General features: G+C 37.0%; 3 protein-coding genes across 13 annotated transcripts in view; all 3 read left to right on the top strand.

Annotated features, from left to right (window-relative positions):
• Positions 1-6,260, top strand: part of etv5a (ETS variant transcription factor 5a) — a 12,224-nt gene extending 5,964 nt beyond the window's left edge. For 2 of the 4 annotated variants that reach the window (XM_051906281.1, XM_051906282.1), the window contains exons 8-13: positions 655-941; positions 2,715-2,774; positions 2,892-2,960; positions 3,204-3,373; positions 4,251-4,358; positions 4,482-6,260. In XM_051906281.1, coding sequence (XP_051762241.1) covers positions 655-941; positions 2,715-2,774; positions 2,892-2,960; positions 3,204-3,373; positions 4,251-4,358; positions 4,482-4,712 — 925 coding nt within the window. In that variant the 3' untranslated portion in view covers positions 4,713-6,260. The remainder of the gene's footprint in view (positions 1-654; positions 942-2,714; positions 2,775-2,891; positions 2,961-3,203; positions 3,374-4,250; positions 4,359-4,481) is intronic. The other 2 variants (XM_051906283.1, XM_051906284.1) reach the window with 1 other exon arrangement.
• A 1,654-nt stretch (positions 6,261-7,914) lies between these two features.
• On the top strand, positions 7,915-19,703 carry rbm44 (RNA binding motif protein 44). 6 transcript variants are annotated; one of them, XM_051905676.1, is made up of 18 exons: positions 7,915-7,993; positions 9,107-9,161; positions 9,344-9,450; positions 9,545-9,619; positions 9,710-9,761; positions 10,706-10,836; positions 10,920-11,881; positions 11,969-12,030; positions 12,698-12,862; positions 12,975-13,140; positions 13,214-13,245; positions 15,795-15,885; positions 16,005-16,089; positions 16,163-16,297; positions 16,486-16,550; positions 16,641-16,714; positions 18,080-18,293; positions 18,439-19,703. In XM_051905676.1, the coding sequence occupies exons 2-18, from the start codon at positions 9,157-9,159 to the stop codon at positions 18,715-18,717; spliced, it is 2,700 nt and encodes an 899-aa protein (XP_051761636.1). In that variant the 5' UTR covers positions 7,915-7,993; positions 9,107-9,156; the 3' UTR covers positions 18,718-19,703. The 6 variants fall into 6 exon arrangements, with proteins under 6 accessions (XP_051761636.1, XP_051761633.1, XP_051761634.1 ...); XM_051905673.1 differs by lacking the exon at positions 7,915-7,993 and adding an exon at positions 8,010-8,327; XM_051905674.1 differs by lacking the exon at positions 7,915-7,993 and adding an exon at positions 8,011-8,327 and having other exon boundaries at positions 16,163-16,270.
• Positions 19,704-19,718: 15 nt separating this feature from the next.
• itgb5 (integrin, beta 5) lies at positions 19,719-60,617 on the top strand. 3 transcript variants are annotated; one of them, XM_051905682.1, is made up of 16 exons: positions 19,724-20,041; positions 20,121-20,212; positions 20,700-20,785; positions 21,078-21,285; positions 21,371-21,620; positions 23,722-23,890; positions 25,451-25,612; positions 26,540-26,635; positions 26,724-26,813; positions 28,414-28,548; positions 33,857-34,286; positions 51,942-52,164; positions 54,580-54,680; positions 57,020-57,139; positions 57,361-57,527; positions 59,512-60,617. In XM_051905682.1, exons 1-16 carry the CDS (start codon positions 19,989-19,991, stop codon positions 59,605-59,607), a joined length of 2,478 nt encoding a protein of 825 aa, XP_051761642.1. In that variant the 5' UTR covers positions 19,724-19,988; the 3' UTR covers positions 59,608-60,617. The 3 variants fall into 3 exon arrangements, with proteins under 3 accessions (XP_051761641.1, XP_051761642.1, XP_051761640.1); XM_051905680.1 differs by having other exon boundaries at positions 19,726-20,212; XM_051905681.1 differs by lacking the exons at positions 54,580-54,680; positions 57,020-57,139; positions 57,361-57,527; positions 59,512-60,617 and adding an exon at positions 54,445-54,478 and having other exon boundaries at positions 19,719-20,212.
• Positions 60,618-66,383: the final 5,766 nt, after the last annotated feature.

Genomic DNA, 66,383 nt, shown 5'->3' on the forward strand with positions numbered 1-66,383 from the left:
CAATTGTGAGGAAAAAAAATCAGAATTGTGAGAAGTCGCAATTTTACCTTTTTTATTTTTTATTTAGTGGCGGAAATGAGTTTGCGTAATTTAATACATTCTTGCCGAAGAAAAGTATTAATTTGTTCCTGCCCAAAAAAAAATAAAAATCTTACTGACCCCAGATTTCTGGTAGTGTATATATTATATATTTTTTCTATTATAATATAATATAATATAATATAATATATATATTATATTATATTATATTATATTTTATATTATATTATATTAAAGGCAGATGACCTTTCAGCAATGCTCACTTTGATGTAAAAAAATGTGGTGTACCTCACAGCTGGGGTGGTAAATTAATATGACCCCCGTGGGAATAGATTGGCTGGCATCCTGTCCTGCCACCTGTAGCTGAATTCCTGGGAGCTTACCAGAGAATGTGTGGCACATCATTTACAGCCAGTAGCAGAACAGTAGTGCTAGTGCTAAGCTGCTCCTTTATTTATCCTGTCACATGACCAAAATATTTATATTTTTACATGTTTGTTTATGACTTCCTTGAATCATAAGCAGCTGCTTGGATTTAACTCAAAGTGCTTTGTCATTTAGTCCAGATTTGTTGCTGTGTTTCTTTTTTTTTTTAATGTTGCCATTATGTTGCAGGTTTCAGCGGCAACTTTCAGAGCCTTGCCTTCCATTCCCACCTTCTGACACCCAGGGAAGACCCAACTTCATGCCACAGGTCCCCAGCACTTCACCAAGAGATGGAAGACCACCTTACCATCGCCAAATGTCAGAACCTCTGGTTCCCGTGCCTGCTCAGGGCTTCAAACAGGAGCTTCTAGACCCCCGCTACACTGAGCAAGGTGTACCCAACATGGGTCCATCCCAGGCTGCCTTCCACCCGATGGCCATCAAGCAAGAGCCACGAGACTTCTGCTTTGACTCTGGTGAGGACTGTCCCATTTCTTAGAAATGGTTTTTGGGTGTTCACAATCTGGCTGGGCTTCATGAGAGCTGTCTGGATGAGGGCATGGAATGTGTTTTGTGTGCTTGCACGGGCCTGTGACATTTAGCGTTGTTTGTTCAGGTGTATACGAACACTTCCACACCTTGAACCTTTGCATTCAAAGAAGAGACATTTAGAGATGGCTGTGCTCCTCGTCCTTAGACATTTCTTAAAGGGATAGTTCACCTAAAAATTCTGTCATCATTTACTCCCCCTCAAGTTGATCCAAACCTGTATAAATTTCTTTCTGCTGAACACAAAGGAAGGCATTTGGAAGAATATTTGTAACCAAGCAGATCTCGCCCCACATTGACTACCATAGTATTTTTTCCTACTTTTCCCAGGGCCGTCAATTTAACATGGTAATTTAGTGTGATTAGCCCTTGACCTGTTTGTAAATTCTGTAATAAAAATATCTTGACATTTTTATTATATCAGGAAATATTGATATAAAATGAATTCTGATTCATTTTATAAATATATTAACCTGTAACAAACTAATGTGAACATTTTCAATAAAATGACAGCCCTATTAATAAAAAAAAAGTTATCAAAATCATTTAACAAGTTTATTTAGTCCTAAGCACTGAAACAAGCTTTAAAAGGTTGCATTAAGAGATCATATCTGAGGCCAGTTGGGTAATCCACCTCAGGATTTTTTGTTTTTGTCTCATCATAGGGTTAACTTATGCATCTTGTTTTCCAAAACCCCTCAGTTTAGCTCATCTTCCTGTTTGTGATCCATACATTCAGTCTAGTACATTCTTCTAGCGTTATACTATCCCTCTAGGTTTATGTTTGCAGGTTAGTGATGTAATTCCAAATCCTCTTACCGTCCTTATAAATATGTACGTCACGTATTACATTTGCATGGGGGCGGCTGAACTGAGTCTTTTCATCTGTACAGCAGCCTGACAGATGATGCATCTGATGCAATCAATAAGGATCACATACTCAAAGTAAGACAGCAAAGGGGCGGAGTGGCCTGCCGAATCACCAGGACACACAAGGACAGATAAAACTTGATTGTCATGGTCCAGTATCTCGACACGGTGGCTAATCCTATTAGGTGACTCAGTGGACTCATTGCTAATGCTGCGTGTTACTTTGGTGTGTTGATATGAGCTTAGCCAGCACTACCAGATGTGTGAGACTGGACATTCACGGCCCAGCTGTTCCATCTGAATCACTATTTTTCATCGTTTTACCTTTTCAGAGCTCCCTCAAAACCTCTGTTCAAATGCCAAATCCAAAAGTACATGTCACTCTTTAAATCTCTATTTCTGTATTAGAATTAAGGAGTAGTTATTGTTATTATGTTATGTTATTTTAGTACCATTGAGATCATACTAATTATATTTTATTAATATTTTAAATTAATTTTTATATTTACGTTTTTGTCTTTTTATTTTATTTTATTTTAGTTCAAATTTAAACTAAAAGAAAATGAAAATGTTGCCTTGGAAACTCGGAAGCTGATATAAAATAAATGTTGAAAGAAATAAAATATTAATTTTTTATTTTTTTATTTTAAGTAACAACAATGTTTTTATCAGTTTAATCAACTATAATAACCCTGGGAACAATATTAATTTTATTAACAAATATCTTTTATTTTATCTTTAATTATACTATTTTATTTAAATTAACTTGACTCTTTTATGATTGGTAATTTCTCTTTTTTAATGGGCCCATTTTTCATGTTGTTTTGCAGAAGTGCCTAAGTGTCAGTCTTCATTTGGGAGAGCAGCAAGCTTCTACCAAAACCATGAAAGTAAGTGACCTCGCCATTAAAGCGTATATTACCTCACTGCAGCTTTAGCTTGCTAAAATCATCTTATTCTTTGGTAATCTTACACACAGTATCTTTGTTTCCTCCCTCTGCCTGTAGACTTCTCATTTGACAGAGATCAACAGTTGTATTTTGACGACACCTGTGTGGTTCCCGAGAGGCTTGAAGGTAAGATTTCACCAAGGGTTATGTATAGTTTTAAATGAAAGACAAGTTAATGGTCAAGCCATCTAAGTATTTTTCAAATGTTCAGTCTTTATTGTTCAAATTCACCTTGGCACCCGCTTCTAGTATGGCGGTGCGAAATGAACACTGCGTCCACATTAGCATTTGTTTTGGAATTTTTTTTTTCGTCTGCTTGCTCACGCCACTGTGGCAAACTCTAATCCTCATAATTCTTGTTCCTGACAGGGAAGGTAAAGCAAGAGCCCTCTGTGTATCGTGACGGCCCGCCTTACCAACGTCGCGGCTCCCTCCAGCTTTGGCAGTTTCTGGTTACGCTGCTGGATGATCCTGCCAACGGTCATTTCATTGCCTGGACAGGACGTGGAATGGAGTTCAAACTTATTGAGCCAGAGGAGGTCAGCACCTAAATTTAATATTTTCAGTTTCTTTCGAGCGCACACACACACTATTTATAATAGCCTTGTATGTTCTCGCTTTTTGTAGTTGGGTTTCTTTTCATGTATTTTTGTGTGAATTTTGGGATATCACACAAAAAATGCTAATGGAAACGCATTAAGATGAAAATAAAAAAATAAAAAAACTTTAGGTGTACTATATTCGTTAAAAGACAAGTTTCTTTCTTTTCTCTTTTTCTTACCTGCACCCAGATCTTGTGGTTTATTTGACAGCTCCAGGGCTTTTAATAAAAAAATATTGAATTAAACCTACAATGTTAAAGTAGATAGACTTAAAGTGTACTTCAGTAGTCTTCGTTTTATTTATAAAAAAATCATTTTTTTACAGTGTACATTGCATTTTTGTATTCCTGCCCAAAACTAGCCAAGATTTATTAAAAGCCCATCTTGCCTGTGGTGAATTACTCCTTCAAGAAGACATTTAGACATTTCATTAATGAAAACACATTTACCGAAAAATTTACTAAATGCATATCATATTATTTTATCCAACAAGTTATGTGACTGAATAATTCACCCAGATTATTGGCTCCCAGAACTATGTCACCCTCAGACAAAAGGCATCTGCCACTAATTGTTAGCAAACATTAATTTTGTCAGCGCGTTTGACCACTCCAAATCGCATGTAATTTATGACACAAAAATAGCCACATTGGTTTTCCAAGTAAATTTTTATTTTGCGTCAATTTCCTTGGAAGTGACACTGCTTTATTCATAAACCTTTTTTTGTTTTTATTCCAATTTTGGCTGTGCATATTAAATTGCTAACTAAATTAAACTGGCAACTAAATCCTACAATCCTCATCTGTGTTTTAAGGTGGCCCGACGCTGGGGCATCCAAAAGAACAGACCGGCCATGAATTACGACAAGCTGAGTCGCTCACTTCGTTACTATTATGAGAAGGGAATCATGCAGAAGGTAAAGGCAGGTTCACGTTTCTTTTATTCTATGCTCTAATCATAATGACAATAGATAGTTGCACCAATTTTTCAAGTGTTTTTTTTTTTTTTTTTTGATGAGGATCTAATGCCTCTTTTCTTTCTTCAGGTTGCTGGCGAGAGGTATGTGTACAAATTTGTGTGTGATCCCGAGGCCCTCTTCTCCATGGCCTTCCCAGACAACCAAAGGCCCAACCTTAAAGCAGACCCCGACAGCTTGCCCGGAGTGGACGACGACACTCTTCCGTTGGCGCACTATGACGAGGGGGCTTCGTACTTGGTAGACGGTGGCGAGCAGTGTGTTGCTGGGATGCCTTTCCCTGATGGTTATGTGTACTGAGCCTGAACCGTTGACCTGACTGAAACACATCTGTCCCTCTTGCCTCGACTCCTTTTGAACTGTTGCCCACTTCCAGATTAACCCTCCCAATCATTAAAAAAGAACGAGGAGAAATCTGCGAGCCACCATTTCTCGAGAAGGTGTCAAGGAGGTGAGGAAAGCTGGTTTCCCACGCTTAAACCTTCCTCGTGGCAAACGGTCACTGCCGCAGAGATGAAAAGGTTGAGCTGGAGCCGATCGGCGCCGAAAGACTGACAGATCTCACTGCGAGAATTGTAGCAATTCTGTTTTTGACAATCTGCTTTTTTTAAAAAAGAAAAATTGGTAACAAATTATTGAGAGACATCCTCACAGAAAAACCCATAAATGCAGCACTATTTAATAGTTGCCTTTTTGGTCTGAATTTATTTTGTTTTACCTCCAAACAATGTAGACAAGAAGTCAAAAGGGCTTTATTTTGCAAGGAGAAAAAAATGACCCATTTGTTTCTTTAGACTCTTTAGAAAGCTGGCTTTTATACACTTTTTGTTGAACTAAATGTGGACAGCTTTAATTATGCTGAGGAATACTGAACATGTTCTTTTTGTATCTTTGGTTTTGTTCTGAATCCTTTGTCAAGTGTTAGTTTTATAAAAACATTTCGTTTTTATGCTGGTTAACCCAGGGGTTGTTGATGTGAAGTTAAACCAGAGGCACTCTTAAATATATTTAGTCAACTTCACAAGACTGTTAACCCATTTTAAATGTATTTCTGTATGCCTGTTGCTATTTAATTTTCCACTCCCCAAAAAGCCAAATTTTTAATTAGAGCGCATATTATTTTCTCACTTTCAAAAGGGATGCACTAGTCACAATTTCTTCATGCTTTAGTGTAAGTAAAGGTCAAAAACATTTAGCCTCTTACATTATTTTTTGGCATCCTTCTATATTTTAATGCTCCAGGAAAGCAGGGCCTTGCATGCAATAAGGTACAAGAAAAATACATTTTCCTGGTCAGCTACTCATTGCCAATCTCAAGTTGACAAAAGACCACTGCTACCTTTTGCATGATGTATTCAATGATCAGCTGTCCACTAACATATCGCTTTATGCTGGACAAAGAAGAAATTGTGGAGTTCTCTGCATTTGTATTCTCTCTCTCTCTCTCTCCTTTTCTTTCTTTTTTCTTTTTTTTTTTGGAAAGATGAACTTATATATTTTTGCAAAGTCTGCATTTATTTGATTTGATTGTATAAGCTGTATAGTTCTGCCTGTAAAAGATACTCTATGTATGTTTTAAATGGATCCCTGTGTTGCAGTGACTGCACACCAGTGGTTACCGGACACCCTTTCCTGGTGGGTTCGAGAGCAGTGCCTTTTAAATGGGAGGTGCAGCTTATAAAATAACCGTTTTCTCATCGAATGAGGGGCTTGTCTCAAACATCCACCACAGAAGGGTTGTCTGCACTTGTACAGGCTTAACCTTGTCCCCTCACAATGTGTACCTTACACTGCTGAGTTTATAATCTGTACTGGGTACAATAAACTGTTCATTCTGCTTCACTTGCACTCCTGTGTTCTGCTTTTTCTTCTGCCACATCTTTCTAGTTATTTCAATGACAGAGTAGTCACATGTTTGGTTTGGTTCGGTTCATTGAAACTGCCAAGACATTACCTATTATCAATGCTGAAAACAGTAGAGCTGCTTAATGTTTTAGTGGAAGCCATGTTGATTTTTTTCCCCCCAGAATTTCATAAGCTCAAAAGATATGTATGTGTATGTGAGAGAAATATAAAGCCCATTTTAGGTGATGGGCTGTTGCTTTTTTGCAGTGAATATGAAACTCTATTCTGTATCGATCAGCCTCTATTCAGTTAAAGGCCTTTTGCTGTCCCAAGGGCTGCGCTGTCCTTTCATCAGGACTTTAGATGGTTAGCTAATGTGTGTCTGCCCATATGGTCATGCCGTAGGCCTCCCATCTATGATTATTTAATAACTTTGTATGGATGGGTGAGTAGCATGTGTGATACTATATCTTGCACTTATGTCAAAACATCCACAGCCTCAATTATTCATCCAAACCCATTTATGTTTGCACAACACCGTGCATCTATACTATAGTATTTTTCCTTTTTTTTTTTTCTTAACAAAGAACTGCACTTAGTCTTGATAGATTTCATCTAGAAACTAAAAACAAAGATGATCCAGCTGAGGGTGATCGGATGTTAGACCCCCGTGGCAACATTCCTTACCCGCCTCTGCTCTAGAAAGACACTTAACCTTTGAACTCACCTACTTCCCTGTAAATAACACTGCAGTCAACACAACGATTTTATTTCCAGCTAACTTCATGCTATAGGCTATAACTGACTAATGCAATAGAGAAGAACACTATAAGCAATTTATGCATTCATGCAAAGAAGTTAATGGCTAGTTCCATCAACATATATTTTGCACTGTGGTCTGCTAATGACTGTTTTAGTGAAGTATTGATTTCACTTAGCAAACCGACGGCTAATGCATACCATTTGCTTAGGGTACGTCTGTTAGTACAATGGAGTAAGACAGAGCTTGAGATGTGACATGATCTAACTCACTGTTTATTTTGCCTTGTAAGCAGCTGTCCATCTGCTGAGACAGAGAAAATAAATTAAGTGTGATTACAATACATGCTCAGTTTAATTAATGAACTTCTGATCAGGCACTTTTTTTTAAAAATCCAAACACTGATCTTTTAAATTTATTTTAGTTGATTAATTAATTAAATACTTGCATTGATATATGTATATATTCTTAAAATTAACCTGAATTAAAAAAAAAAAAAAAAAAAAAAAAAAAAACATACAGGGAAAGGCTTTTCTTTTTTTCAATAACTGTAGACTCGAAAGAGGTGCCGTGAAACGGTGTCACCTTCACACAAACGTTCCCGGACAGTGATTCGATTATAGCTTTTCCTGTTTTTGTTTTGTTTTATAAACATAAAGTCGGTTTTATAAAACCAGAGGCAAGAGATATAAATTAATTTCAGTAATGTAAATTATATTTATGTTCTAAATGTTTTACAGCAATATGTGCCAACATAGTCCAGGATCATTTGATGACGCATTCCGTCAAGACGTAAAAGAATCGTTTAAGTTTTTGACCGGTTTTTTTTAAACTATTCGAAAGAACCGATTCACGGAAATGAGCCATACATACTTCCCATTACTAACCTGCTGATTTTTTTAAGCGCCAGAACGCATACACAACTGTTTTGACAACCTCTCAGTGAACGTTAAAATGGCTAGTTAAAATCATCTAGGTAATAATAACACAAATGACAGTAATTATTATTACTCTCAGTCGTGCGGCATTTTACTAGCGCCTGTTGATTAATAAATCACACAGCTGCAGCTACGGCTAATTGTTAAGAGGGCGCTTTATCTGAGGTGGACATACTCTTAATAACTGTTTTGTTGTCGATAAATACCAGTGAAAACATAGTATAACGGACTTTTTCTTGAATTGGATAATTTAAGTGTTTAAAAAAATGTGGTTTCCTCCACCTGTCGTCGACGTCTTTGGGGCTTTGAGTTCAATCACATGTGAGGATCGTTATGCCATGTGGCTAGTCATTCCTTTGTACGGGACTGTTGGTAAGTTCGAGCACAAAGAAGCATTACTGTCGGATTAACGTTGGTCATTTGTGGTCACTTTGAAAAATTTGCATATTTTGGGTAGTAACGTTACATAACGGCCCTCTTTACCCCGTATCCTATTCAAAGTAAATGGCGGGTTTACCAACTTTTCCTTCTCGCATTTGAGTGTTCTTAATTTTGAAAACTCAAACCCCATAAAATCATACTGATTTGGAATTGAGCAAACGTTTTAATCATATTTTAATTTACCCATAGCGGCTGATGAATGGGAATTCTCGCATATTCACAGAAAACGGCTTAAAGTTAATATCGCGTTGAAAACAAGGTGGATACACCTCGATGACAGTAGTAGAGATCGTTGTCCCATTTATTGGTGCGTTCAAGTCATGTAGGAAAGATCGTATTTACGAGCTAAACGCACATTACATGAACGCCACCACATTGTCATAAATACGAGTCGATCGCGGCATTGATTCGCGCGGCCATCAATTTTGTGCGCGCGCACACTATGTAAAGGGCGCGCCCCGGAAACATGTTCAACGGACAAAACTTCAAAAACTGGATCTAACGAGCATACTCAAGTTATTTATATCTTAAATGTTAACAGGTTAGACAAAATGTTGTGTAATGTCCGATGCCATTAATTGACAGAAATGTAGTTAATAGAAGGTGGGTCTTCGTCATTATTATGTGGTTAGTTAGTATGCTAGGCCTATATGTTATGCTTTTTGAAAACCGTTTCTATTGATAATCTTTTTGCTTGCACATCTCTCAAGGCTTTCACAATGATCCACTGTATGTCAATGATGAAAGGAAGTTTCTGTTGATGAGGTAAGCAATGGTTGATCAAAGTTTAAAATTAAACTTTTAATAAGAAATTTCACAGATCATCTCTTACTCATACAAATCAGTGTGCTTGCATTTTAAGCAATGAACTTTGAATCAATACAATTTGGGGTACCGCTACCTTCACCATGTTACTCTGAGGGAGGTAATTGCGCATCTTATTATAGGTCACTGTTCGAGCTTGTCTTGGCCAATGATTACCTGGAACTCACAGATCCAAAGTTGCTTGGATGGTTCCAATGTTTAACAGCAGAGGACAAGACCTTAATACAAAGTAGGGGCATAGAAAGAATAAAATTGCCATTAATAATTAAAAATGTGTGGGCAAATTTGGAAATGTTTGGGAAATTGTGCTTTCTCATTGATAGAAGAGGGAGGGTATTTGCCATTTTTGAAGAAACACCCTGCACTTGAAGTAACCAGAAAGTATGTTTATGTAAAACGTGAGTTCAGTGGGTAAAACATTACTTACACTATATATTTTTGTCAGAGCAAGCATTTTGTATAGTGTGTAAAAATATATTCTAATTTAGAAAACGTCAGAAGAAACTGCGTTCCCCGTCCAACAACTATGTCATCAAACAGGTGAGAGTTTAATTTTCTGTAGTTTGGACTTCATATGATTTTGTTACCATTATGTTTATGGTTCATCATGCTTTGTTAATAATAATACATTTTATAACTGGTGCTAGAGATGCACCAATATTAAAGTCGGCATGAAATGAAAATTCATCCTATTTTCTAAATACATGCTATTAATTTTATTGTGAATGATTCATCCATGCATATGTCAATATTAACCTTATAATTTTGAACAAAAATGTCATAACTCAGTCTTCTAGTGAAATGACAGACTTCTTTCTGGTGACACATGCTGGACTTCTCCAATCATTTAGTCTGCTTAAACCCCGCCCCTCGCAATCGTTCAAGCAAACGTGCATTCAGATCTGCCTCCATCCAGTCAACAACCGATTGATAGAGCCAAGTCCTGTCCTATGGATGTACATCACAATATAGAAAATATTAATATGATAATATTGATAAGACAATTATTTAATGTTATGCTGATAACCAGTAATGGCCAATATTAAAATTCTGTATTTTGTTTAAATAAATAAAAAAGATCACTTAAATTTAGGAATTTAGGAATCACAACATTATAACATACAGTATGACGAATAGATATTAATTTTAATATTTGCTAAATTCTGCATTGAACAGTGTTATTAATGTTTTGAAAATTAACTGAGCAGTAGATGATGGCAGGTTATCTAAGAAAATAGAATGAGAAACACAATTATCAACTGATAGAAATATTTAAAAAATCTGATATCGCCCATTAAACAATATGGAACCTATATATCATGCCATGCAACAGATTTTTGTGATGTACATCTGATTGTTACAGATTATCGAAAAGAAAAATGTAGGATGGGGACTTGGTTCTAAGCATTAGTTTTTGATTGAATTTTGAGATGTGGCTGTTATGTGAAGGCAGAGAAATAGATTTATCTATATCTGTGTTTTAGCTCCAGGTACCCAAAATTTTATGGTGCATCTCAGTGTCAAAACTGTAGGACCAGTTATCAGTTTGGTACCAAGAAGTGCAGCCGTTGCGGCATTCACGTTGCAATTTCAGAGGACAAAGACTGTGTGTCAGGTAAGATGACATGTTTGAGTTCTGCCATAGACTTTTAAAACTTCACTAGCAGCTAGAGTACTGATTATTACTTTCTTGTTTAGAGAATGAGAAACAACTTGAGCTGCTGCCAAACAGTGTGAAAGAAGAGCTGAACGTCTTAACTGCCAAAAGTGACGTCACAAAGCAAAATATTAATTTAGGTTGCATGCAGAGTACCCTAAACACTCAGAAAGCTAGACCCAGACAGAGCTATGATGATAGGAGCCCTGCTGCGCATCCTCCTTCGTACAGTAAAGGAATGTGTCCCCATGCCCAGTGCCTGTCTCGGCTGTGGGAGGAAGTTGAGAAGAGGGAAGACACCAAACACTTCCAAGACACAACAGCCCAGGCAAGCTTCTCCCTTGATACGGAGCTGGATAAGCAGAGTCGGGTTCAGAGGAATGACTATATCCAAAATGACCAAGACCAATTGTATGATCAAATGGAAAAAGCAGATGGCCACAAACTGGATCAGGAAGTGATGCCAGAATACTACAGTTTCAGTAGCACCAGCTTAGACCACACCGTATGGAGTGATGGGAGCCAAAGTACGGAGGCAGGCTACAATGATTCAATCATGGCCACCAAAGGCAGTACAGAACTGTCAGATGAACCGTCAGACGCCTCCATGGCCAATGCCGCTTCTACAAACTCTACTGATTGTTTCTCTTGTCTCAGCAATTCCTTTGAGCTTGCTGATGAGTCAGGAGACAGTCCTGAAGACCCGCGAAAGAAGCAAGACTCAAGATATGAGCAACAGATAGAGATCAATGTGGGATCTTCCAAATGTGGTGCTTCTGTTTCTGTGGACCAAATAATAGATGCCTGTGGTGATTTCAGAGCCTGTTTCACCTCTACATGTGCAACAGAGGTTGGTCAGATCTTCCAGGTGAAAAACATTGCCACTGACACTGACTTTCTAGCTGTCAGCCATGAGAAAGATACACAAACTGTACAAATGGCCACATCTGAAAAGAACACTATTACTGAAGTCTGCATGTCTGACTTGGATGTCCTCACAGAGGTATCATATTCGTATGCCTAATGGAACGGTTGGAGTTGTGATCTTTTCAAATGAGCTGTGAATAATGTGCTGATCATTTACTTCTAGGAATTCATAAAACTTAAGGAGACGGAGAATGAGCTGAAACAGCTAAGAAGTAGAAAGGCAAGGTAATGTGTTTAAAGGGTTAGTTCACTCAAATGTCATTTCACTCAAAAATGTCGTATTAATAAATCCTGAGAGATTTCTGCCCCATCACTGAAAGTCCATTCCACCAAAACTTTAATGCTTCAAAAACTTCATAAAGAGAATTTATAATCTGTGTTGATCAGTGTTTAAATAATTCTTTTGATTTAACTTTTCACAGTATATTTTTAATTCAGTGGCTATCAATGTTTCTCAGTGTCATTATTGTAAAAGTGTAAAATGTTGTTCAAACTATTGTAGCAAGCTGCATAAGAGCATTCAGAGAGCTGTTGTCATGATGAATGTTACTTTTTTAAATTAGAAATTATAGTGATTGCTGTATAGGATTTCCATTTGTACATAAGGTATAAATCCTTGAAATGAACAAATTAGGAAGATTATACTTATGTGCAAAAATGTCTCCAGCAAGACATTAAACATCCTGGGGATTTGGCTTTCTGAGACTTCAAGCGCCCCCTTGAGGAAGACAACTTTTTATTACAGTTATTAGCTTTGTTAAACAGTGCTCCAGTCTTTGTCCATGTAGTGCATCAAAACATTATTATTTTTTTTTATTTATTTATTTTTTTTGAAACAACAGATTTTAAAATGTCAAGAAATATAATGTCAAGTTTTTATGTGTCTTTTCAGCCTTAGTCCTGGTGGTGACCACTGCGGGAGAGTCTGTGGGTGTGACTGTGCCCAGCGAGTGAGAAGAGCAGAGCTGCGTCTTCTCGCTCTTCAGTTTGTCATGTGCCAACAGCACTGCTGGAGACGCTACTTCACCTCCCCACTAGGTGAAAGTGCTCATCAGGGGTGAGATATTACTCAAAGAAAGAATTTGTATTACAAGAATTCAAACTCAATTTTCTATTGAGGTATTCTATCCTAACTTTGAGGTAAGCTATTTTTTTTGTATGTACCTCAGTACTGAGGCACTGCCGGACAGCATAGCAGAAACTCTGAATACACTACAGAAAGATTACCATGAGAGGAGGAGACTGATTCTGGCTGGAACTCCTCTGGATGACCTTAAGCCCCTGTCAGTAGACTCTGAAAAGATAACTACAGGGGCAAACTACAGCCCAGCATCGGTATGACAGAATTTGAATTTGGAAATTTATTGTATCTGAGAGATAAACATTAGGTAATAAGGTCTCATTTCAGGTGCTTGAGGCCCATTTAGACAGCCCAGGAAGGTAGGTGGTCATGACATGTCAAATAAATATCATTAAAACTAACCTTTTCACAGAAATTGTACATTTTCTGACTGCTTTCCCTGGTATGAGTTCTTAATTGGAATGCTGGAACATAGTGCTGCCACATTGCACTTCACAGCCAGGATGCTGGAGGCGAGTGGTTCAGTCAATTCTTGGCTAGATTTTCAAATCAAAACCTCCTAGAAGAATACACTACCATGTATCATGAAAAAATTATCAGAATCATGAAAAAATTATTCACTGTTTCCACAATTTATTTGCACAACTGTTTAACATTGATAAAACATGTTTCTTGAACATCAAAACAGCATATTAGAATGATTTCTGAATGATCATGTGACACTGAAGACTGGAATAATGGGTGCCGAAAATGCAGCTTTGCCATCATGGGAATAAATTACATTTTAAAATGTAGTAAAATAGAAAACAGTTATTTTTAAGAGTAATAATATTTCACAATATTACATGGGGTTGGTAAAGTCATGAAAAACCTAGCAAAAGTCATGAATTTTAAAATAAAAATTTCCAGGCCTGGAAAAGTTTTGGAAAAACAAAAAACCGGAAGGTTTTGGGAAAAGTCATAAAAATATGTTTCATAAATATCTGTATAATACAGGGTTCCCACGCTTCTTGAAGGTACTTGAATTTCAGACAGTACTTGAAAACAAACATAGGACCTTGAAAGTGATTGAATTAAATTTAGCAAAAAATTATAACATGTCCTTCAAGAATATTTGTTTTGGGATTTTTAAACATATTACAAGCAGTGTCTGTGTTTTCTGTTGCTGAGACACTTGCTTTGTCCGAAATGAACTGTTTTCTACGGGCGGAAAACGTGTATCGGCGCGCATCGTTTTATAGTATCTTGAACTTCCCCAAGCAGCATTTTGCACTCAGATAGATCACGGTGGACGTATAGCACCCTTGGGCGACCATTGATTATTTTTATGCCAATTACCTTATCCTAATGAAGCTTGTTTCTGTCACTGAATAAAAAAATAAAGGTAATTGTTACTTTTTATCTCACAATTCTGACTTTTTTTTTTTTTTTTTTTTTCCCTCAGAATTGCGTAATATAAACTCAAAATTCTGACTTTTTTTTTTTTTTTTTCTCAGAATTGAGATATAAACTCACAAATGCAAGATAAAAAGTCAGAATTGCGTGATATAAAGTCACAATTATGTCTTATAAAGTCAAAATTATGAGATATAAAAGGTCAGTCTTTTTTTTTCTTCAGAATTGAACTTTATAAGACGAGTTGAACGAGTTATCTCAAAATTCTGACTTTTCTCTTAATTGTGAGATATAAACTCAATTTTGAGGAAAAAAGTCAGAATTGCCTTATAAAAACTCACAATTGTGAGAAATGAATCAGAATTGTGACTATATCTATTTTATTCAAGTAATGATTCATAAAAAATGAAAACTAAAACTAGTGTGGAATAATTGGGGTTAAGAAATCTGCAAGCTTCTCTCACTCCATCTTGCTTACTCTCGTACATTCTACCAGCCCTTTCTCCTCATTGTATAAAAAAAAAAAACATTGCATAAAAAAAAAATCATATGCCCCATTTTGCTTTAGTTGTCAGTATATCCTTTCATATTACTTCAGTTGTGATAGACACAGGTATAGTAGGACTACAGTTTGTACCCAAACACAAGGTGTTTTATATCTCCTTAAATTGAAAGAAAGAATTAAAGAAAACTTAAGAAAATGGAAAACATGACAAAACATAATTATTAACACATTTACCAAATTTCTTTTTCGTACTAAAAACTATGTATTTTTGTACAAATGATTCTGTACCCCTTCCGGGTAAAAATGGATACAAATGCAAATAGGAGGGTTAAAATTTTAAGTACTCTAAGAGGTCTTTCATGATGCTCCATATGCTGGGATGTGAATTTAATAGGTGCTTGATATAAAATAAATGGTGCTTAAAGTAGTCCTTGAAAGTCCTTGAATCTGGCGTTCATGAAAGAGTGGGAACCCTGATAATAGAATGCATGTTTAATTCATAATATTGGTTGAACAAATTACAGTACTTAAAATTCGTCATGTGACATTAATTTTAGTTAAGATGCTGTGGTGAATTTCAACATGGATTTTACATACATAGACATTTCATTGAACGGTAGATCATTAATATTTGCCTCAAAAGTCATGGAAATGTATTGGTAAAATATAAATGAATCTTGATTACTGTTTTGCTGTATTTTTTTTTAACAAATACATGCAGACATGTAAGAATAAGAGACTACTTCAAAAACATTTAAAAATAGACCCCAAACTTTTGAACAGTAGTGTAGATGAATAAATGTATGAATGACATTGTTTCGGTCCTGTACTGCATTCCATTGTGGTGGTTTTTTCCCCCACATAATATCAGCATGTCTGCCTTTGCAGTGATGCACATCACACTGTTGATACACTGAATTTTGCTGTTTGATACATGTGAAAAGGTTAATGTTTGTGTATGGCCTCATACGTGTTCAGAAGTGCAAAGTATTCTATGGTTCTGTGTAGTACCATTGCAAGTGGTGACAGAGTGGATGAAGAAAGTAAAGAGATAAGAGCACCGAACACTGAAGTTTGTCAGGACGCTGAATCTGCTCCGGTACTTCATTTACATCCTTCCATTCATTTGATAAATGTGATGAATCAACAATTGTACTTGAAATATTTGAGTCTGACTATTCTAAATGTAACAGTACAGTATTTGTCATCTCTGAATAGGATGCAGCAAAAGGTGATGGCAACAAGAGCGATAAAGAGGTCTTTTCACACAAGAATCTAGGATCTTCCACTGCGACAACCCCTGGTATGAATATCAGATGGAAAAAGGGAAATAAACCGGAATTGTTTTACAATGTTTTATATACATGCTATGGTAGGTGCCATCAAGGATCCAAATGCCAGCGAAGCTTGGTTTGATGCAGAGGAGGAACTTGGGTCTCCAAATCAAGATGGAAAAATGGAGAAACAGAATGAAAAGAGGGAAAGTATGAACTACAAAATGGAGCAAAAAGGTGTAGTAGGTTAATTGAAACTATGACAGTGATGGTTAGTGAATATCTTTCTTCTCAGTAACACTCATTAAGGTCTATACTTGAATTAAGCGCAGTTTGAAAACTCAAATACTGTTCTAGAAGAAAGCCTCATTGCTGTTTGTAATATAGTGTGTGTGTGTGTGTATATAATATGTACTTTGTTACAGGAACTGATGAGTCAAAAGAAAGTTCCCTCTTGTGCATTACATGCTTACCACTCAATGTCACTGAGGTAGGGTGCCCATAAATGTAAACTTTTCAGTAAAGTTAATTATGGCCCCTAGAGGGCAGCAGACACCACTAAATGTTATATTTTCTGTAGCATGAAGTGCTGCTTTGGTTTGAGAAGTACAATGCTACGAATGTCTGCATCTCCACTTTCAGCAACAATATGAGGTAAGCATTTGCTTTACATGCTGAATTTAGCCCACACATGCCCAAAGCTGTGATTGAACACTGTATCTCAGTAAATGTTATCAACTGTGTGACTACTCAGTGGGCAAACCGTTTAGTTTAAAGGGTTAGTTCACCTCAAAATTCTGAGATTAATTACTCGCCCTCATGTCGTTCCACACCCGTAAGACCTTCATTCATCTTCAGAACACAAATTAAGATGTTTTTCATAAAATCCGATGGCTCAGTGAGGCCTGTATTGCCAGCAAAACAGTTAACACTTTCAATGCCCAGAAAGCTACTGAAGACGTATTTAAAACAGTTCATGTGACTACAGTGGTTCAACCTTAATGTTATAAAGCGACGAGAATACTTTCTGTGCTCCAAAAAAAAACAAATAACGACTTTATTCAACAATATCTAGTAATAGGCGATTTCAGAACACTGCTTCACGAATCTTTTGTTTCGAATCAGTGGTTTGGAGCGTGTATCAAACTGTAGTCATATGAAAATTAGCCCAAGCTTTACTCACCCTCAAGCCATCCTAGGTGTATATGACTTTCTTCTTTCTGATGAACACAATCGTAGAAATATTAATAAATATCCTGACGCATCCGAGCTTTATAATGGCAGTATGCGTTACCAAATGAGTATGAGCTGAAGAAGTGTCTCCATCCATCATAAACATATTACACACTGCTCCGGAGGGTTAATAAAGGCCTTCTGAAGTGAAGCGAAGCGATTTGTGTAGGGGAAAAAAAATCCATATTTAAAAAGTTAGTAAAACATCTAGCTTCCGCCAGACCGCCTTTCATATTCTTCAAAAGGCTTAAACTGCGTGTCATACATGCGTCTTTAGTAGCTTTCTGGGCATTTAAAGTGTCAATTGTTTTGCTGGCAATGGAGGCCTCCCTGAGCCATTGGATTTTATCAAAAATATCTTAATTTGTGTTCCGAAGATGAACGAGCATCTTACGGGTGTGGAACGACATGAGGGTGAGTAATTAATGATTAATGACAGAATTTTCATTTTTGGGTGAACTAACCCTTTAACTACATGTATCAGTATAAATGAGCACTAAACACTCTTATAAGGTTTCTAGCAGGAAAACCGGTGTACATTTCTTACTGAACTAATATGATTACTCAATCTCATTGTACCTGTGCAGTTACATGATATTACAGCTCTACACCCAAACCGTGATGGTTACAGTTCTTAAACTGGCAGTGGCATGCTTTAAATCACAGTTTTTATTTTACATCAATCTCTACAGACTTTGTAGTAATGCTGAATGCTGTAGTTCCAGGCTTCCAAGCATCATTAGAGATCATCACTAATGAACTGCAATCTTTTGTGTGCTTATGTAGGGCAGCTATTGTTTATCTCAAGAATCCCAGCGATGCCAAGGCAGCAGTTGAAGATCTAAATGGACGCTCTCTCCAAGGTCACACTGTCCAGGTGGTGCAACTCTGTCGGCCTGCTTTAGCTGAGCCTACACTGAGTGATCAGTCTTGCAGCACTTCAGAAACTGCAGGGGATGGACTGGAAACGAAGGGCGTAACCTACAGTTTATCACATGGAGTAAGTATGAGTGGCAGGCACTTTAGAAATTTTGCTGTGTCCAGAACTATTAACTTTTCAGTCACTGGTATATTTCTAAATTGTACTACTTTTGATTTTCAATTCCAAACCCTTAATATCATTCATATGTATGTTTTTGACTCAGGGGCCGCGCTGTAGTTTGGACAGGTTAACCAACGTGTGCGACTCGCCCACAGCCTCTGGTACATGTGTGCCACAGCACTACGCCACCATGGGAAGCTTTGACACAATCATGGCCCGGCTGTTGGAGCGCCACCCAAGCGTAGGCCGCCAAAGGATCGTGGATGCCCTGCTGGATCTGCGGGCCAAGCATCAGGGCTTCCTCAGTGGCCTTCCATTGAGATCTATAGTGGATATGACTTCTGAGCTTCTCACACAGGCCTCTACCCCCACGTGTTTTTGAGTTTGTGTTGTTTTAAGCAGCGGTTAAAGTTTCGTAAATAGTTCCCTGACCAGTATGACTGGATTTCAGCTGACAGTTATATGTTATGTACAACCATTTCGTTGTAATTCGTTTTATGTTATGTACAACCATTTCGTTGTAATTCGTTGTTAGTAACACTTCCTCTAAGTTAAACAATAGTGGAAATTAAGAGTTTTTGAATTTCAGTTTTTTTTTTTGTTCTGATATTACCAGAGTTATGATAACTGCATATATATATATATATATATATATATATATATATATATATATATATATATATATATATATAATATATAATTTCCTTGTGTTTCATAAATAAAACTGTTTTCTTGTTCATTCTTTTAATGATTTGATTAGTGCAAACCCAGGCCCAGTGTAGAGCTACACCATTTAAATTTGAATATTTCAAGCCAGGCGTTCAAGGCCGTTTTGCAATTGTAAAAATGGTTAGTGGCAAAGGGACCCATTTTATCACTCCTGTCAGCTCAGGTTAACCAGAACAACTTTATATTCTTTGAGCTACCTAATACTACTTCCACAGCTCTTACTGTGGAACAGGTGGCGGTGTAATTAGTGATGGTCACATGGCTGCTGACTCCGCTGGCTGGATGAACTTTCCAAGCCAGATCTTAAAGGACTTAGATATTTAATGTACTACTAACGTATTAAAAATACTTACAAAATCTAATTTCATAAGTTAAAGAATCACCAACTAAATAAAGAGTTAAATGTTCTTTTATGGCGCTTTCTCGTTTTCCCCTCATACATGACTATCCCGTCCTTCGCCTGATTGTTATTTTCTTTGATTGGTAACGAAAATTGAATGACCTGTTAACTGTCCAATCGCAGCATGCGTGGAAGTTTCCCTACTAGCCAATCCCAGTTGCAGAAGGCGGGGCTTGTCTGAAAACTGATTGGAAAAAAACCGTCCCGTCTCGTCTCTAATGGGCGGAGTTTTAAGTAATGTGAGGGACGCGGTAGGTAGTCAACTATTGAACTTCCACGCCGAAAACAGCCGGAGGATGGATAAAAACAGCCTGTTCAGGAAGTTTAAATGTTCTTGCGACTGAAGATTTAAAACATAGTATGGATGCAGTGCAGGCTGAATTATTGCAGTGGACCTCAGGCAGAGCGCGACAGAAATAACTTCGAATGTGGATTATTGTTTAGAGTTGCAGTATCACGCCTCGGATTTCACTCATGTGTTTACCAATGCAGTTATCTGCACTGGACGCCGACTTCAGTCATGTATGTTCCGCTGTGATGTGGAGAGGATGGACAAAGAGAAGATCTCAGCCACTCACGATATAAAATAAAACAATCTTTTTATACAATTGTACAAAAAAAAAACCTCCTTTGATGTTGAACGGGGTTTTGATTTTGCAAGGAATAATGTGGAAACTCTGCCCATTTACACGTCACCCGGCTCTTCTAGTTTACATAGTCTTGGAAATATTTATTCACAGCGTCAATGGTAAGTATAAGTGCAGTGTTTAGTGAAAGGACGATGTCGTCTGTATTTAACTCAAAAGCCTTGACTATCGTTTAGATAAAAACTAAAAGAAATGAAACAAAGAGATGTAAAATCGTACATCTCTAATCTGGAGGACCAAATACGAAAAATAATTTAATACATATCAACTTAGTATGAATAAATAATTAGATGTGAATATTGTGAACGTAAATGATAAATGATAAATGCATGAATAAATTGTATTTTTTTATTAATTTACGGATTTGCTAACTAGTTTCTGTAATAATTTTATTTATTCAAATATTTGTTTTTATTTCTCCATTATGATAATGAGGGGTCAGTTTATCCCTAGTTACTTTGAGCAATTCCTTTATATTGCGACTCTGTTGTGTCTGTAGATAAAAAAGAAAAAAAAAATCTGCTAAGTGAATAAATGTACATTTTCATAATTCCTATTTGACTTGAACTGGGCTTTCTTTTTTTCTAGGTCTTAATGTTTGCATGAGCGGCAGCGCCACATCTTGTGAAGAATGTTTCCTCACTCACCCGAGCTGCGCCTGGTGCGCGCAAGAGGTGCGTGCGCCCGCGTTCCCGCGAGACACTGATTGACAGTTGATTTTTGAGTGTGGCTGTGTCTCAAAACCTACTGGGCAGCCTACCTAGACAGTATTATAGGCATCATAGACCCATTCAAATGTTGTGTAGGCAGACTGGCCACTGATTTATTCATTTTAATACACTTGACCTGTCAACACTTTACTAAGAGCATTAGTGCTCTATTTCCCTGCATTTGTGGGTTTGCTCATTTATTTAATGGTTTCCTCACATTGCTTACCACAGTGATCTTTTTTTCCCCCTGATTCAGGACTTTGGACGCGCCAGAACACTCACCTCACGATGTGACTTTAGCCAAAACTTATTGAAAAGAGGATGCGATGCTCCTTTTATAGAGAATCCCAGGAGTGGCAGCTCTCTGTTGCGGAGCAAACCCCTGAGCTCCAAAGGTTCTGGGGTGACCCAGTATGATGTCATCCAGATATACCCACAGAAGATCTCTCTCAGCTTAAGGCCTGGTATGCATCGGCTGATAGATTTAGAGAAGAAAAATTTTAGATCAATTTAAATGTTAATATAATGACTCTTACTTCCATTCTTCAGGTGATCAGACTTCATTTGAGGTACAAGTGCGTCCTGTGGAAGACTACCCCGTTGATTTGTACTACCTGATGGACCTCTCGCTCTCCATGAAGGACGATCTGGACACAATCCGCAACCTGGGCACCAAACTGGCTGAGGAAATGAGGAAGCTCACAAGTAACTTCCGCCTTGGTTTTGGCTCCTTTGTGGATAAGAACATCTCACCCTTCTCCTACACAGCCCCCAAGTACCAGGACAACCCCTGCAATGGGTAAGAAAGAGATGTCTCTGATCTCAGATCTGTGGTGAGCTGTAAAACAGGTTTGGGATTGTCTTTCCTAATGCCTGAATACAAATGCAGAAAAGACTCGATTACACCTTTTGCCCTGTAATTGCCTTTGTTATGCAATGAAAGAAACTGAATGGAAGGAACGGCTACTTGTTAGTGAGAACAGTTTGGACACACTGCTATCTCATCTGGGGAATTGAAAATGTCTTAATTTATTTCCCTTGTATTACCAAAATACCCCTGCTTTGGCGTAGCCTCGTCTTGGAGAAAAGTGCATCATTAGAAATCCAAAAGCACTTGGCATGCCACAATTTGGGACTTGTTATCCAAAGTCTTGTCACACTCAAAAGTCTAAACTTAATCTAGTTCAGGGAAACCTTTAAAAAAAAATCACTGGTGAAAGTGACTGCTATCACTGGTGGTTATCATTCTGATTCTGATTCAGTGTAAAATAATGGTAATATGTAACCGAGCAGATTGAGGTTGCAAAGCCAGTACAGCCAGTACCCCCAGAGAAGCTATTACTCCATGCAGCCCACAGCCCATCATGCATCAGTGACCATGTAGGTTATGCATTCAGTCCTCTTGAATGCTCACTGTACCACAACAGAAATCATAGGGACAAATGACAGGGCATGTCCCTTGTTCTGCTGCAACTATAGTACATGTCACTTTGCCCTTTCCTGCACTTAAAAATAATATTTTAATATAATAATTAATGTTTAATATTATTTGAATGTTTAAAAAAGTAATAATACTAAATAATAAAATAGGTTATATATAAAATATAGATTTTAACATAGCGTCAATTAAAATTTCTGTTAAAATAAAATTTAAAAAGTAGATTTTTTTTTTTTTTTTTTTTTTTTTTTAGTATATTAAATTCATTCATTGAATGCACTTAAAGACTATTTACTCTGTTTGAACATGCTAATATTATGTGCATCTTTTTTTTTCTTCTGAATTTTGAATATATAGTATGATATTAGGGCTGGGTATTGAAACAATTTTCATGATTCGATTTCTATTCACATGCTTGCGATTCGATTACGATTTTGATTCGATTCGATATCGATTATTTTCGATGTAGTATATAGAGTACATGGCAAATTTTCTAGAGGAAAAACTAATGCTGTAAACTACACATGGGAGTCAGTTGGTACTACTTTACTATAAATTGAAGGTTAAAATTAACTTATTTATATACAAACACTTAAATTACACTCAGTTATGTTTTTTTTTTTTTATAATAAATAAAGTTTAGAATTACATAGGCTAATCATATTTTTACTCCAATTCGCGTTTAAATATAAACATTTAAATCGTGGCTGTCATAGGCTAACTGGTTTATTTAAACATGCACTAAATATTGAACATTATAATGAATATGTAACGGTGCATAGCTATATTTATCAGAATGTTGCTTTCTAGAGTTCGCTTTTCTAGCTGACTAATGAGTTTATGGTCACTGAATATGTTTTTCTGAGGTAAATGTGACGTTACGTGACATTGTGTCTTTCCGAGTTTGAAACACTGATAGAGCTTTTACTCAAGACATGATACGGATTTCGGTAAGTTGTACTGTATATTTTAACATACCTTCAGATGTTTAGTCATGTTTATTTCACGCTGTAACTGGTATTAAAGCGGAGAAGAGGATGTTCACATACGCTCCATGCTGCCGCTTCTCTTTAACTGAGGCGCTAAAGCGATCTGTCACGCCACATTAAACAGCGCCAAAATGGTATTTATTTTTTGAATCTCATAATAAGATGCACGTCATTTGAAATCTGAGACTTTGCTTCATATCAAAAGTAACAAAGCGCAAAGATTATTGCGATTTATTGGATGGGAGGCGCGTTACATGTTCTGTTCATTCATCAACTGAAAACAGACAAGACTAATCGATTCTTGGGATTTAAGAATCGATATCGGTTCGTAAAAATGAGAATCAATTAAAATCGAGAAATCGATATTTTTACCCAGCCCTATATGATATATAAAAAAAACAAAATATTAGGATTCAATTAAGTTTTGTTTTATGTATTGCTGTTTAAGCTTTATCGTTCCTCTCTTATTACAGATATAAGTTGTTCCCAAACTGTGTCCCCACATTTGGCTTTCGTCACCTCTTGTCTCTTACGGACAAGGTTGATCGTTTCAACGAAGAAGTGCAGAAGCAGATGGTGTCGCGTAACAGAGATGCACCAGAGGGGGGGTTTGATGCCATTCTGCAGGCTGCAGTTTGCAAGGTAAGCAGTCACTCAGGACTGGTTATTTTGCTGCTTCATCATCATTAAGCTTCTTTGACTCCTTCAACTCCCTATAGAGACAGCAAGCCTGTCCAGCAAGGTTTAATGAAAAGGGAGAATATCTTGACTTCAGATATCCTTTTTTTTGCTTTGCTTTCTGAGTTTTCTCATAAGAGATACAGGTGTCTGAGTCCTAAAAGAGACACGCAAATATTGCCTGACATCATAGGCTGTAAAAATATTTGCTTTGGCATGAAAGGCACAATCACAGCATGCATGAGAGAAAGAGACTGCGGTTTACACTGAATGAAAGAGGAGAACCTTGCCCATTTATCCGCTATGCAAGTTATTTCAGTGCTAGTTCTTGTTTGTGAGACTAGTGAGATATTGTGTGTTGAATTTGCCATGTGTTTCTCAGTTCTTGCCTGAACATCCTGTTTTTAGCTATTAAGCCATGTAAAGCACTAGGTTAGCAGGTGTTGTCTGGTATTTGAGTAGTCCTTTTTGAATCTAGATTTTAGGTTAAAAATATTATATATGAATCTGTAAACTGTGGCTGTTCACCAATTTAAAACCCCCTTTTGCATTAATTTCTTAATGCAAGCGTAATGATTTGAGCGAGTTTGACAAGGGCCAAATTGTGATGGCTAGACGACTGGGTCAGAGCATCTCCAAAACTGCAGATCTTGTGAGGTGTTCCCAGGTTCCTGGCCCATGCCCATTACCTGGGGAACACATGGCACCTGGATGCACTATGGGAAGAAGGCAAGCCGGCGGAGGCAGTGTGATGCTTTGGGCAATGTTCTGCTGGGAAACCTTGGGTCCTGCCATCCATGTGGATGTTACTTTGACACATACCACCTACCTAAGCATTGTTGCAGACTATGTACACCCCTTCATGGAAACTGTATTCCCTGGTGGCTGTGGCCTCTTTAAGCAGGGTAATGCGCCCTGCCACAAAGCAAAAATGGTTCAGGAATGGTTTGAGGAGCACAACAACGAGTTTGAGGTGTTGACTTGGCCTCCAAATTCCTCAGATTTCAATCCAATCAAGCATCTGTGGGATGTGCAGAACAAACAAGTCTGATCCATGGAGGCCTCACCTCGCAACTTACAGGATCTTAAAGGATCAAACATGTTGGTGCCAGATACCACAGCATACCTTCAGGGGTCTAGAGGAGTCCATGCCTCGACAGGTCAGGGCTGTTTTGGCAGCAAAAGTGGGACCAACACAATATTAGGAAGGTGGTCATAATGTTATGCCTGATCGGTGAATATACAAATTGTAAATTGGATGACCACCTGTGAGAAACACATTTGTTTAAAAATATCTCTCATGCATGTTTGATTTGAAAAACTCTGATAATGTCCATATGTTGATACATATTCTGGCAACTGTAATATAACTGAACTGATCCATCAACTATAAATGTGCAACTAACAACAACAAACTAATAATTATTAAAATAAAAATCACAGTATAACAATTAAATGAACATGGTATACAGATGCAAAAAGATATATGCTGGTATAAATAAGAGTTTGGTCTCATTGTGGCAGGAGAAGATTGGCTGGAGGAAAGAAGCCTATCATCTCCTGGTGTTTGCCACCGATGACGTCCCTCACTTGGCTTTGGATGGCAAGCTCGGTGGTCTAGTGCATCCTCACGATGGACAGTGTCACCTGAACGACAAGAACGAGTACAGCGCTGCAACAAAGATGGTAAAGCTTTTATACCTTGAAAGTCAAATTTAATTTTAAATGATTTAACAAATGTTCAGTCTTCAAATGTGAAGACTACATGTTCATTTGCTCTGGGTAAATGAACTGCAGACTGTCTGGATGAGCTTTTGTTTTATTTAAACATACTTAATGTCTAATTGCTTGCCCTTAACTCCCACCAGCTAAAAATGCTTGACGATAACACATAATGATTGTCTGAAATGCTTGGTTAAAACCTCAGCAGGTATGTGTGTCTGCTGAACAACATCAAGAAACCTTCCAAGGCATTTGCAGATAATTCAGTTTTAATGGGAAGCTTTTGTGCTCTTATTGTTTCCTTCTGATTTGACCATGTGATGTCTCTTGGGTATTCATAACTTTTTTTTTTTCTTTTTTTTTTTTCTTTTTTTTTTCTTCCTATGGTTTGAACTGGATAAAATGTCCCCCCCCCCAATCATCTATGTCAAAGTGCAAGAACAGATGCGGTGCTCGTTTAGCAGTTTGGGCTCCATCCAAAGCAGCTGAGTTTTGAATGTGAGAGAGAGATCGCTCAGCCAGAAGGAAAACAAACAAAAGCAGTGTGTGCCTTCTACTGCAAACTAGGATTTAATATATATATATATATATTACACACACATCCATCTTGTTCTGTAAGGAAACTTTACTCAAATGTGCTTAACACATCACTGATCATTGGTTAAAGAGATTGAGCACGAACTCCCTGGATTCTCTGACAGGTTAGTAGCAGAGAACGCCTGTAGCTGTATTCAGAGGAAATGGGTGGGAAAGATAACGGAAACCGTGGAGGGGAATCACAAGAGCAATGACTTCCTTTTGCAAACTTCCTGACAGAAAGAGTGCTGCAGGGAGTGAGGGATTGCTTGAATGTATTTTACTGATATATGGACATGTGGCGTCTCTCTACAGGACTACCCTTCACTCGCTCTTCTTGGAGAGAAACTGGCTGAAAACAATATTTTCCTCATCTTTGCAGTGACCAAAAGACACTATGTTCTTTACAAGGTACCTCTCATTCATCATAAGCCATTTTGATCAGTGTTGAGCTGTTTTTGTTTTGTTTAATGTGTTCTTAATGTCTTTGTACCCATAGAATCTCACTGCATTGATCCCTGGGACTACAGTGGAAATTTTGGACCAAGACTCCAAAAACATTATTCAGCTAATTGTGAACGCATACAATGTAAGTTGTTCTTATCAGCGTCTTGTACTGTGGGTGAATTTTTATAGTCCCATGGGCTTGGGAAGTACTCCTTGTTTTCACAGGTTTATAAATGCAACGCAATGTTTGTGAACGAATTGAATTGACAGAATTATTCAGTGACTTGCTCATTAAGACAGTTTCTACGTCCGAAATCGTGTACTGTTTTAGTAGGTACTACATTTGAATTTGAACTTACTTCGCGACCGTTAAAGTACATTCTATATAGTATGAATGTGGGTAGTATGAATGAAATTTGGATGTACTACATCTACCATGTTGTTACTGTCACGTGACCTACCAGCATCACTTGTGTTGCTTCACTGCCATTCATAAGTCCTCTCCCGTGCCCTCATGGGATAGTTAAAGTGTCTATCAAATGCGCACTTCAGTATCTCGCCAGGCGTATTACTGTTTTTTTTTAATACTATGCATTCAGATAAACTACTCTGTTGGCATACTGTTTTTTTTTTTTTTTTGCATACTATATAGTAGGGAAGTATTTGATTTCTGACACAGCGAGTGACTTGCCGCCACCTACTGGCAGGGTTTTTCTCTGCACTCCTCTCTGAAGTGCAAGTATGTAAGGCAGGCACAAGTGTTTTTATATATATATTTTTTTTTTTTTTCTAACCCAATACATCTTCCTGCACCCCTGTATAGTTCCATTTGAAACACAGGTGCACATAAAAGAAAACGCTCTTGATGACCCCAAGACTGACCCCTTCATGCTTTTGTTCCCTCTGTCAAGAGTGTAGTATGTGTATTTTAAGGTTCAGCTTTGAGGCTGTGATGTATAGTGACAGCCCATTATGAACGCACTGTTCATTTTCAGGCAATGTGGTCAACACTTCAGGGTCAGGCAACAGTTTTATCAACACAACGGCACAGTACTAAATAACCATCACTCACCTAAAGTTTTCTATGTAAATTGACTCCAACTTAATTGGCAACCACATTAATTACCCCTTTCAGTTAATAAATGGTTAGAAATTGAGTTGAATTATGAACAGATGATGTTGTGTTCTCTAATTTAGAAAACCTTTGCTCTTTTGCTGTGTCTTCACTGTGTGATCACATGATTACATAAGATTAGGAATTTCCTGTTTTTGTCAGTGCAGAACATTTGATGGGCTCGTCCATGTGTATGCTTTAGTTCACACAGTAAGCTTTGTAGTCTGATATTTCTGGCTAATGAAAATCTGATACTGTGTTTGTTGCTGTATTGGAAGATCGCTGCTGTGGTCCAAGAAATGAACTTGAAAGATGTTCTTTGGCTGAAGTGCTGTGTGTGTGTGACAATCTCTCTTGATTGTCAGTTTACACCAAAATATGCCAAAACACCCAAGAAGACTATGATTGCTGTCATGGATATTATCTTTTTTGGTGTTGTTTTCAGTGGTAGTATGTGGTCCAAGAATATGATTAAATGTTTGTGGTTTTACTTTTTGGTGCTTAAGTATTATAGAAACCAAGTATGTAATTTTGGAACATCTCCATTACATTTAAAACTGTTACTAGTGAATGTTGTGAACTGCTTTGTGCTTGATTTTTGTTTTCATTTTTTTTTTTTTTCATGTAGAACATCAGGTCAAAAGTTGAGCTGAGCGTGTGGGACCATCCTGAAGATCTCAGTCTGGCCTTCACTGCCACCTGCCAAGACGGCCAGCCCCTGACCGGCCTCCGCAAGTGTGCTGACCTCAAAATTGGTGACACGGTTAGTACTTTTATATTTTATCAAATAATGCTTGTGCCTTTTACAAATGGATGACAGCAGATTCTGCAACCTGAGTGTTTGAGGTCTGTGGCAAGGAGCTCAAATCTTATTTATACCTCTTGGATTGAGCACAGGGTGCTGTATCCTGTATCCTGTAGCCTCATACTACTGAAAGGGAACTGATGGTAGTCGTACTTTTAATGAGGATGTAGAGAAAGTGACCTAAAAGCTTAGACGTTTCAGTCTTCCTAAGTGCTCAGATCACGTTTACACACAGTTTGAATTATTATTATTATTATTATTTTTTTTCATTTGGCCTTTGTTGACCTGTATATAATGCCCTGGAAGTGAAAGCAACATATTTTCTTTCACTATTCTTAAGGAAGTGAAAGACAGTGACAGGGAAATGCAGCAGTTCATGGAAATAATGTGAAATGTTTATTTCAGAGCATGACTTTTTTTCATTCCAACTCAAGTCATAAATTTGGCCATATTAATTAACACCAGAAGATCTATTATTTGAGTCAGGAATAACTTTGAAAACTAAATGCATTGACAGGAAGATTTCAGACACTCCCTACGCACAGATTCTGGCCATTTACAGATAATTGGCAATGCAGTGATTTTCAACAGGTCCAAGGAACTTGGCTGAAATACTATCACACACTTTCAGGCATATTGTTTAGCACTTCCTGTGTTATAGATGATGTGTTAATTGCTCAGTGATAACATGCAGGATATGAATAACATGCCGTTCTCTGCACTCTCATACCTTTATGCTGTGTCAGCCACAGCAGACTCGCTCTCTGTTTAGAGTGAAATAGATGAAACTGCTTAGAGAGCCCTCTCAAATTAACTAAATATTACAGTATCATAGCACGCAGACTACAAAAGCAATCAAGACCACATGTTGTATCCAACAGTGCTTGTATAATTAACGGTTACTCTGAAAGAATGCTTTTGCTTTTCAGTGTTCACATGGTGATGGTGTATATTGTCATGGTTGGATCTCCCATACTTAATTAGACGGACATTGTAAAACGTCTATAGGACTACTTGGTACATGTCACCATGCAGTGATCTGACCCTTGAGGATTTAAGCAGAGCTCTCCAGTCTCTCCTCTACCATTCCCATTCTGCCTAATTGAATGTTGAGAAGGATTGTAAAGGAATAGTGGAAAGGTAGAACTCAATAACCACAATGAATTGAGCAACCCAAATTTCTCTGGCTGCTCCAATAGGCTGGGGTCTTTTTGTCTCGTCCACGAGGGAAATTTGTCACACCGTACCCAAGTGCCAATCATTCCTTTAGAAAGGGGGGCACAACCCAAACACAATCCCTTGTATCACTAACAGTCCTCCACTGAACCCTCAGAGGAGTCGGACGTTGCATTTCAATGGGCTCGCACAATAGGGCAGAGCTGTTTTGGGTGAGGAGCTGTGGAAAAACACGGGCCTTAGATACAGAGGCACTAGCCCAGATTCTAAAGTTTAGCTTAGATTCCTTTCACAGAAGTGGATTCAAGCCCCTAGAGACTACTAAAATGTCCCATACATAACACATTGATCTAATCCTATATTAAGCTTGATGGTGTCCCAGGAAACATCAGTTTACTTTTAAATAGCCATGAATTTTTAAAGTTTGCTCACTGTTGTGCAAATGCAAGGACATGTGGAATGTGGTGGGTGTTTATATACAGTCAGGAGTGGTGATGGCTCTTGTGTTTTAAAGTACAAATTGTGAATGGTACAAATATATACCAATATATTTTTGCTTATGCATATTGATATATAATCCAAACACTTAATAATAAAAGTAGTTATGTTTATTATTACACTAACATTAATAGTATCATAATAATTGCCTTTTGTAATAAGTAAGGGATAATGTATATCTAGCCAGTTGCTATCATAAAATAAACTTTAACAGCCTGATCAGGACTATTTTAGTATTTAAATACAATTATAGTTTTTATTTTAATTTTATGTTTTCAGTTTTCATGGAATTTTAGTTTAGTTCATAGACTAATGACAATTTAGGTTTAATTTTTATTTTAGTTTTATAGCACAGTAAATACTATTTTTTTTTTTTTTTTTTTTTTTTTTTTTTTTTAACTGGCAGCCTGTAAAGCATTCTTACTGCATGCTCAGACACAGTGAGGCAGACTATGAAAACAATTAAACCTCTCATTCTGACTGATGCTTCAGTTTATTTGTGAGAGCCCTAAAGCCATCAGAGCAGCAGAAGTCCTAAATCCATCACTAAATGTAAAACATTGGCAGTGTTTTCCCAAGTCTTTGACTGGTGTGTTTTTATTACAGTATACAGTTTTGGCCATTAATGTCTCATCATTATATGTCCACTCCACCTCTTCCACTGCCCAACCACACAGACTTCATGAAGTTTTCTAATGCTGTCTGTCTTCGTCTAATTGTTGCCATGTTCTCGTGACTCACATGTCTCCTTAATCCAATTCTGCAGCTCATTGCCTCCATTGAGGAAAAACTTCTTCTTTCTATGCCTTTGTCTGTCTGTGACCCCTCACTTTTCCACTTTTTTTTTTTTTTTGTGATGCCTTTTTCAGCATGATCTTTTAAGGAGCATGGTAATGCTGGATAATATGTGATTAAAATATTGCTATATTGGATGTAATGTTACAATGCTGTTGATTTATCAACAGTTAATATTACTTAACACAATTTATGTAGACTACCATTCAGAAGTTTGGGTTCATATGATTTTTTTTTTTTTTTAAGGGCACATTAAAGGGTTAGTTTACCCAAAAATGAAATTGAGTCATTAATGATTAATGAAACGTCATTAAATACTCACCCTTGTGTTGTTCCACACCCATAAGAACTCGGAACACAAATTAAGATATTTTTGATGAAATCCAAGAGTTTTTTTTTAAAATCCCCAATAGAAGGCAACATAATTACTGTCATTCAAGGTCCAGAAAGTCAACGTGACTGCAGTGGTTCAACCTTAATGTTATGAAGTGACGAGAATACTTTGTGCTCAAAAACAAAAATAACAACTTTATTACAGGGTAGAGAAGAAATTGTTTTGTTTTTATAGAAAGTATTCTTGTCGCTTCATAACATTAAGGTTGAACAAAAAAAAAACCTCTTGGATTTCATCAAAAATATCTTAATTTGTGTTTCGAAGATGAACGAAGGTCTTGCGGGTGTGGAGCGACATGAGGGTGAGTAATTAATGACAGAAATTTCATTTTTGGGTGAACTAACCCTTTAACAGATCAGAAGTGATGAAGACAATTTAGAATGCTACATAATATTTTAATCCTGTCTTACCGTTGATTATTATAAATTCTGTTCTTTTGAACTTTCTATTCATCACAAATCTTGGAAAAATGTTTTCAAAATTAATAATAATAGATGTTTCTTAAGCACCAAATCAGCATATTAGACTAAGCATTTTTGAAGGATCATGTGACTCTGAAGGCTGGAGTAATCACTGATGACAATTCAGCCTTGCCTTAAATAAATTACATTTTAAAGTATAATAAATCAGAAAACAGTTATTTTAAATTGTAACAATATTAAAAAGTTTTTCCGACCCCAAACTTTTGAACAGTCATGTATAAACTTATACAATTGGGTTACTGCAAATTAACACAAGCTCACAGATGTAAATTGAACTAACAGCAACAAACAAACAAAACTCTATTTAAGTAAGTAAATTGAGATTGCTGCATAGGATGAAAACATTAGCAATTATTCATCATTACAATAACAGTTGGCATGCCAGTAGCGTTCAAGAACTTTTTCCACATGAATAGTTTAACAGTTTAAAAAAAAGTACACTGGTACAAATATAGACATTTTGAATATTTAACACATTTTCTTGTTTGCCTTCCATTTGTGTCAAGTCTCTCCTCCATCATTTCTATTTTTACACTATACTTGTTTTCTTTAGGCTGTTACTTCACTGTAGAGAAACCAGTGCTGCCAAAGTAACAACCCCTTTTCCATAAAAAGAATTTTGTTGACAGCCTTAGCCCTTCAAGGGCACATGTGAGCCTCTAGTCTACCTCCATCAGTATGACCCTTTGTGGCCCAGTGTTCGGCTCTGAGCTTTGAGCTCTCGGGTCTGGAGGGCTGACTGATCTGAAATGCTACTTCAAAGCATTCAGACTCAGCATGTTGGGCTTGTCCTCTCCCCTGGGCGGTTCTGTATCAAAGGCCAACCAGACTACATATTTTTAAAGGTGTCCGGTTCTCTGCCCCTAAGGATCCACACATGAAATTTTCTCACTTCTGGGAAAAGAACTGATAAACTGATAAAGGTTTATTTGCACAATGTTGCATAATTCCAGTGCAATTATATGAAACTTAAAGCACATCTCAAGTGGAATACCAAATCTGAGAAATGAGTTTCATCTCACCATCTTACCAGAAATTGATTGATGTAGATCAGGTCTAGGCTAGTCTGGATGAAACCTCTTATAGACTTCCTTCCTCTGGGTGGTAATCATCAGGGTGGAGTCTGTCTTTTCTCTGGTCTGATGTTCTGTGATTAATCTGACAAGTATGATCTATATCAGTTAGATTAGTATCTTCAGTGATAAGGTCATACATGCCACCAGGAGGAAAGCTGCCCTTCCTTTTGAGTTAGCATTTTTGAACTTTTGCTTGAGTTGTCCCAAAAAAAATTTTTTTTTATGGGTTTTTAGTTAAATGCCTGAATTAAAGTCTGTGGTGAACACAAGCTCAAGATATTTTCTAATTTTATTATACAATATAAAAGGCATCACTTGTAAATATTTTTTTTAAAACATGCTTTGATAAAGTGGTTGCTAACAAGTGGCTAAATGGGGACTGCAGAGGCTCTCAGGGACATGACATTAAACATCACACCAAGCATGGAAGCTCATGTAATCACTAAAGCCTTGTTGTGTTTATACTCATGCTATTCTAACTCAAACTTTCCAACTTGTAGATTTTTAAATAAAATCAAAACAGTTGTCAGAAGCTTAGTGATTGTGTAGTTTGTTTGTATTTCAACTTCAGCTTTTTACTTTTGTTCATTGCATTTAGGCCTTAACATTCATGATAGTTGTGTTCATTTGTGTAGATTATCTTGATGAACAAAACGCATAAGAATCAAACTTTAGTTGGTCACAGAGCTTATTTTCTGCAATAATCCAAAGTCAAAGGAAAAATCTTGTTGGCTTTTTGTCAAGGGAACCAGGATGATGCTAACTTCCAGGTTGACCTACAAAATTGTCATCCCTCATTTTTTGTCTTAAATACAAGAAAATGAGTTGTCTGTGTTTTCTTGCAGGTCTCCTTCAACATAACTGTAGATGCTCGAGGATGTCCTCCAAAAGGCACCAAGAAGAGTTTCACCATCAGGCCTGTTGGTTTTAAAGACCGTCTGGAGGTCTCTGTGGACTACCGCTGTGATTGCAGCTGCACATATTACACAGAGGCCAACAGCAGCCGCTGCAACTCTGCCGGCACCTACAGCTGTGGGATGTGCCGTTGTGAGCCCGGCTACCTGGGAGCCCGCTGCGAGTGCCAGGAGGGTGAGGTCGACCACCAGCACCTCAGTGCCTGCCGTGAGGCCGAGGGCAAGCAGGTGTGCAGCGGCCGCGGAGAATGCAGCTGTAACCAGTGCCTGTGCTACGAGTCAGAGTTTGGCAAAATCTACGGCACCTTCTGCGAGTGTGATGACTTCTCCTGTGCTCGACACAAGGGCACACTGTGCTCAGGTAAAATTAATTTTTTTTTTTTTTTTTACCGCTTTTTTGGTTGTCACAATGCATTTCAAAGAGGAAATTTTTGCATCTTAATTCCACAATGCATTTCAATTTGCACCTTGCAAATTCCATTGAATTTTCAGTACAAATAGTGCAGGTTTATGGCCCATATCCTAGTTTTTCAGTGTTGTCTCTAGGCATTCACCCATTTTGCTTGCCCATGGGCCTCTTTATTATAATATATATAATTGGTTTTATACACTTAAGTCATCATGGATGGAACAGTTAATGAGGCTTTTTTATCACAGAATAAGGCAGAAAATATATTATTCACACTGTTATTTTTTAATAAAATAACAGTAACACTTTAGGCTCCAATTCTCACTATTAACTAGTTGCTTATTAGCATATATATTACTAGGATATAATATCCTAGTAATATATATGCTGTTTATTAGTACTTATAAAGCACATATTAATACCTTATTCTGCATGACCATATTCTACATCCCTTAATCCTACCCAATACCTAAACTTAACAACTACATTACTAACTATTAATAAGCAGTAATTAGGAGTTTGAGGCAAAAATCGTAGTTAATAGTTAGTTAATAGTGAGAATTTGACCCTAATTTAAGTGTGACCAAAATAACCTAAGATGGCTTAAAAAAAAAAAAAAAAACATATTGTCGCAGTCGTGTGTTGTCTTCACGTTTCATCAGTCAAAACATTACCGCTTTTTATTCAGCTACAGCGATAGCTGTATGCCTTTGTCCATATAAGGGATTTCCTAGAACGTCATAAGTTATTACTTCTATGAGTCTGTTTTGGACTTTTTGCATGAGAGAATGCCCTCCCGCTTTCAGTGTGAATGAAACAGACATTACATGAGTGTTTAGTGCTCCATAATGTTCACATTGCCTCATTTTGGATATGAATAAAATGTCAGGTCATGAATACACTATCTTGTCTCTTTGAATTTAAATCGAGATTTATTCACATTGGCCCATGAAAACCACACTTGCCTGAAAAAAGTGCAGGGGATGAATTTACATTTTATTAAAAGTTGCCATCATTTCTACATCCATGAGATGCCACATTTGTGCCTGGTGCATTTTTGATCAGTTCTTGCCAGAGAGCAGTTGGCTGGCACCCCATCTCTCCTCTCCACAGGATGCATCTCTGCCATGCCACAGTGAGAGCTTTGTAGCAGGCTGCATTTGTTTATCCATGCGCACAATGGCTGGTCTATAGTAATAAAGCTCTGTTTTTCTTTAGTCAGCAGGAACTGCCGGCCCAGCACAAAATGGACATTTGTTGAGCCTCTGTAGCAATAATGTCATTGGTAGAATCGAGAGAATTTCCCATTCTTGCTATCTCAGCCATGGAAAACTCATCTCGTCCGCTGTAACGAGTTCTTAATGAATCTGAGTGATTATGCGCTTTCACACCGCTTTGCCATGGTGAATTAACTGGGACAATTCTTGTAAACTTGCTAATAATGGCTGTGGGAAAAGGCAACTGTTGATGAGAGCTTCTAGGTTTCGTTCACATGTTAAATGCCCCATAAACATGCTTTGTGGTGTTTTGATTTGGCCACACTCCGGTGAGAGCAGCTTGTTTTACAGAGTGTGAGTTATAAGACTTTTCGGATAGAATGTAAAATTCAGCACTTACGGAGTCCCATAGCCAGCGTTTATCAGGAGAACGCTAAAGTTTCTCAAACAGGTGGTGAGATGAACATACTCCAGGGGAGGGTTTCCCAAACTACAGGGTGGTTGTGAGTTGCTGAAAATCTAATAATTAAGTCATAAAAAATGTAAAATTAAAGTAAATATGGGCTGCACAATTAATCTAAATAAATTTGAACTTGAGACATGGCTTAGTCTGATTATCACATCACAAAAGGCTGCGTTTTATTCTGATGCTCTGCATGTTTCTGGGTGTTTCTACATGTGTCTGGCACTGCATTCATTAACACATGAACAGCTCATGATATAGTGTTTTCAGTGTCTCAAAATGCCTCGATTTTGCAGTAAATGCTGTTCCACTTGAACTTAATTTCTGCATGTCACTGCTTATGTGCCAGGATCACTTTTTCACATTTGTTTTTGTGGACATGTGGACAAAAATGTTTTTAGCATTTTACCAGATTTGTAATGAGCAGCGTTAACTAAACACAAACTTAAGGGTCACTACATTTTATTATTTATTTATTTTTTTTTTTTTTTTTTTTTTAACTGAAATAAAAAAATATATAATTGGGGGGTGGGGGGGGGGGTATAATGCTATTTCATGTATTCTGACTTATTTACACTGTTAAAGATTTGGATTGTCATGCTAAACATGGCCAAAGTTTCAAAACACGAGCTGGACGTATGACGGAGTATTTCTGTGCCAAAAATACTCTTCCAAATCCTCAAACTTTGCGGTCTTTTTTTCGAGTATGGGGCTGTGTGACGTCATAATGGTAGGAACTCCTTGTACGGCCACTTCTCCTGGAAGAGCGCGTGCGCACACGTCGACCAGAGCGAGAGAAAGAACACGCCCATCAATGCGCGTTCAGCTTTACGGAAGTCGTCGGCAGCGCTGCACAGGTCACAGGACTTCACGAAATCAACAATGTCACCAAAGAAGTGTGTTTTTGGTTGCGAGGGAAAGATAACCTTGCTTCCCAAAGAACCCAGCGTTAAGTAGAGCTGAGAGATTTGTGCTCACGCATTACATTGATGCGCTCTTGATATTTGTTATTAAAATAACCATAGAAATCACTTTTTTTATTGGTTAAAATGAATGCAGAATATCTCGTGTTTTTCCGTGGCTGCTCGAGCCCTCAGGATCGGCGCTTATGGTTTTATTAACAAGGCCCAGTTCTACGCTGGATTTACAGATCATTTGAAACTGAAAGATGAAGCGGTAACAGAGGTAATGGTTTTGTTGCCAATAGGCGCCTAAAGTGCATATAATGTAAACAACACGAACATAGTGAATTCAGAAATTCATTATTCATCATTCACTATACGCTATATTCATTATAGTGATTATTCACTATAAGTTATTCAGGGATAATGTGATGGTGTATTGTGTTTAAATACAGTTGTTTAGCTGACCATTGATAGCTTGCAGACGATCGCTACTCAAAAGCTGCGCGTACTTTAGCTCCGCTCAAACGACACGCCCCCAGGTGCTCGGCTGTTTTCGGAAAAACTCGGTACAGCGTATGTATCTTTTATAAATATGATTAAACTAAAGACTTATTGGAGATATGAAGGATGCACTACTACTCTATAAGTACTCAAAATTAACATGAGATTGGCAGAAACTGTGTGTGATACCCCCCCTTTAATATTTGAAATTGAAATATCTGAGACATATTAATATTGTAACTTGTAGTGTAAAATACAATTATTATAATTAGTAAGTATTCTTTTTTTTTTATTGTATTTGAAAGTGAAGTTGTATTATTTTTTTTATTATTATTATTATTATTATTATTTTTGTATGACCCAAAATTGATGGGTGGTTAGGTTATTAGGGTGTAGTGCTGACACCAACACGTTTTTTTTTTTTTTTTTTTTTTTAAATCTAACACTCAGATTAATCAGTCATTGTTGTGTTTAGGATATCTGCATGTCTTGTATTTAATTTACTTTAAGTGAATGTGTTTTTGAAGATTTGAGGCGTTGTTTGCTCTGAGGTGTTGATAGCTGTGATAAAGTGGAAGCAAGCTGTGCTGAATAGGTTAAGTTAAATAGTCCTCTGTGGGTGGAGCTTCTTCCTGTGTTACATTAGCACAGGGTCACTGGGCTTGGTGAGCATGAAGGGTGATTGGCTGATGGCTTCTCATTACAGCTGGGCAAGAATAAACTGTTTTGGTAAAGATGATGTTTTGTAACCCTTTGTAGACACACATTCCATATATAGGTGTATATAATAATGGTTACTTTTCAGGGTTACTTTTTAAAGCCATTAAAATCTAAACATGACTTTAAAATGACCATAAGCACTCTTATTATGGTCTCTTAAGCAGTGGTGTCGTTTCACCAAATGCCAGGGTATGGCAGACCCTGATGACGTCATCCAGTCTTACTCCCTGGATGTGACAGTCCCACTTTGTTCACACAAATTTTTCCAGCACTTCAAAGCTCAAAAGTCTGAATATTATCCAATGTAAGTGTTATTTTTAATATGATTACCAAAAACATTTTTGTTCATCCTACAAAGATTGTCCTTATTTGTAAAACTAAAAGGCAATCAATCAAAAACTACAGCCAATCAGAATACAGTGTGGGCGTGCTCTCACGGCATTTGCATGGCACCAGATTAAACTTGACGGCACTCGCAAGGAAATGGATAAGTACATAATCAAATTCACAAATATTACACCATTTGAATATTAATAATAATAATAAAAAAAATACATACTGAGCTACTAAAACAATCTTTGTCATAGAGTGCACTTCTTCACAATTTGAACGTTCTTGCATCCATTTGTTTAATTTCAAGATATAAGGTGAATTATCCATTGTTGCTTTTACTACAGCTACAAAGCTGGGAGCACTAAATGATATTCAAACTCACATTACATGCTTTTAACATTAAATAAAGCACATAAACATTGCCTGAGATTATCATTGCTATACTTTGTGTCGTTGTTCCAGCCGCGACTTTGCATAAAATGGAAACCGTTTTTAAAACAGAATCGCGTGTCACTGTCGCGACTGGTTAGGACAACCGGTAACTTAAACACCTCTGATTGGTCATTATTTTCAACAGAAATCCCTGTGATTGGCTACAATACTCAACGCTGCAAAATCACGTTGTGAATAGACACATTGGCAGTGCCGTTGATCTTATATGACACAAATATAAAGATCGCTTAAATTTACTTATTTTTCTGTTTTATTTAAAAAATACAAATTATATGTTAGACATAGTAATATATTTATTAACTCTGTTAATTTTATTCATTGCATGCAAGATTATATAAGTTGCATTGACTTGACCAGGCAGCCAAGGTATGGCAGTCGCCATAGCCTGCCATACTCAATTGACGCCCCTGCTCTTAAGCATAGCCCCTTGTTGATACACCTGGAGTAAACAGTTTTGTTTTTCTTTAACCTCTCTCTTTGGTGGAAGTGCTATTGAAATTGTTTACTCAGCTGTACTCTTAATTGCATATCACACACCACACCCTGTTATTACTTAACAGCATTTTTTTTAATAGTAGTAGCACAAAATAAAGCCAAAATAAAAAGCAGAGGTCATCCTGGATCATTGAATCAAAGTGTTTTGATATCGTATTCTGTAGTATGGTAGCAGCTTTCCCAATTTATATGATATATATGATATATGAAGACATGTAAAGACTAATGTAGAGTCAGCTGGTCATTATGTCAAAAACATTCCTTCTCAGGGTGATCAGGACCCCCCAACGCAAAGTGATGCGTATTACACAGCTACTTCTGGCCAATTATAGTTTTACGGTCATCAGATAAAATATTTCACAGCAGAATGTTGTGATCGACCAGTCAGAAATGAAGCTTTGTAATAAACTTTTTATATAAATGCGTTTTGCTCAATCTATTAATTTGTGCATTGCTGGTCCGATGGGATCAGCGTGGCCTTGCTGTCGTGCTGATAGCAGCCTGAAGGCCTCCCACAGACAGGCAGCACTGCACTGACAAGACCTCTGTGTGTCCTTTGTTGCGTTTGAGTTTAGTCTACGCTTGGCTGTCATGAGACTTTTGAATCTGCTAAAATTTTATGATTGAGAGCATTTAAAGTGACAGCTGCTGGAAGTGCACAATGTTTTTTTCCGATTTGTACTTTTAAGTTCACATGCCTCATGTCAGTCAAAGGTTTACCATATTAAAACTTATTGTACATATGTTTTGAATCTCTGCACAATAGCTTTCTGAGTGTTTAGAAGTGCGAGTATGACAGTATGTTAAAACTATTGAGCCCCTAGTAAACCTTTGCTTTGTAGTGCTGTTCTATACATCTGCTGCTGATTTTGTAAATTGCTTAATAACACAGAGAGCTAGAAATAGTAACTAAATGCACCAGACATATAAATGTACCATTTTCAACATTGTTGTGTAGACCTAGAAAATTATCATTTTAAATGTGAGCATGTGTGTGTTTGTGGCTCTAAAATTAAAATTGCACTGTAAAAAATCAGAAGTTGAGAACTCGAAAACTTGAGGCAACCAGTTTCAGGACTTTTTTGAGTTTACTCAACTTAAATAAAGTTGGTCATCAAATGCAACATACTAAGTTCTATGAACTTTAATTTTTTTACTTGTAGATCCATGTTAAGTTAGCTTACATTTTTAAGTTATTGATATTACAAAATTGTGATGTAGAACTTTCTTACACTGTGTCTACACCAGACGTGAGCGGCGCGCCGCAACGTGACAAAAGCGGATAGAATCCATTATAATCAGTGATGCTGTCTACACTGGATGTGGCGCAACACGACAAATTCCCGGCTGTAAACTGATGTCCCGTTCTATTTTTGACTTCAAGTGCTCGCGCTACTTCTGATATGAAGGACAAATGGATTTGCAACAGTTGTTTTGTTGCGTCCAGTGTGGACAGCTTCTAGCTGTTGTGGCATGTCGCAACAACAGTCACATTCAGTGTAGGCATTTTATTAGTCTAACGTGTATCAGTTTGAGTAAAATTAAAATAATTTCTCAAAAGTTTGTGAACCCTTGACTCTTAATACCTGGATGATCTATGACCGTTTTTTTTTTTTTTTGTTTGTTTGTTTTTGTTTTGTGATGGTTCATGAGTCCCTTGTTTGTCCTGAGCAGATAAACTGCCCAATATTCTTCAGAAAAATCCTCCAGGTCCCGAAAATTCTTCAGATTTCCAGCATCTTTTGCATATTTGAACGCTTTTCAGCAGTGACTGGTATGATTCTCAGATCCATCTTTTCACACTGAGGACAACTGAGGGACTCAAACACAACTATTAAAAAAGGTTCAAACATTCACTGATGCTCCAGAAGGAAACACGATGCATTAAGAGTCAGAGGTGAAAACTTTTGAACAGGATGTCCAAATTTTTCTTATTTTGCTTAAAAAAACAGAAAATGGTTATTTTAAATTATATTTCACAATATTTCTGTTTTACTGTATTTTTGAACAAATAAATGCAGCCTTGGTGAGCATTAAAGACTTCGATCAAAAACATAAAAACAAATCTTACCAACCCAAAGCTTTTGAACTGTAGCGTGTATAGGCAGTAAATCAAATGTGAACAAACATCATCAAAAACATTTATTGTCTTAACCTGAGAAAAACATGTGAATCTGTTCAACCTCATGCACTTGACCTCAAGCAGTATACAATCATACATGGGCTTTCAAACTATTGTCACCAACTTGTAATAACATCTCAGGAGTGATGTTTGTTATTGTGGTCATACATGTTGTTTTTCGCAAACATTTGCAGTCCATCCAAGAAATATGTTAGACAGCTGGTTGTTTTTGAAGCTGTTTTTTTATTTATTTATTTTTTTTATATACTTTCAGATGTTAGCTTGCATTAGCTTTAGCATGAAGCAGATGAGATGTTGTTGAATACCAAACATATGCTGTAATTTGGACGTAGTGTGGTTCCATTTAACGTTTGGCGAACAGAAGATTATCCACCAACTCCTCTTTCTAACTGTACACAGACCATTGACGTCTGTTTGAGTTTCTTTTTCCACACCCCTGCATCCTCTCTTAACTCAGTATATGACATCAGCACCTGGCAACACACTGACCTCAGATGCAAACAAACAGACAAGACCTTCGCCGCTATACTGTCATCATAAATGCAGGAAAGTCTGGCACTCATTGGTTGACATGATTGGATATAAACACTTACTCGTTTTCATTTGCGGTGTGGAGCGCTTGTCATGTCCTGTGGGACACTTTATCAGAGCAATGTGGTCACGTGTTGAACAATAAAATTGCAAGAACCATGAGCAAAATGGGACTTTGGAATAGATGTCATTGCTCACTCGTTTAGTCTATTGATTTGCTAGCAGAACTGCTTTGTGGAAAACATTTTTTTGATGTGGCAGCCAGATGAGTCCTGGAGTTTGAAGTATCTTCAGTATTTTTCATGGGTAATATTGTTAATGGCAATGCACAAACATTTTAATTATCTTTTTTTTTTTTTTTTTTTTTTTTTTTTTTTTGCATGATGAAAATGGTGTTTTTAGTTTCCCTCTGTTGAACTCAATAGACTCCTGCTTGCAGTTTAACAAAAAAAATTTAGTTTATTGGACTTTGACTCAATCCCTCAGATGTGCTCTACTCTCTGAAAACCATCCCTAAATGCAGCAGCAAAATGAAAAGCTCAGTTGAACAAACTCAGTCCGGATGGAAAGTGGATCGTCTAGAAGCCTCAGGGACCTGGATTAGCATGCTAAACAAATAAAACAAAAAAATCTCCCATGGATCCTGCCTCACTTCTGACGGACTTTTCTGTCATACTTTAAATGCCAAGCCTTTACACAACCATTTCAAAAGAACAGAATGTCAAAAGCTACTCATTATAGGTAGTTTGCAGTTCTTCATATTCATCCTTTGAAATGTGCCTTATGAATGGATGTTGCATGTGCATTCATGCCCCAAATCTCAGCTACTTGGAATTTTAATAGAAAGTAGGATGTAAGATTAAAAATTGCTGCTTATTATTATTATTATTATTATTATTATTATTATTAAAAAAAAAAAAAAAAACCGCATTGCCCTTCGGGGCAGATAGGAGGTTGAGACAGCTGTTAAACTGAAGTTTTTATGGATTCATGAAGATGTTTTCTGCATGTCACTGCATGATTTGTGCAGTGGTTCATATTTGAGTGACACTAACATGATGCTTTTGGTGAAAGTGTTTTGATGCATACCCTGAAGATGTTTTTTGAACTGGTGCAAAGTCCAAAAGTCTGAGACTACCAGTGAAAAAGTATTGTATTGTATTGTATTGTATTGTACAGTATAATATTATACAGTATTATATCATATTATATTATATTATATTATATTATACTGTATTATATTATATTATAACTTTTCCAGATTTAAATAAAATTCTGATTTTCTACATAGTTTCAGACATTTAGACCTAAATGTATATTAAATACTGTGAGTGAATGTACAATATTTGTCTTTGTAGTAATTATACACATTTGTATGATTTAGTCTTTTAAAATGTGATAATAGCCCATGTTTTTTTTTTTTTTTTTTTTCTTCTTCTTAGTTTGCAGTCGGATCAGTGAGCACATTGAAGTCATGCAGTGTCATCACTGTACCAAGTACACTGCAATCAGTCAGCGCTAAAAAACAAATCTCAGCTGTCACTCTGTGTCTCCTCAAGGGCTGGTAAAACACACCCAGACTTATTCATCTTGGTCTTGTTTAGCTGCTTTTCAAATCTGTCTTTAAGTGACCACATTGCTACAATGGGATTACTACGCCTTTCATTTCTGAACCTGCTCTGGGCAACAAATTGTAACAGGATAATGGTTTTTCCATGCAAGGTACCATTTGGGAAAAGTTGACTAGTCTATCGTTGCAGTCTAATGCAGTAGCCAGACATACTATTGATATCCTAACAACAATCCATAAGAATTTGAGGCATTTTATAGCATTGTACTATTTATTAATTGTTGGCACGAATGTTGCTTCTCTGTTTTGAATGTTTAACCTCCCTTGGAAAGATACCCTGTGCAACCAATTTTGGAATACAAGGGGATGGGTAAGATTAGTGATGAGTCAAAGTCTGCCTATCCTTGTGGACACAAACACTGTCTCTGCAGATAGTCAGTTTTGTGAAGAGAAACACTAGACTGTCCTATCTTTGGTTTTTAAATACTGTTTATGGGATTAGTCAGTCAGTCATTTTTATTTAGACAAGCTACAGAACTGTTATGCATTTCTCATTTAAACCTGTTTATAGATGTTTTTTAAGATACTTTTTGGCTTATTGCCCTTTCTCTTCCCACACTTGTGCTTTAGATCAGCAGAAACATCTAGTTCATTAAACAGTAATTATTAACCAGCGGCAAAGCATGCGCAGAAACTTTAGATAACTTTGTACCGTAGGGCCAAACTATAGTGATCTGTTCATGTTTTTAAAAGTATTATGCATTTCTTTGTGTATTGTTGTCCCCAGCCTACCTGTTTATTTAAAAGGCGTCAGAAGACTGTGTAGCAGAAGAAAACTGTATTTATCTTGTAAGTCTGCTCTGTAATTGTTATTGTCTCTGGAGCATGAGATGTTACCCTCTGGTCACATGAGACAAAACTTCTGACTGCGCTAATTATCTTAAATATAATTTCTCTGCTCTGCACCAGAGTTCAGATGTTCTCTTTGAGTGGAGAAACATGTGAGAGTTATTTCCTGATTATTTTTAACTTATTTGATTCTCTTTGGAATACAATGAGGTTTCCTGGTTACTAAAGAATCTTATAAAGAGAACAGACACCACATGTCAGGCATCTATAGACCTTCTGTTTTTACTGCCAAGACTTTGTCGCCACTTGAGAGGCACAACTACAAGAGGCAGCTTGCCGTGTCTTGGCCTACATACTTGCATTGCACATGTTTCTTTATAGACCAATAAGTACTTTTTAAGCTCAACACACAGAGGTCACACTGTTTCTGCAAAGTGAAGTCAGACAACATATTGATTTTGCGTGCTGTTGACAAAAGCAATAGCACATGTGGAAATAAGGCATGGAAATAATTTAAAAACATTAAGAAGCAAGGGGCCGTTTGATTTGGTTTTGGCATCTTCCATAAGGGTCCATTATTCACACACAAGAGGAATATGTATGGCTTTGTTCACACTGAAACCAGTTCAGATTTATTTCTGATCATTAGGACTAAATGACTGTACTGTCAATTTGTAAGTAGTGGAAAAAAATAATACATTTATTCAGCAAGGATGCATTAAATTGGTCAAAAGTGACCATAAAGACATTTATAATGTTACAGAAGATTTTTATTTCAAATCAATGCTGTTCATTTGAACTTTGTTCATCAAAGAATCTCAGTTTCCACCAAAATATTAAGCAGCACAACTCTTTTCAACATTGATAATAATAAGAAATGTTTCTTGATCCGCAAATCAGTATATTAGAATGATTTCTGAAGGATCATGTGACACTGAAGACTGGAGTAATGATGCTGAAAATTCAGCTTTGCCATCACTGGAATAAATTGCATTTTGAATTATATTAAAATAGAAAATGGTTATTTTAATTTGTAATAATATTTCACAGTATCACAGTTTTAGTCATTTTGATCCAATAAATGCAGCCTTGAGTATAAGACTTCTTTCACAAAAATTAAAAAAAATCTTACAGACCCCAAACTTTTGAACGATAGTGTGCATTTACCATTGTAATGACCTAGAAAATGAGATTGAGTTTTGACTTAGAAGAAAACTGAAACTGGTCAATTGGTGCATTAAACCACAAGTGTTGGAAAGATTGCTGTGTTTGTTTAACAAACTTTATCAGATCAGTGCTTGATCAGAGGCCTGTAACAACTGGATGACACATATTAAAGACCATGGCATCCTTGTGTTGTTTCCGGATGTATAATGTTGTGTCTGTGTGGTCAATGTCACACGTATACTCAAAATCCTCAGAAAGGACATGGAAGTCTTTAAACACTACATTACAAAACTTGAGTCAGTATAAGTCTAAATTTGCTTTTAAATTCTCCTTTATCCTTTGTCATTAACAGCTCCTTTTGGCTCTGTATTGGGCAGTTTTTAATACTTTTCCTTATAATGAAGTTTTTTTATTATGTCTTGAACCTTCCACTGAAAATATGTAGTTGAATTCCTCACATGAACTGATTTCTTTTGTTTCAGCTGCACTTGTTTGTTTCTACTTTCGTAGGGAAGGAAGAATGAGCACTGAGTCTGTGGTGACATGTTTTCGTGAGTTGTTGAATGCAGACTGTTAAGATGTTGAGTAGCCTGCTTTTTGTTTGATCAGCATTTCTGAAAACGGCTCACTCTCACAGCTCCAGACGAGGAAGTGAGATGCCCCTGGAGCAGAAGTGTGTTCTGCTGGTGGTTCCTCACTGGGTGGAACTGGAACGTGGCATAGGTTGCACACCCTGTGTTCTCCCTGCACCCTAGTGATTACAGGGCTTTCTGTTTTTTTTTTGTTTTGTTTTTTTTTTGTTTTTTTTCCAGATCCAAAGGAGGATCTATTTCGAGTTGCCACCACAAGAAAGACAGGCAAACCACAAACCATGACCATATAAAACCACGTTTTATATCTCTGATCTGAAGTCAGTCTGCAAGTTCTTTCACTCCTGCAAACTACATTATGCTCACAAAGAAGCAGCGTAACTTTATTCTGTGGTTGAATTATATGGTTTGGTAACTGTTGAATCTTTAGATGCTGTACTTCACACTGGCACAATAGTTTAACTGCAGATAAGTATTAGGTTGGTCTTTTGATTTATACAAGTTTGTTGAAGTCCGTTTTAGTTGTGCTATCGGTATAGTACTATCGGTTAGTAGAGGAACTCCTCCGCTTCTTCATTGTGGCAAATTTTGTATATGGCCCTGTCATTCATTCTTTTGTTTATTCTTTAATAATTTGGACTTCATTGATAATTGGTAAGTGTCTTTTCACTTGTTGCTATTTGGTTTAAGAGAGAATATATTTGATTACAGTTGATTATTTGTGTCAGAAAGAAATCAAACTTAATTTCTTCTCATTTGCACATTTTTGGCTGCATTTTGGACCAAAAAAAATTTATCGCCTCATTGAATATCCCTTCTGATTGGTCAGTTTACTGATCTGAGGAGTGCTTAGGCTGACAGGCGATATTTTATTGACTACAATGCATTGAATCTTTTTAAAAATGTATTAAATTTATTAAAATGAAAACTTTGGTTATCCTTTGGATAAAGATTTTATTCATTGTATCACTTTAGTTGTCATGATGCCACTGGCATCATTTTCCATAAAATTATATTAAAAAATTGTTAATATACTTAATGACTACAGCCTAGACTGGAAGATTGTCTGTTGTGCATTTTTCAGCAAAACATTTGACTTTCTGTGACTTGAATAGTCTATATGCTTTGTATAGAGAGCTATAACAATATAAATTGCCCTTTCTCATTCTGTTTTTGTTTTGTTTTTTCAAACTCATCAATGTCACTTTGTTCATTCTTGATGTGAACTTTTGCCCGTTTGGTTATTAGATTGACTGTTTTGGACTGTCACTTTGAACACTTCTTGTCTGGTGTGTGACCGTCTATGTATGTCTAATAGGGAGTTTCATGCTCTTGTTTTTTGTAAATCATTATTAGTAGTAGATTTATTTTTCTGACCACTCTGTTCAAGTACAGCTGGACATTCTCAGAGTTCACTTCATATTGACCCCCAAGATTTCATAGTCTTCTCTATGTAATTGTATCTCCCTCTGGTGTTAGCAGACGCATGGTTCAGTAAGTTCAGTGACTCTCCTCTATAAACTGAGAGGAGTGTGATGATACACTAGAATAGCTCAAACGTCTCATCTTAAATTATTTGAGTGAAGTGAAATAAAGCGGTCAGTTGGAGTGTTACAATATAAAGAGGAATTTTGCTTCAGCAGCTGATTGTACACTTCCTTTGGGACTGCAGAGGCTAAAAGGGTCTTTATAACAGGAAGGACAGGTCAGGGTCAGCATATCTGTTGACCAAAAGCAGTACTGTACAGTGATTGACAAATGGTTTCTGCATGTCTGGAATGTAGCTTGTTGAAATAACAGTTAAATCCATTCAGTGTTAAATATGTTGAGTTAAATTTTTCTTTTAAAGAAGCAAAAAAAAAAAAAATATTGCTGAAAAGTAGATGTCCTACATTTAAAACTTACAAATGGTGTAATTTTAGAAATGGAGAATGACAAAAATCCTTGTTTTCCACTTTCACTTGTTCTGGATTTTTTTTGCAGAGTGATTTGTGATTTTTAATACTTTAGTTAATGATAACACTGGTAATATGTTGTTTGTACAAGAAACTAGAACAAACAGACACTCAAGCATGCAGACAGGAAATATTTAAACTGGTCACTTACAGCCTTTAGAAGTATTTTCCATTGGAAAGCTCTGCTTTATTTTTTTTCTACATTTGTTTACGTTTCCACTTCAGTTTGGTGTATGAGCATGCTATCAATATGGTTTCATGACTCATTCATTAAAATAAATGAAAGATTACAAGCCTACACATTTTCTTTCAAATATGCCTGTCAAGTTAATCTCAGTCTATTTCATGTTTTAGTAATTTAAAGGCAGGAAAAAGGACATTTTCATCACAAAGGGATGGCTACGCACTTCACAAAGACTTCACAGCAATAGAGCTCAAGCGTACACTATTCAAACACTGCAATTTACAAGCACAGACTCTGTGTTGACTGTGAAACTTTGCACCCTTAAATAAACCTGATACTTGAGGTTGACGGTAATTGACATATTTCAGTGCTTGCGTGGCTTTGGACTCACTCATGTGTGAATTTGTTGAGTTTAACTGTGGATGTGGTCGAAATGGGCTGGAGCTCATTCCCAGAGGCTTTCAAACATGGATCTGCCTTTCTGGCATGGCAACAGCACATTTATTCAGTGACCTAAATAAAAGACCGGATTTGGAAATGCTGGGAGAGCAGGTCTGCGTTGATTCTCTAGCATTTGTTATTTTATTTGTGTTTAGATGATGATTTGATATTCTAGCTTAGCGTATTAAATATGAAGACTGTTAGTTCTGAATGTTTCTGGTAAAAATGTGAAGCCTGTGAATGCTGTTCAGCACCGTCACACATACACACACCTTTAGAAAGCAGGTGTGGAGAACACGCCACAACGCGTCTTTGTTCATTCCAGATTTGTTCAGAGGGTCATTCATTCAGTAAAGGTGTTCACTGAAGGTGTACTCTGTGCTTACTGTCTTAAAATACACCCCAAGGTGTGGCATAGCACATTAAATTTAACTATCAGGACTTTTTTTTTTTTTTTTTCTTATATTACACTCATATCCCTAACAGACTTGGATTCTTACTTTATTAAAGGTCCTTATTTGAAAGTTAGACTTTTTTTTTTTTTTTTTAAATATAAATGGGGAACCACTTAATTTATATTGTATCTCTCAGGAAAATTTGGTGTTTGTCAGAGAAGTATTCAGTGGTTAAACATTCCTGGATTGTATTAGTTCTGCTGTGGCACCACAATGAGAAATTTATTGTGTGGGAGCTGACCAGCATGGCCTCAATCGGACAGTTTTAGTGCCTGCTGTGTGTGTGCGTGCGTGCGTGTGTGTGTGTGTGTGTGTGTGTGTGTGTGTGTGTGCGTACATCAAACGCATCATTCCTCACTATACATATGTTTCTCACAGAGTCAAATCTGATCATTCCTGAGAGTGTCATGTGACTTCATACTTTTAGCATTTCCACGGTAGTTCATGTTTCTTATCAGTAGTGGGTGCAAGGATGTGCAATATCCTTAAAGGGATACTTCACCTAAAACTTCTCCCATATTTACACTACCGTTCAAAAGTTTGGGGTCGGTAAGAATTTTATTTTTTATATATATGTATGTAAATGTATGTTTTTATTTATTTATTTATTTATTTATTTATTTATTTTATGTCTCTTAAGCTAATGGAGACTGCATTTATTTGATTAAAAAATCAGTAAAACCGTAATGCTGTGAAATATTATTACAAAATAATTAAATCATTTCAAATAAAATAATAATAATAAAGTAATTTTAATGTTTTAATGTATTTTGCTTCTGTGATGGCAAAACTGAATTTTTCTTTAGTGTCACATGATCCTTCAGAAATCATTCTAATATGGTGAATTGCTGTTTAAGAAACATTTCTTGTTATTATCAATGTTGAAAACAGTGCTGCTTAATACACTGCCCGGCCAAAAAAAGTCGCTGTTTGGATTTTAATAGGCAAATGCTTAAGAGTCTATGGATGGATCATTATTACAGTGATTACTATTTTTCTAGCATGTTATATGTTTGGCAACTGTTCTTTTAACCCTAAAAGATGGAGTGTGTAGCTTTTCATTTCTTAAACAACCATGTATTAAGATGTATCATGGCCATATTTCAGGATAACAATGTCAAGATTCATCAGGCTCAAATTGTGAAAGAATTGTTGGGTGGGAGCATGAAGAATCATTTTCACACATGAATTGGCACTGACCTTAACCTCAGTGTAAGTTTTTGGGATGTGCTGGAGGAGACTTTACAGAGTGCTCACCTCTTGCATTGTCAATACAAGATCTTGACCAAAAAATGATGCACCTCTTGATGGAAATAAATGTTGTGATGTTATTTCCATCAAGAGGTGCATCAATTTTTGGTCAAGATCTTGTATTGATAATGCAAGAGGTGAGTACTACTCTAAAGTCTACTCCAGCACATCCCAAAGACTTTCAATGAAATTAAGGTCTGGACTCAGATGTGCCAATTCATGTGTGAAAATGATTCTTCATGCTCTCTGAACCATTCTTTCACGATTTTAACCCTGGTGAATCTTGACATTGGCTTCTTGGAATATGGCCATGTCTTCCTACATTGTTGTTTTAAGAAATGAAAAGGTACACACTCCATCAATTAAGGGTTAAAATAACCGTTTCCTTGGAAAACAAAAGTTTCGTGAAGTAGCTACAGTAGAGAGAATATTACGTATTCACTACTTTTATGATGTGTTTGCTTAAAACCCTCTGGTCACTGTGAACTGCATGAAGGTCTTCTTTCTACAGGAAATTTCTACTTTCTACAGAAAAAATAATTTATGCAACGACATGAGGAGGATAAGTAAATAGTCACAGAACTTTCATTTATGGCTGAACTATGACTTTTAAAGCAGATCTCCTGATCTTTCCTGCAAGTTAATATGCCCAACACAAAGTGGCGACCTCTCTGGATTGCAGTGCACAAGCACAATACTGCAACTTTAAAAAATGTGCGCTTAATTTTTTCCAACATCTTCCTGTTCTTGTGCAATCATTGCTTTGAGGCTGCAGCTGATGCCACGCCGCTGCTTTCAATCTGTTCACAGCTGTTTTGCCATGAAAGCGTGTTTTGTTTTACATCACTTACACTGTAAGACCCTTCACGTTTTTGCATGTACTCTACTACATCATAATATAAACTTTCAGTCAGGTCACTCACACAGCGACTAGTTTAACACATTGGCACATTTGCTTCAACACACAGAGTTTTGCTCGCACACAGTGATGGAGACGCACGCCAAGAAACCTTGGTGTTGGAATGAAGAGATCTGCATGTAATCAGTCCACTGGAATGTGCTCTGCTGTGGACAGAGAGACTTTAGAGAATGTGGGAGAAGCAGACAGCGGTCATCTTTGTGCCATGACAGAGAAATGTGGAACGCTTGTGTTTCCATTAATGTCAGCAAATGATGGTTCTATGCAAACTCTCAATGTGTGTATAGCATTGTGTGTTTCTCTGAGAAGGCTTTGTGTTTAGACCTTTTGTCCATGCCAGTGATTTAAGCACGTTTGATAGTGCTGGATTTTTGCACATACCAGCCATTTGACAAAATAAAGAGTTTATTTTAGTTCACAAGTTATATAAAGTTTATTCTGAACCTATCTTTCCCTGTTTTCCAGGTCATGGGGAATGCCACTGCGGTGAGTGTAAATGCCATGCTGGTTATATTGGAGACAACTGTAATTGCTCTACAGAGACGGCTTCCTGTGTGTCAGACGACGGAAAGATCTGTAGCGGGCGGGGCAGCTGTGTGTGTGGGCGGTGCCAGTGCACTGAGCCAGGGGCATTTGGGGACACATGCGAAAAATGTCCCACCTGTCCAGATGCATGTGGAACAAAGAGGTATGAGACTGAGGATGCTCAAACTAACTTAACTGAAGCTTATTGATAAGTATTTACAGTTTCTAATATAATGCTGTCTTTAAAAGTTACGTCATTGTTAAAAAATAATTGCTATGGGATTTTTACTGCATATTGCAACCAATAATATACTGTTGTGCTCTTTTCCAGCGATTCAACCTTGTGTTTCTTTAAATTGGAACTTCTTGTTCCTAAAATTGAACTTGCTACATACTAGTGCCATTCCAGTGAAGGATTGCAGTGCTTTTATAATATCTACACTATCAGTCAAAAGTTTGGGGTCAGTTAGATTTTTACGATTTTTTTTTTTTTTTTTTTTTTTTTTAAGAAATGAATACTTTTATTCAGCAAAGATACATTAAATTGGTCAAAGGTGACAGTAAGGATATTTATAATGTTACAAAATATTTCCAATTCAAATAAATGCTGTTCTTTGAACTTTCTATTCATTAAAAAATCCTGAAAAAAATGTACCACTGTTTCCTCAAAAATAAGCAGAGCAACTGTTTTCATCATTGATAAAAAATAATTGTTTCTTGATCACTAAATCTGGAAATTCAGCTTTGCCATTACAGTAATACATTTTAAATATATTAAAATAGAAAACACTTATTTTAAATTGTAACAATATTTCACAAAATTGACTTTTTACTGTATTTTGGATCAAAAGTGGGTAAGTATAAGAGACTTTTCAAAAACATCTTACCGACTCCAAACTTTTGAACTGCAGTGTATGTAATACCAAGATTTGCTAGGTTCTTTCATACACGGGTATAAGCATGGTGGTTCTGATATTTATTAAAAATTAATCTGCCCTATTAATAAGTTACATTGAAAAGCACTTCTTTGTCCTTCATAAATCATGAGTTCTTACTTCATTGTTGAGTTGCAGAGCTTAACTCAAAGACTCTAGAAAGCAATTATAAACACTTCTTTTTTTTTTTTTTTTTTCTTTTTTTTTTTGTACTAGTCCCGTGTTAACATGTAAAATGTTTAAATATTGTGGTTATACTCAGGGGTGCACATAACTTTTTTTGGTCTGGTTCTCAAGGGAGCACCTGGAGATGTTGCTTGGTACTCTCACTCTACGTGACACTCTTATCCTAAAAGCTGTCCTCATCACTTTCCTCCTGAATGCTCACTATCTTCTTTTCTCTCAAACATGGTAGATGATGATAATGATTTTTTTTATTTTATTTTACTAACATTAATGACACAGACAACAGCAAGAATATTAGGCTGCTGTCACTTTAAGAAAGATAGCACGGACCGAATAACTGACACACATCCGGTTTCTTTCTCAGTTGTTCACTTTTGACACAACCGAGAGAATACTTGCCGAGACAGGTATTTTGACATAATTTTGTATTTTGGTATTTTGACAGCTTGATTTTGCAGTGTTGTCTAATGTCCGTTAAAGCAAAAGTGTACAAAAGTGGGTATTATGTGATTACGGACACAGCAATGCATCATGTATTATAAGATCGTTATGTTTGTAGCGTGATCCATTAAAACGTACAATATAGCCTATTTCAGTTCAGACCTAGATATTATTACTATTACTCCACTAGGTCTAAAATATATTGTTCGCTGCAAACATGATGGTCTTAAATGTATTAATTATTAATTTACTATTAATAAATGTATAAAGTTGCATAAAATGGAAATACTCAAAGTAGGCTAACTATGTTACCTCAGATGGATGAATGGTTGGATTCCACAACTGGTAAGATAAAACATATATAAGACAATACAACATTTACTGTAGGAGCCATACAATTTACTGGTGACTTAATTTAAAAAACTATTCTATTGCCCTTCTGATTTGGCAGTAAAATTAGCCGATTTTGGGTGCGTAAGATGTGAAGGATTCTATGGTCCAGTTAGTATTTTCAGCCCATAATGGCGGCCGCGCCATCTAGTGGCTGTTACCCAAAAAATATCAGTGTCGCCTCTTGGGTTCTAACCTCTTTGCCAGAGATGGAGAAAAATTCTACTCCAGTAAGTAAACGTGTCCCTGTGTCCTCAAAAATGTTGGTACTCAAAAGCGCTTCCCTCCATGTTTTCTGGTGCACATCGTTTATTTTTTATCACGCATGCGCACTTGCGTACCACTTATGTGCACCCCTGATTATACTGACAGAACAGTGTTAACATTTTAATGTTTTTAATTTCTGTGACATTAGGTAGCATGTCACAAGATTGAACTTATATGTTAATGTATGCAGCTCGAATAACATCTCATAACATGTTCTCCATTAGACTCATCAAAGCTGACTGACAGGGTCTGAGATGTCTTTCCTTCATCATTGACTTTTGGTTAGACTCAACCCTGTCAAACTTTCTAGTATTGTGTTAGTTATAGTTTGAATGATTTTTCTGAATGTTTCTCCTCAGGGAATGCATCGAGTGCCATCTATTTAACACAGGGAGACTGGCCGATAACCAGACCTGTCAGCGCATGTGCAAGGATGAGATCATCACCGTGGAAACACTCAGTGAGTGCACACTCAGAAACACTTGACTCTGAATAATGTTTGAGGGTTCAGATAGTGTTTCCCCACCCTGCACAGACACACTTTTTCTTCAGAGACACACTGGCTAAAGATAATACATGTGTATGAGCGTTTAAGCCAAAGAACAATAACATACATTTTAAATATTTGTTTTATGCCCTGCTTTCAGTTAACTATTCAATAAATACAGTGCTTTATTGCCTCAGCAGTGGCATATTAAACTTTGCAGAGGTTACAAAACATGTTATTTAAAACTTGTGCACATAAGAATGGAATTGCAGCATTTAAGTGTTTGTCATTTTCATACTACTGGTATAAGAGACCAAGCAAGTAAGTGAAGAAAATGTCTTTAGCAGAGTTTCACAAACCAAAAAAATATTTTTGTATCAGTTAATGGTGCAATATGGCATCCTATGTGAAGATGAAATACATTTACCTAAAAAATATAAATGGCTATGTTTCCATCCAATGTTGCAAAGTTAACTTTTGTGCAAATTCGGAATATCGCACAAAACATTTGCAAATAAAGCAGCATTTCTATCCCATGTGTTCGAGAGGACAAAATCACCACTTCCTGGGAAATTGGTGCAAAATACCTGTAATAAAAATAGAAGTTGCTGCAATCGAGAAAGCCACTGTGGCTCTCTTTTTCCTTCATCATAAATGTCTCTGAGCGTGCAGACGAAATGCAATAAGCGCTGTCATGTTGTCTGGCGTTCGGATGCCTGGTGTTCGGGAATGCAATCATGTGAGATGCTTCTGGGAAGGAATTAAACCAAATCATTTTGATGACAGACTTTGGCTCAGGCATTTCGGAATCATCAAACCAGCATTTGAGATGCTTTGCAATGAAACTGATCTGCAGGTTAGTTCAGTTATCCAATCACATCCTCTGTTGAGGCAAAGTCACAACTTTGTTTGCGCTAGTTTTTTGTAGCGCATTGAGGGATTTATTTGGTAAATGAGTTTCCATCGTAGTTTATGCACATGTCTTCTCATCGGATAAAAAAATGTATCTGCCTCAATTGATTCCATTTTTTTGAATTTATGCACATTTTGGCATTTACATTTAGTGTTTTTTATATGTGATATATCCCAAAATGCGCATAAAAATAGGTGAAAGGAAACCGCTAATGATGGCTCGTTTATTTTATTATTTGTTTTTAGGCTTTGCCATTTTATACATGGGAATAGTCAAAGGTGGTAGAGAAGATCGGAAAATTCTAACAACATTCACACTAACTCCCAGCCTGTGTCATCAACACACTGGTTACTTAACATGCATCTTCCTTGACTTCAGTCAGAGAGAAAACTTGAATCCAGCTGTAATCATGAAGGAGCTCATTTCATAGAGCTGTCTGTTTTCCCTCTCATCAGGACACACAGTTGGTCCAGTGCCACAGTTTGTGCTTCCAGGTCATGAATGTGTTACTCGCGGCAGGGTGAAGCGCGGTTTGTGGTGTATCATGGCCAGCTCTGTTCATGTTATTATCTGGAGAATGTGAGTCTGGACGACTCTGCAGCACTCGCTGTTCTGTGTCCCATGGAGAAAGCCTGTGTTTACTGCTTTTCCTCACAACCCTGCTATTAATTCAAACCACTAATATGTAAAATGCTCAAACTATATAAAGAATAGCACTTTAGAAAATGAATGTTTATTTTTGTCATATGTGGATCTTTTTATTTATGTTTTTGTACTATTTTTAATTGTATTTATTTATAATTATGAATGATTTATTAGAGTTTGAAAGCTATTAATAAAGTTTATGAGAACTTCTCCAGGGTTTTTATAACAGGTTTTATTGCACGAGGCATTTTTTACATGTGTCTAGGAATGCATGAACGAATGTTTATTGTTGAGCAATATGATGCTGGACTCATTATCTGAGATATTGCAGCGAAACACTCAGGATGCTTATGAACTCTTTAAGGCCTTTCCATGTCACCCCTAATTGTAAAAGAAGGCATTATGGATTTGATGTTTTACAACATTTTTCTGTCATTTGAGTCAGCTGACTTCCTTAATGGACTCCACATGTGCATACCGGAAACTTCCAGTTCTTTTAGTGAAAGAGGCTCCATAGTTAAATGACTAAGGAAGGGGGAGACTTCCTAGTCTGTAGGGGATTTTAATTATAATAACATTTAAACATTCTTGACTAATCTGGGTCCTTGTTGAGGAATGCAAGGTCTGGTCCAAAAATAATTACAGAGTTTCAAGATTATGCCATTGGCTCGACATGTTCTACTTTCTCACTTTGTTTCCTCAGCCACAGTTTGGACGGCTTTTTTATTGAACTCAACTCCTCTCTCTGTTTCAGAAACTGATGCTCCCAACACCGTTCAATGCGTGTATAAGACCGAGAATGACTGTGTGATGAAGTTCACATACTCCGAACATGCCAACGGCCAATCGGTCCTCACCGCTCTTAAAGAGCCAGGTCAGTATTTAGCACTTCACAACTACTTCTTTAAGAAGTAGTTCTGCTTTCTGAATCATGTTAAACACACTTATTTTGGGGAAGAATAAGAGAAGAAATTATCAAAGTAAAAGAAGTTATTATTAATATTGCCATTTCTGATGCAAACACTGTTTCTAATGGGAAGGGCGTCAGCTAAACATCTTATCATACATTATGGCCATGCATTTGTGTATTTACAGAATGTGCTGTTGCCCCAAATGCCATGACGGTGCTTCTGGCAGTTGTTGGCAGTATCTTGTTGATGGGCATCTTGCTGCTAGCCCTCTGGAAACTGGTCATCACCATCCACGACCGCCGCGAGTTTTCACGCTTCCAAAGTGCACGTTCACGGGCGCGTTATGAAATGGTGAGAACTCAATCTGCTGCACTAAGTTTGACGGAAATTATAGCAATCAGATAATTTTGAGTGTGAAATGTACTCAGAAATACTTGTCACAATACTTGTTTACTGATCAAATCTTTTGCTTAAGGTAGGGTAGGTAATTTTTGGAGAGGCTAGCAATAGTGAGCTAGCTTTGAAAGCATAAGATCCAAACAAAAGCGTCACGAGACAGCGTTAAACTACATGTCTCAAAGCACATAACATTACAATAATAATAAATGTAAACAACTTACAGCACTGACCTGTACCACCTGACTGCTGCAAATTAATTTCGGTATTGATAGTGTTGCCATTGAAACGCATAAATTTGAGTCACGAACCTCCCCGAGTATAACGTCAAGGGTTTCCATCTCTTCCAAATTACTGTTTGGCATAAATGCAGCATAAGCTCATTGTTTTGTTTTGGACCGAGGGATATTGGACGAACATTGGATATTGGATATTGGACGAACATTTTATGGATGTATGTCTTCCACAGACCATATAAATACATTTAGACCACTTAACTTAGTGATTGCTATCGGAATCTGAAGAGACTTTCAACCAGCATAAAAAAAAAAAAAATGTTTTTGAAGTAAATTACCTACCCTGCCTTTTAAGATGTTTTGTCTTGTTTTGGTTGTTGTTGTTGTTGTTGTTGTTGTTGTTTTTTGTTTGGTTTTTTATATTTATTTATTTTATTTATTTTTTATAATTTTTAGACTACCGATCAAAAGTTTGTGGTCGGTACGAATGTATGTATGTATTTATTTATTTATTTACTCCTTTAAAGAGTCTCTTATGTTCACCAAGGCTGATTATTTGATCAAAAATACAGTACAAACAATAATATAATGAAATATTACAATTTAACACTATTTTCAGTGTCACATGATCCTTTAGAAACCATTAGACTTGTTCGAGATGAACTACACTAGCCTGCCACCGGCTGGCAAGATCTGCTGGTTGCAGGCAGGGAGGATTACAGAGACGGCCGTCAGGTCGGACACTTTGTGCTTTCCGTAGTGTGCTGAACCAATGTCATTCATGGCAGACCACGCGATTTTTGCATTGATTGTAGCCGAAGAAGTGGATATGATTGAAATTCCCATGTTTTGAATATCAGATATTCAATATCAAAATTGGTTAAATACAGGAACTTGTCTAAGGAAAAACACGCAACACATGTTGTCCTTGTCATCACAGAATCTGACCAATGAGAATAAAGTGTGTCGTCATCGAGGCTTTTGCAGCCGATTTTGAACAACTGCAGAGCCTGACCTAGGTGGCTGGTCTCGTTTTGCTCTCGCGGTACTTTGATCGTAAGGCGGCTACAGCGCTGATCAAAGTCGGACAAATTTGCTAACCAGAATGCATTGCTTTTGTTAGGCGGCAGCCAATCTTTGCTGCGCTGTATGAAGTCGAACAAGCCTATTGTAACATTTGGCTGGTGCTTTGAGTTGGTGTTCAAGAAACATTTCTTATTATCAATATTGTGCTGCTCTATTTTTGTGCTGCTAATATTTTTGTGGAAATCATGATTATTTATTTTTTTAAATAGTTCAAAGAACAGCATTTATTTGAGATAATAATCTTTTGTAACAAATGTCTTTACTGTCACATTTGATCCATTTAATGCATGCTCATTGAATAAAAATATTAATTTCTTTTTAATTTATTTTCTAATGGTAGTGTTGCTGCAGTCTAGTGTATTAATATAGCATTGTTTGTTAGTTACTTAAAATCTAAATAGCTATGTAATCACAAGGACAAAAACAACTAGGCTTTGATTGAAACCATGAGGCCTTTTGGAAAACATCAGTCAGCTGGGAGCGCAGATCATTCATGATGATCATTCCAAGGCTGTGGTTCAAAAGCTCTGTTCGCTCTGTCCTTCTAACTATGTGTGTTTCAATGAACCCAATGACCTATTCACTCTTCTGTATGTTTCTCCATGTCTTCCTCCTAGGCATCTAATCCTGTTTATAAACAGTCCATCCCCTCTCACCCAATGGAGACATTCCATATGCACAGTACTAAGTCGTGCAACGGAGGAGTCCACTGATGAACCTGCATTTGGACTGGGGGACATGGCAGGACCTGTCCAGCGCACTTCTGCACTACAGTGGAGGATAGAGACAGAGCAAATTTTATGGTCTTTTGTAATGCAAACCTTTTTTTGGGGGGTGGGTGGTTCCTGAGGATTGGAACTGATCTTTATGCGGTTGGGTAATGAAAGTTCAGTGATGAGCAGCAGTTGGACACATGCCGAATATGAGAAGAGGATTGGCTTGACTAGTTGGAGAGGCAGGGCTTACCAGCCTTGTCCAGAAAACTTCATGAGCAATGGACGTTGACCTGCCATGGACCGCTTGCTTGAATATAACTCCTAATTTTCTCCAGTTCTAACCATACCTCCTGCTCATTATGATGGATTTGCTGTGCATTGTTTTACAGGCAAAAAAACAATGTCGCCATTGTAGATCTTTTTTTTTTTTTTTTTTTTTAAATTGTATATTTTTAACATTGTGCCTTTCCCAGCCATTGCACATTTTACATGAATTAAATTTATTTAGCACATGTACAGTAGTCAGATGCCATAAAGTTTGCATAGAACGCAACAAAATGCGAAATTATACATCAACTCTTTAATGAAGAGATGGGTACTAACATAACTAGAGCAATAATTCTACTTAACTCTTGTTTTGCACATTGTATATTAGGTTACGGTTTATCAAGTAAAGCAAGAAATGCCACTCTACAACACTAGTCTTTGGTGTATTGCCACAGCTGGCACATTTTAATAATAATTTTCAACTGTACAGTGTGATGCAATAACACTGCCTGCTGATAATTCAAGAGTGTCTCTTTTCTTTTTGGAACAATTACATTTAGAAGCTCCACACCCATCCCATCAGGACATGGACCAAGTAAAAAATGACACTGGACACCCACCTGCCAGAAAGAACTCAGATTGACCCCATGCAAGTCATGTTTGTTTCTACTTAAAAGCACAGAAAGTGCATTATTAGGGGTGTTTTTGCATTCAGTGGAATAAAAAAAACACAAACAAGGTCTAGAGACGTGTTTTTTTTTTTTTTAAAGTTGAACTTCTTTTAACACGAGCACCTCATTTTTAGAAAGGTGTGTCACGTGAGACACTGCAATAGAAGCAAGAAATAAATATATGATATATATCTGCACATCATTTCTTAAAAATTAATGTGCCCTCATAATCTTTAATCAAAACAATTTTCCCTTCCTCTTTCAGCAGCTCCTCTCTTCTCACATTACTGGCGTGAGGGCAGGACAACCTGTCAATCACATGACATCACAGCAATAGTAAACCACAACTATCCAATCAAAGCCCCATGGACACAATCAAATCCCGTCCTACATTTTTTCTTGTTCGAGAAGCAGTTTCACTTGGATATATGCTACTATAGGGAAGAAAAAACTATCGCAAATTCTGTTTAATGCAGACACAAAATACACTAAGAAATTATAGTCTGCCCTGACCCAGATTCCACTCAAAGATAGGTGGTTGATCATGCTCATTCCCCAAAATGGCTTAGTTATTATAGAGAAGAACAAAGTCAACAGTTTTTTTTTGTTTCTGCACCATTTGAGTGGATCACATCGTGAGCAAATGGTCGCCAACTGTAGAATGGGAGAAGGTGAGGAACCCTGAGAACCATTTCAGACAAAGGTGTCATTGGGGTCTCAACTTCATTAACATACAGACCACAGCTGTTACAACAGGAGCAACTTCATCTACATTAGGGGTGGTAAACTGTCATGGGATAAACGGTTTGAGATTTTGGATGTTCTGTGTTCATTCCGACTAAGGTTAACCCAACATGTACTTTGTCACTGCTATGCTGCAATAAACTTCATCATGATAATTTTTTTCTTACACATTTGCATGCAGTTTGATTTCAGTCAGACTAAAGCAATAATTTGTCCTTTTAAACCGTCATGCAAATAATTTTGTTCTGATGAAATTTCTTTTCAGACTAACAGACCTAGATAATGTGATGCTTTGTCCAGCATGGCATTGTGAGATTGCTCTGGAAGACAGAGTTGACATGCAGCATGTATTTAATTTCTTCAAATATTAATTTACACCTTGCAACATATATAATTGGACAGACAGCTGAAGCCTGTAGCTCAACTACGCAAAAACTAGTACTTTCAAACATAATTACAGTCTAAAGATCTTTTTTGTTTGATGCTAACAAAACATGTCAGCACAGCAGGGAATGACACATCCACCCTTCTGTAAGCTGATGGGAAAATCTGACTTAATACTCAAGCAAGGTGACAGAAGTCCTTGATCTAAGAGGGCCGTGCACCTGGAGTGGGTGAGGGGCTTCATTGGCTGAAGTTTGCTTCGTACCATTTGTCAATCTCCTGTGACTTCTGGTAGATAAAATGGGCAGCTTATTTTGAGCTTCAAAGGTGTGTATGTGGTAGAAGGGGGTTTTACCTGCTGCGAAGAAGAGTGGGAGTATAAATCCGCCATTGTGTGTACATGTTTGGTGACGTGTCAAAGGACTCGGGTTTAGTTATAGAGAGCAGCTGTGTTTGCGATGGGGAAAGTGCACATGCCTATTGAACCTATAGTTGAAAACCACTTTTAGTGTTGATTTACTGTGTAACCACAAGTCCCTAAGACATCTTAAAGAGTATTTTACCAGGACTGGTGGGTGGTCTACTATCAATCCAATCAAAGGTATGGAGAAGGGTCTTACATTTTCAGTTTTTCTGTGCGTTTAAAGAAGTTGTAAAAGTCTGCATGGTAAATTTAAATGCTCCAAATCAAAAGTAACCGCCATATGGTCACACTGCCACATTTCCATGCTCTCTTGCCACACAACACAACCATGGCTGACATTTTAAGCTGAGACTTAGGGTTGCATGTAGAAATACAAATATGTGTATGTAGCTCCAGTGGTTCTTCCCTATTGGGATGTCAACCCTGTGGTTTGCATATAAAGCACGTTCTCAGAGTTTGATGAAATGAATGCTGTTTTCCTCCAGAGCTGTGAGCCAGTATCAACAGCCAGAGTATTCAGACAGAAGTGAAATCATGTCACTGGGTGGACGCAGCTCTGAACATAAGAGAAAGTAGGTTTGTGTGTTTCAGTAACGTCTGAGACTTTAGGAGCTGAACAGCAACAGATGTGACTGTGAAGACGTGATCTTCTGCCCCCTTGTGAATGTTCTCTCTTTTTCCTTTAATTTATTTCTCATTTCTTTCAAATAAACAGGTAGTCTTAAAAACATTAAACAAAAGATATGAAGCAAAAAAATAAAATGTGTGACCATAGTTCATGTGATTTTGAACAGACAGTCAGAACTTCCATTGAAGCAAGATTCTAATTTTTATCATTCTCATTTTTTGTTATTTCTGATACTTTTTTTTTTTTTTAGGATTCTTTGATGAATCGAAAGTTCAAAATTATAACTTACAAAAGTCTTTACTGTCACTTTTGATCAAATGAATGCATCCTGAATAGAAGTATTAATTTCTTTAAAAACTAAAAAAATAAATAAATAAATAATGCATCATGCAGTTAATAAGCTATCTAGATGTGCCAAATGTGTCTTTCATTTCATTCAGTGTCCATTTCCAGGGAAATGCCAATATTAAGCTTTACTGGAATGCAAGGTATGTCCTGCAGCACTGAGGTCTGATACTCATCAAACGAGTCTGTGTCTTTGACTCACTAAATGTCTGCATTCAGCGAAGGAATTCACATTCACCCTGTTTGATTCAGTGAAGTTTGTGTGAGCCACAGTAAGCTCATATTCAGTACTAATGATCAATCATATGTGATGCAAATGATTTTTGTAAACTGAGGCCTACTGGCTTTGTGCAGATTCTTGGGCAATATGGTACATGGGGTTTTTTTTACCATAGTATGTTTATCCATTAATAATTATGTGGGTATTTAAGATTTTTTTTTTTTTTTTTGTATTTGTGCTTGAGTGTCTAATCTTTGCTAGTAGCATTACTCATTCACATGAGCAAATCTCAATTTTCTCTCAATGAAGTAAATCAACCCTTTTCATGTCAGTATACTTTCATTGGCGTAAGCAGAACCCAGTCAAGGACATTTGTACTGCCCTAATGTGATCAAAAAGGAAGTGCTACGGTATATTACTATATACTGTATGTCCTGCTCACATTATTTTCTGTATCATTGAATGATCACACAAAATATCAGTCCAGATTTATTTAATTTAGTTTGATCTAGATTTTTTTTTAAAAATGAATGATTTACCGAAGACTAAATGCCTAGTGACACTACAGTTTTGTAACACTAATTGAATATAAGAACGAAAAGAAAAAAAAGACAATTTTATTTTTCTTAGGGAATAATAAGGATCGTTTGTGTTTAAGGAAATATGGAAGAAATGTGCTGCTCTATCCTATGGCACCATCTACTGGATGAAGTGTCATAGTGCATGTCCACAGACCTTATAGCGAAAATTGTATAACAGAGTCCAGTTTTTTTCCTGAACGATGATGTGAGTTCCTATAGTAATTCTCGATTCAGCATGAATGATCTACAATGGCGACATTTTTCACAATCACGACAGAAAATCAAAATACTGCCCTTAACGTTACTAGCAGGAAGGCAGCGCGATATAAACAAACCAGACTAGAACTGGTGACAGCAGCTTCACATTCTCTATATCTACAGCCTCGATGGCAGGAAAGTCTTTTAATTCAGTAGAAAAATCGCTCCTCTTCATAACATAAGGACCACGTCCAACATATGTTGTGATTTTCTGTTTATACCTTTATAAATCCAGCACAGTATGGACTTTTCTCCATGTCTTCCATTCTTATTTTCACTTCTTGCCCTCCACCTGATGCAAACAACTTATTCTGCTGTTATTAGTTCCAATAGTGAACAAGTTAATCAATAAATTAATGAATGAATTAATGACATTAAAGGGTTAGTTCACCCAAAAATGAAAATAATGTCATTTATTACTCACCCTCATGCCGTTCCACACCCGTAAGACCTTCGTTCATCTTCGGAACGCAAATTAAGATATTTTTGTTGAAATCCGATGGCTCAGTGAGGCCTGCATAGCCAGCAATGACATTTCCTCTCTCAAGATCCTTAAATGTACTAAAAACATATTTAAATCAGTTCATGTGAGTACAGTGGTTCAATATTAATATTATAAAGCGATGAGAATATTTTTGGTGCGTCAAAAAAACAAAATAACGACTTATATAGTGATGGCCGATTTCAAAACACTGCTTCATGAAGCTTCGGAGCGTTATGAATCAGCGTGTTGAATCAGCGGTTCGGAGCGCCAAAGTCACGTGATTTCAGCAGTTTAGCGGTTTGACACGCGATCCGAATCATGATTCGACACGCTGATTCATAACGCTCTGAAGCTTCATGAAGCAGTGTTTTGAAATCGGCCATCACTATATACAAACCCGATTCCAAAAAAGTTGGGACACTGTACAAATTGTGAATAAAAAAGGAATGCAATAATTTACAAATCTCATAAACTTATATTTTATTCACAATAGAATATAGATAACATATCAAATGTTGAAACTGAGACATTTTGAAATGTCATGCCAAATATTGGCTCATTTTGGATTTCATGAGAGCCTCACATTCCAAAAAAGTTGGGACAGGTAGCAATAAGAGGCCGGAAAAGTTAAATGTACATATAAGGAACAGCTGGAGGACCAATTTGCAACTTATTAGGTCAATTGGCAACATGATTGGGTATAAAAAGAGCCTCTCAGGGTGGCAGTGTCTCTCAGAAGTCAAGATGGGCAGAGGATCACCAATTCCCCCAATGCTGCGGTGAAAAAAAGTGGAGCAATATCAGAAAGGAGTTTCTCAGAGAAAAATTGCAAAGAGTTTGAAGTTATCATCATCTACAGTGCATAATATCATCCAAAGATTCAGAGAATCTGGAACAATCTCTGTGTGTAAGGGTCAAGGCCGGAAAACCATACTGGATGCCTGTGATCTTCAGGCCCTTAGACGGCACTGCATCACATACAGGAATGCTACTGTAATGGAAATCAGACCACATACTGCATCAATTACAACATCATGGCTGCGTAGAAGAAGGATCCGGGTACTGAAAAGGCCAGCCTGCAGTCCAGATCTTTCACCCATAGAAAACATTTGGCGCATCATAAAGAGGAAGATGCGACAAAGAAGACCTAAGACAGTTGAGCAACTAGAAGCCTGTATTAGACAAGAATGGGACAACATTCCTATTCCTAAACTTGAGCAACTTGTCTCTTCAGTCCCCAGACGTTTGCAGACTGTTATAAAAAGAAGAGGGGATGCCACACAGTGGTAAACATGGCCTTGTCCCAACTTTTTTGAGATGTGTTGATGCCATGAAATTTAAAATCAACTTATTTTTCCCTTAAAATGACACATTTTCTCAGTTTAAACATTTGATATGTCATCTATGTTGTATTCTGAATAAAATATTGATTCTTGAAATTTGAAACTTCCACATCATTGCATTCCTTTTTTATTCACAATTTGTACAGTGTCCCAACTTTTTTGCACTCATGCAACCCCGTACCATCAGAGATGCAGGCTTCTGAACTGAGCGCTGATAACAACTTGGGTTGTCCTTGTCCTCTTTAGTCCAGATGACATGTCGTCCCAGTTTCCCAAAAAGATCTTCAAATTTTGATTCGTCTGACCACAGAACAGTTTTCCACTTTGCCACAGTCCATTTTAAATGAGCCTTGGCCCAGAGAAACCGAGCCATCGGATTTCAACAAAAATATCTTAATTTGTGTTCCGAAGATGAACGAAGGTC

The sequence above is a fragment of the Ctenopharyngodon idella genome, chromosome 9 (assembly GCF_019924925.1).
Source record: "Ctenopharyngodon idella isolate HZGC_01 chromosome 9, HZGC01, whole genome shotgun sequence".
Taxonomy (NCBI): Eukaryota; Metazoa; Chordata; class Actinopteri; order Cypriniformes; family Xenocyprididae; genus Ctenopharyngodon; species Ctenopharyngodon idella.

Excerpts from the sequence above, each read along its gene's own strand:
- itgb5 (XM_051905682.1), top strand. The coding sequence starts at position 19,989 with ATGTTCCGCTGTGATGTGGAGAGGATGGACAAAGAGAAGATCTCAGCC. Across the intron at positions 21,286-21,370 it reads CTCTCTCAGCTTAAGGCCTG|GTGATCAGACTTCATTTGAG; the intron begins GTATGCATCGGC and ends TCCATTCTTCAG. Across the intron at positions 21,621-23,721 it reads CAGGACAACCCCTGCAATGG|ATATAAGTTGTTCCCAAACT; the intron begins GTAAGAAAGAGA and ends CTCTTATTACAG.
- rbm44 (XM_051905673.1), top strand. The coding sequence starts at position 8,222 with ATGTGGTTTCCTCCACCTGTCGTCGACGTCTTTGGGGCTTTGAGTTCA. Across the intron at positions 8,328-9,106 it reads TCCTTTGTACGGGACTGTTG|GCTTTCACAATGATCCACTG; the intron begins GTAAGTTCGAGC and ends ACATCTCTCAAG. Across the intron at positions 12,863-12,974 it reads GGTGAAAGTGCTCATCAGGG|TACTGAGGCACTGCCGGACA; the intron begins GTGAGATATTAC and ends TATGTACCTCAG.